The 71,820-nt window shown below is 44.0% G+C and overlaps 2 protein-coding genes, 1 long non-coding RNA gene, 1 other non-coding gene and 1 pseudogene across 6 annotated transcripts; 2 read left to right on the top strand and 3 right to left on the bottom strand.

Moving 5' to 3' along the window:
• Positions 1 to 15,460: 15,460 nt before the first annotated feature.
• On the bottom strand, positions 15,461 to 27,023 carry C3H5orf15 (chromosome 3 C5orf15 homolog). Its single transcript, XM_072957271.1, has 3 exons — positions 26,848 to 27,023; positions 18,340 to 18,866; positions 15,461 to 16,921 (listed from the first exon to the last, which is right to left on the bottom strand). Exons 1-3 carry the CDS (start codon positions 26,984 to 26,986, stop codon positions 16,790 to 16,792), a joined length of 798 nt encoding a protein of 265 aa, XP_072813372.1. The 5' UTR covers positions 26,987 to 27,023; the 3' UTR covers positions 15,461 to 16,789.
• Positions 27,024 to 27,075: 52 nt separating this feature from the next.
• LOC107034408 (uncharacterized) lies at positions 27,076 to 29,888 on the top strand. The gene is made up of 3 exons (XR_012069089.1): positions 27,076 to 27,265; positions 27,436 to 27,544; positions 29,535 to 29,888. It is a non-coding gene; the product is annotated as an uncharacterized lncRNA (long non-coding RNA).
• A 110-nt stretch (positions 29,889 to 29,998) lies between these two features.
• Positions 29,999 to 59,761, bottom strand: VDAC1 (voltage dependent anion channel 1). 3 transcript variants are annotated; one of them, XM_072957261.1, is made up of 9 exons: positions 59,743 to 59,761; positions 43,822 to 43,894; positions 43,246 to 43,295; positions 42,388 to 42,540; positions 42,240 to 42,292; positions 36,549 to 36,776; positions 33,755 to 33,905; positions 31,852 to 31,909; positions 29,999 to 30,951 (listed from the first exon to the last, which is right to left on the bottom strand). In XM_072957261.1, the coding sequence occupies exons 2-9, from the start codon at positions 43,886 to 43,888 to the stop codon at positions 30,860 to 30,862; spliced, it is 852 nt and encodes a 283-aa protein (XP_072813362.1). In that variant the 5' UTR covers positions 43,889 to 43,894; positions 59,743 to 59,761; the 3' UTR covers positions 29,999 to 30,859. The 3 variants fall into 3 exon arrangements, with proteins under 3 accessions (XP_072813362.1, XP_072813366.1, XP_072813359.1); XM_072957265.1 differs by lacking the exon at positions 59,743 to 59,761 and adding an exon at positions 54,907 to 55,052; XM_072957258.1 differs by lacking the exon at positions 59,743 to 59,761 and adding an exon at positions 46,477 to 46,618.
• TRNAA-GGC (transfer RNA alanine (anticodon GGC)) lies at positions 34,296 to 34,369 on the bottom strand. The gene has a single exon. It is a non-coding gene; the product is annotated as a tRNA-Ala (tRNA).
• On the top strand, positions 54,458 to 66,471 carry LOC102525821 (mitochondrial pyruvate carrier 2 pseudogene; annotated as a pseudogene).
• The last annotated feature ends 5,349 nt before the right edge of the window (positions 66,472 to 71,820 follow it).

Raw genomic sequence — 71,820 nt, 5'->3', positions numbered from 1 at the left:
TGTTGTATACTGCTTCCAAGATCCAAAGAGGCCCCGAATCATTGTGCCTCTTTAAAGGCAAGGGTTACAAGATGCAGCAACTTTTCTTTCACTTTGGAGGGCATATCCCCATGTTCTCCAAACCACTAGACTCCAAAAAATCTCAAAGTATTTTCTTGGAGTTAATTTCTCATCCTCTGGCTTGCATGTGTCTTTCTAAGGCTTCTAAGATACTAACTACTTCTTGCTTATCTGGTCCAATCAGCAGGCTGTTATCAACGTAATGCATCTGTGATGTCCTTTGGAATGTTAAGATGATCAAGATCTCTCCAGTCTATAATATGGCAAATAGCAGAAGAGATGACACAATCCTGAGACAACATTAGGAAGGTGCCCTGTCAACAGCGTGCCTCACGGGTAAAATCAAAAATATTGTCAGATCAAAAACTTGCATACAGTGTGCCAGGGGCTGTGTTGATTTGTTCCAATAAAGATACCCCAACTGGAACAGTGGCTGCAACTAGAATTACCAATTAATTTAGGTTTATGATAATCCATATTAATTTTCCAAAGTCCCCCCACCTTCCACACAAGCCAAATAGATGAGTTAAATGGGCATGTGATAGAAATCACTACCTCTATATCTTTCAAGACTTTTTGATGCTGATCTCTGAAATCCTCCCTCCACCCCTACCAAGGATGCAATATTGTTTTTGGCTTAATGTCCCTGTAGAAAGGGGAAATTCCATATTAGTTCTCAGTCCACAGGTCAGGGACCTAATGACGATTCTGTCAATTGCTGAATGTATCTATGCCAATTATACATTTAGAGACGAGGGACGGACCGCAGAGAAGGGTCATGGGCCCCACGTGAGATGAAGATTGTCCAAAACTCCATTTATCATTTCATCATCATTAACCTTTTCTTTGACTGGTAAACTACAGTGGCATTTTGAGTCTGCAAGATTTAGCAAAAATTAAGATTCAGTATCAAGTTCCTCCCCGAAGGGATGTATATTTCCTTAGTTTACAGTCACCCTGGTGAATGGCTATACATCCCCTTGGGGAAGGCTTGGGAGCATGTTTACAGTATACACTTGAGTGTATCTGTGGCACTGTTGCAGATTTCTTCCTCAAGAGGGCCAACAACCCCCTGAAGTCATGTGTTTTCAGGTATGTGAACTGGCCAGAGTCTGGGAAACTGAGTGAGAGAGCACGGCTCTCCAATGCAGAGACTGAAGTCTGGCTTCTGGCCACTGGATCTAGTCTTTCCTGTTACATAGACCAAGTAGTATTTTATTATGCTGCCCATCGACTTCCTCACCAGGAGCATTGTGATAAAGTAGCTACCAACAAAAATGTCCGTGAACAAAGTATTCCGATTACCACGATGAATGCGAGAGAAGGAGGAGGATATTTGACTGTCACCATTGTCATCTGGCACTGGCTTCCTCTGGTCACAGTTGATGTTTAAAGCTGGTTTTCTCTAGACTTGACCTTCCTCTCAGGAGTACTTCTGTGGCTTCCTTAGAGACCAATGTGGTAACGTATGGTTGCATTTTCTTCTGGATGGCTGTTGATTTCCTCCCTCCCTCAATCTAGGGGCATTTCAGGATCTATCTGTCTTTAGGGCTGCCTTCCCCTTCTGATCTATCTTTTTAGACCATCCCTCTGCCCCTTGTGCCCATATCTGGCCTATAAGAACATGTATGTATCAATACCCTTGCTTTTGGCAAAAGCACAGTTGGCTCCAAATGCACCTCACACCTCTCTCTCTCCTCCCATCCTCTCCTCTCCTTTCCTCTTCTCATCCATCCCACTCTATCTCACATTTAGACTCTGCAGGTGTCTATCAGAGGAAGCCACATTCAAATTATCCAATTAATTTTCCTATAAGTTATCTTACTGAACCCCCGCTTGTTAGACTTGCTGAGTTTGGGACTTCAGGTGAAACTCAGGTAGAGAACCCATTTCAACAATTTGTCACGTTTGCAGAGATGACTACACCTGCGTGAATTGTCTCCAGAAGGGTACACAAGAACAGCGACCATATGGGGACAGAAGTGGGACAGAGATTTAGTTTTCACCATTTCCTACTGTTTGAATTAATTTCTTATGCATATGTTTTAGCAATTTGAAAAATACAAACTAACCTATCACATTTTAAATTAATTTGGGGGGGGGTTAATTAGGTTTTTATTTACTTTATTTATTTTAATGGAGATACTGAGGATTGAACCCAGGACCTCATGCATGCAAGGTGTGCACTCTACCACTGAGCTATATACCCTCCCCACTTTTAATTAACTTTTTTAACTGACCTCCTTGCTGCTGACCTCACTGGACAGTTTTCTCAGACAGAGACATTCAGAGTCCCAACTCAGGGGCTCTGTGGTCTTGGGAAAAGTTGTCAGTGAGCCGGAAAAGCCCACTACTGGCTTGAGGAAGCCCCTATGTTTTCTAGCGTCAGTAACCCATCTGCCAGACGTTTGCCCTCCCATCCTCTCTGAATTCCAGGAAGTCAATCCATCTGCCATATCAAAGTGTGACAGAACACCTTTCTCAAGCCTGAAGGACACTGCCATTCCTCCCTGCTCCTAACACTGTGCAGGGCGGGCCGTGCTGTACTTTCCAAGACCCACGTCCCCCTCCAGATCAGATGGTGCAAGCATCTGGGGTGGGAGGGACCTGAACGTGTCTCTTGCTCCTCAGCCAGCCTCCTCTGAGCCCCCTACTCAAGTTTCTGCCTCAGCGAGTTCTCCCTGGAAGTCTTTAATTTAACCTCTCTACATCTCAGATTCTACCTTATATAACTGGAACATTATAAATAGTATATAAAATACGTGTATAATATCATATGTGTATTATATATAGCACTTACATCATAAAGTTCTTGTGAAAATTAAATTGGGTAATCCATGTGAAGAACCTAGCTAGTGTTAAAGTGCTCAAAACTGCTACATATTATTATTATTACTTTAAACCGGAGTACACAAATGGCCCCAAATGATCAACCAGGTCAGAAATTAGGGAACGTGTCCTTATCATCTGCAACACGGGCAGTGAAAGGCAAATCTCTCAAATGCGCTTGGGGTGAGCATGCACACACATACACAGCTTCCTTGAACTTGAGCCCCTTTACGGCAAAGGCCAGTTCGTGTGAGGTGCGGTGGTGGGGAGCAAGAGGCCTCCCACGTGGGCATGGCCTTGGACGCGCAGACATTGTGCAGTTTATACTCTTTCTGATTGATCTCTCTGGCTGCCGGCAGGTGGATGGTTGGGAGGGTGGAGTTAGCGGTCTGTGATAGCTTAGCATTTTCTCTTCACAAGGGGCCTAGAGGCTAGGGGAGGAATCTGGAGAAGCTACAAAGATAACCCAGGGCTGCTTTGAACATCTGAACCAAAAGCCCTTCTGAAGCCAAGAGGAGGGGCAGCAACATCGATCTTTAAGTTCTTCAGAGCTGGAGCCTCTGACATGGGCTGTGCTGAGGGACCTAGCCTCTAAACTCCACACAGAAGTTAGTCAGAGATCTCCCAGCCTAGCTTTGCTGGGGACCAGATACAAAAATCCCTCCTAAAACAATCAGCCTTCAGCGTCCTGAGCAGGCCCTGGTGTGGTCAGAAACGTCAGTGGAGTCACTTCCAGGAAGCTCTTTAGCCTGTTCCCCAAGGCATGAGACCACTGCCAGGGCTGGGTTGACAGATTGCCCAGGGCGAGAGTCAGCTGATACCTTACCTTCTCCCCAGGGTCCTCCACAGGTGAGAGAGGTCGGAGCTGACACAACCACATCCCACCAATAGCCTCGCCCCGTCCCCTCTGGGAATGATACATAGAAACAGTTGGCTCCAGGCTATGAGGAAGATGGGACTTTTTCACGGGCTTCTGCCTGAGAAACTCTATTCAGCTTAGAGATTTGCTTATTGAAACCGCTGCCCCACACCAACAAATGGTCTCTCAGGGGCAGTGCCATCCACTAATGCATGAAACACCTCTGCGGGTCTGTGTACCCCCAACCTCTAATTCCTACCAACTGGCTATCTTGTTTGGGAACCATCTGTGTATCCCTAAGGAAGCAAGGTATCAAATACCTGCCACTGAATCAGTACTGTCGACTGAGGCCAAAGCTTTCTTTCCAAGTTCACGTCTGCACTTTGCTTTCCATGAAGTCAGTGGGCCTGGGGATTGAGCATAGAATGATTTGACAGTGGGGCTGATGGACTCCAAGTGCCCAAGGCTTGGGGGAGTGAGTGGTGATAATTGTGCATCCTTTTACCCTCAATGCCTGTCAAAGCCTTGGACCCACTGTCAAAGCCAGATGCATTCTTCCATGATGCTCAAAAACTCTCAAGTTTCACTTTTCTGGAGAACAGAGGTAAAGGGTTCCCTTTATGGTGTAGTCACACTACCCCCTGCTGGACAGAAGGCAGCATGACAATGAGGTCCCCATGATAAGCATTTGTAGACATTTGCCAAGTCACTGTGGGCAAGGCACCAGGTATACAGTAAAGACACAATACATGTTAGTCATTGTTACTGTTGTAGCGTAGTTGTTGTCATTGTTGCCAGTGCTGTCAAACAGTGAGCAGCAAGGGAGGTTAGTGTGGGCTGAGAGGAGTAGGGAAGAAGGGGTCCGGAACAGGCCTCAGATAAGGGGAACTTAGAAAAGCAAAAGGGGTACCATGAGTCAGGGCAGAGCTGGGCCATATCAGGAGAGGCAGCAAGACATGCTCTGCTTCCTGACTCTGCCTTGGGCTGTCACTTTTACCAGATAGAGAGCTTCTGCAGGTGTGAGCCCTCTGCTCAGGGCCCTTCCTCAAAGTCAGAGGGTAAGGGGCCACAGCAGGACCTCCCACCTCCCCCTGCCGGCCCAGCCAAACCAGCCAGAAAGAGCACTGTGGGTGCTGCATCTCCTCAGCCCTGTTCCAATAGCAGATCCTCTGCAAACACGGCTGTTTCCCACACTGCAAACATTTGCTGAGCTGGTCCAGCTTAATTTCAGCTGTCACAGACCAAAACCTCCAGTGAGCTACCATGACCTTGCTATTTTCATTTTCATCAAGATAAGAAAATGCCAAGATAAGTAATTGTCACAGTTAATAATTTAACAATGCAATAGACCTTGTAATTAAAAATAAGCAGAAGGCGGCCACAATGTGATTGTAGTAACGTTTCAAGGACCAATTATAGAAAAGCTTCCTCTCACTGTGCGGAGAGTGTGAGAAGGGAGGAATCAAACTCATTAGGGCTCAGAGCAGTTCATGCACCATGAAAACCTGGTTCTCCAAGTCTGGTCTATCAGAAAACTTCGGATACGTTTGGCCAATACTGGCTCACAGCTTCATATATTTTCCCTATTAATTGATGTATCTGTTTGTAGTTTTCTTTTTTTTTTTTTTTTTTTTTTTTACCTGAGTCACAAGTAATTGTGAACTCCCCTTCTCTGTCTGTCCCTGCCACTCCTCCCCTTCGGGCACATTCCTGGAGAATCCAGAGCACTATTTCTAAGTCTTGGTCCCATTACTCCCTCAGTTAATGTTACAACCAAACAGCTTACTTGTTTTGTACAATAGAGCAGGTTATAGAACAGTGTCCTCTTTCTTGGCTAGCATTCACACCTGCTCTCCTGAGAGACAAGAGCCGGCGTTATAACTAATAACCCAGGAAAGCGGTAGCGCAACTTCTGGCGACCCCTGGTGGTGGCACTGACAAGGTTCCCTCTGCTCCTCAGGGCAGGCTCCAGCCTCCTGAGTCCGCAATCCCATTTCAACCACAAAACAGAGCATACCACGTAGTCCACCTACTTCCACCTAGAGAACTCTTCTAAGCTATCTTATCCAGGCCTAATTGTTTTTTTGTATTTTTAAGTCAATACATTTCTATCACAAATAATGACTGTGATAGCATAGATTTTCCTCCCGAAAAAAAAAAATCTGTTTCCTCAAAAATCTAAGCCTGCCAATGGAGGGGCACCACATATGTGAGGACCATTATCGTGCCCGTGACAGTGGTAAAAGGGAGAAAGGGCTGTGCAGTGTGGTGGGTGGGGCAGAGGAGAGAGGACGGGGAATCCAGGACAAGGAATAGCCAAGGGCATTGTCCAGGCACACAGCCCCAGATAGTGTCTGACCCCAAAATGGATGCTTTATCCAACAATGTGGCCAAGAAAACCTCAAAACTACACCAGCAGGCAAGAAAACCCTGCCTGCCTTCCGTTATTCTATGACTCCAGGCACCTAAGCCAGAAGACTCACAATGACCGAAGAAAGAAAGAAGTCACAGCTATATTTATAAAACTAACTAAAGGAAGCCCAGAAATCACCCTTGGAAGCCTAGGTAGTCTCTGCAGTCATAGGACCATTAGACCCTGCAGAGACCTCCCTTCAACAGAAAGTGAATTTTCAGAGAAAATACCAAGAATTTATCTGAGGGTGGTGGACTCACTTATCCAAAGAACACAGACCCACAAATGTTCATCCTAGCCAGCAGTCTTCCGGCTCCAGAGTCAGGCTCATGGCACCTAGGATAGAAATTCCCCTGTTCTACCTACCAGAAACCCACCTACAGAGTGAGGGTTCCAGGAGGGCAAGAATGGACGATCCAGTCCAGGAGTAACCCAGGGATGAAGTCCATGCCTACTCCTACATGTGGGCTGGTCTGCCTCAAACTCGGATATCTATTTCTTGGAGAAAGGAGGAAGAGGAGGGAAATCAGGAGTCCTCGGCCTCCAGAAAGGCTGGAGCCTGTCCAGTCCTTCAGCTGTGGAAACGCAGATAGGTATGGGCTTCTGAGAGGTCCTGTTCTAAGAGTGTGGGGGTGGGTAGAACACAGCCAGAGGTCCCCCTCAAAGCAGTGCCCCAGCTTCCAAAATGAAATCTCTGGATCCTTTTCCAGAAAATAAGTTCAGTTTATATGCTCTTTTCTTCAAACAGAAATACGGAAAAGACACGTTCAATGCAATTTTTTCCTTAATTTTCTTTGAAACCAAGATTTGACCCTAGGAGCCAGCTCAAGTCCTTGATGAATATTTGTCTCACCATGTATCCCCTGGTACCAGCACAGGGCCTGGCTCAGTACAGGCAGTCATCAAATGTCTGTTGAATGAATGAGCTGTCTGTGGGCTTCTGGAGCAGGGTGAGATGCCAAGCTTCATATCCCTTTACAGGCGTAGCATGTCTCAGAGTTTCTCTGTTTTAATGTTTGACTTGGCTATGCCTCCTTCCTAATGGGCTGAAAGATATCCCTTGTGTGTCTGCCTCTGCTGGAACATGGTTTACAACGTGGCTTTCTGCCTGCAGGCCCAAGGCTGGGAGTCTGGTCCATGTGCTAATGACTTACAGTAGCTAAGAAGCCAAATAGAACTTTGAAGATGTGCTCCCATCAACCCTCCACCAGGCCACAGGGCAAACTTAACTTCCTTGCTGCAAAAGGGCAGGCTAACAGAGGCAGAACTGAGTTTTTAATGAGAAATGAACACACTTTTTATTTGTTGGCAACAATAAGGTGAATGACTTCTAGGATCCAAGAGAATCTTGCTATCAGGGCTCATGTAGTAGGAGTCCCTTCACGTGGAGTATACTAAGGATGGGGGATGCAAGATATCACATTCATGCGCTCCCAGAGCCTAACAAGGGATTTCCCTACTGCTTAGAGAGACCTGACAAAGGCAGGGGTCGGAGAGAGTGGCTAGCTCTGCCTAACATCTGTCTCAACATCTCTGCCAACACAGTCCATTTCATCCAGAAAGAAAGGAGGACGCTGCCTCTAACTCTGACGGAGTTGCCAATACCAGTCTGGCTCTCCCACCATAAACAACTATAAAACTGGAATATTTATTTGTTTGTTTGTTTCTCAATCATGTTTCAAACAGCTGGAGTCCAAACAGAGCAGGACAGTACTACTTACTGGGCTGAAGAGGAAGAGCTCAGAGTTTAGAGCAGCTAACGCAGCTATAATCTGAGAGGCAGGGCAGTGGAAAGACCCAGTATAGGGGTTTCTTATAAATCTGTGACTGATGGCTAGGCTACACATGTGTGGGAAGAGACCACCTGAAGCTTGCCAGACAGTAGCTCCTATTGGGTTGAAAGAAAGAGTGCTGAAGGAAATTGGTGTTACGGCCCTGCCAGAGTGAAGAAATCTTATTAAACACAGGTTAACACCACATTAACAGTCCTGGCACTCAGATGAGACATCCAGAAATTACTGAACTGAAAAGTAAAATAACTAAAATTCACTAGAGGAGTTCAACAGCATATTTGGGCAGGCAGAAATAAAATCAGCAAACATGAAGATAGGACCACTGAAATTATTAAGCCTAAAGAGCAGAGAGGAAAAAACAAAGTGAACGATCTTAAGGGACCTGTGGTATACCACCAGGCACGCCAAAATATAGATTGTGGGAAACTTAGAAGGAGAAGAGAGAGAGAAAGGGGCAGAAAGAGTATCTGAAGAAAAATGATAACCAAATCTTCCCAAACTGGACGGAAAACATAAATCTACAAATCCAAAAATCCAAGAAGCTCAATTCCAAGCAGGACAAACTCAAAGAGATCCACACTGAGGCACATTATAATCAAACTCATGAAAAATAAAGACAAAGAGAAAATCTTAAAAGCATCAAGAGAGAAGCAACTGATCATAAAGGAGATCCCCAATAGGATTAACAATTTCTCATCAGAGACCAAGGAAGCCAGATGACAGTGGGATGTCTAAAGTGCTGAAAGGAAAAACTATCAACTAATCATCCTAAATTCAGCAAAACTGTCCTTCAAAAATGAGAGATAAATTAAGACACCCCAAGATTTTTTAAAAACTGAGGGAGTTCAATACTATCAGACCTGCCCTACAAGAATGTCAAAGGGGGTCCCCTCAGACAAATAAAAGGACACTAGACAGTACATAAAGTCACAAGAAGAAATAAAGATCTCTGGTCAGATAAATACACAGGCAAATATAAAAACAACTATTATTACATTTTTGGTTTATAACTCCACTTTCTGTTTCCCACAAGATTTAAAAGACAAACACATGGAAAATAATTACAAATCTATGCTACTGAGCACACAATGCATAAAGGTGTTGTGAGTGACAACAACTTAAAGGGGGGAGGATGGAGATGTGTAAGAGCAAAGTTTTAAAATAGATTGTTATAAAATTAGGCTGTTAAATGTGATCCCCATGGATTAACAGACACACATTACTACATATAAAAGAAACAACAAGGACCTACTGTAGAGCACAGGGACCTATATTCAATTTCTTGTAATAACATATAATGGCTCTCTTGCTTTCTCACCTTCCAAGACAGCTGCACTCTATGGAGTGTACATCTCTCTGAATAAATCTACTCTTACTCAGAAAACATATATGTAATGGAAAAGAATCTGAAAAGAAAAAATATATATGTATGTATATGTACAACTGAATCACTTTGCTATACACCTGAAACTAACAACAACATTCTTGAAATGACAAAATAATAGAAATGGAGACCAGATTGGTGGTTGCCAGGGATTAAGAAGGGGTTGAGAGTGGGAGGGAAGTGGGAATGGCTATAAAAGGGCAACTAGTGGGATCTTAGTGGTGATACAAATGCTCTGTATCTTGACTGTATCAATGTTAATATCTTGGCTGTGATAGTGGACTATTTTGTACTAGTTTTACAAAATGTCATCAAGGAAAATTGGGTAAGAGATACACAGGATCTTTATATTATTTCTTATAATTGCACATTAATCTATAATTACCTCAAAATGTAAAGTTTAATATTATACATTTAATATATTAAGTATTAAATATTACTAAAGTATCAACATACATGTAATATGTATAATATATATTAAATCCATATACATATACATATACATCTAGAAACAATACAAATGTCCATCAACAGAAGAATGAATAAACAAATGATGTCCTATTAGTTCAACGACCACTACTCAGCAATAAAAAGCAACAAACTGCTGATAATGCAAAAATATAGGTGAATCTAAAAACAATGCACGGAAGTAAAACCACTGTGTTAATCAAAAGAAGTAAGATACAATAGAATACACTTTTTATCCCACCTATATGAAGTTCCAGAACAGGTCGAACCAATCTATGGCGATAAAAATCAGAAAATGGTTACCTCTGAACAGTAGGTAAAGAAGCACCTAGAAAGAAGCACTAGGGAACTTTCTGGGGTGATGGATATGTCATATGTGCTGTTTGGGGTGGGGTCACACAGATATAAACAATTGTCAAAACTGATTGAACAACTTAAAATCTGTGAATTTAGATGTGCAAAGTTGATCTCAATAAAACAGCTATTATTTCCTAAAAAAAACTTCTGTTCATTAATAGACGCCATTAGGAGTGCCAAGGCAAGCCAGACACAGAACAGGGGAACAATTTGTCACATATATAACCAACTAAGGGCTCGTATCCAAAACAGAGAACTTTCATAAAACAATAAGAAAAAGACAGACACTCCGATAGAAAAATAAGCAAGACTTGAAAAAGCACTTCACAAATCCCATAAACATATGAGAAAATGATCAATACGATTAAACAGCAAGGAACTGCAAAGTCAGACCACAATGAGCGATCCAGAAGATTACCTAAAATTAAGAACACTAACAATGCCAAGCATTAGCAAGGATATAGGGCAACAGGAAGTCTCACACACTGCTAGAGGAAGGAGTGTAAATTGGTTCAATCAACTTGAGACAACTGTTTGGCATTAGCTACTTAAGTTGAATGTATGCATCCAGCAATTCAACTCCTAGGCACATACCCACTAGAAATGCAAAGTTTACTCCTGTAAGCAGCAAAAAACATGTATATGTATAAGAAAGTTCCTAACAGTATTATCCATAATACTCTGTAACTGGCAATAGCTCAAACGTTCATTAACAGTAGACTAGATAAATATACTGCACTATATTTTACAATACCATTCAGCAACAAAAGTGAATGAACTACCGCTACACACTGAACTAACAAGACAAATCTCAAAATCATATGTAGAATGAAAGAAGCCAGTCACGAAAGAATATATACAAAGCATACTGTATGACTCAGTTTATATGAAAGTCCAAAACTCAGTAAACTGTAAGCATATATATTTAGGTGGAAAATCTAAAAAGAAAAGCAAGGTAATGATTGCCATGAAAGTCAAAATCATAGCTCCCTATGGAGGGAGGGGGTGGTGGTGATTGGGAAAATGAGCATGGGCTGCTGGCGAAGTTCTATTTCTCTGCCTGGGTGATAGCTACATAAGCATTTGCTTTTTAATAATTTGTTAAGCTGTACATCTGTTTGATGCATTTTCCTATAGTGTGTTATGTTATGTTCATAAAAAAAAAGCAACTTTAAAAGGAAGAAAAAGAATGTTTAGGGCCTAAAGAGAGAGAAGCTTTGGATAGTTTTTCTTCTTACTTTTGTGTAGCTGTCTCATTTTTTATAATAAGAGTCAATTAGTGATTAAAATCAGGGAAGCTGGGGTCAGATCTTACCTTAATTCAAATCCCAGTTCTCTCTCATCAGCTCTATGACCTCAGGCAAGTCGCTTAACTGTGTGCTTGTTCCCTTACCTGTGAAATGGAGATAATAATAGTAACTACTTTATTTGACCAGTGTGCACACATGGAACAGTGAGTCCCTGGTCCATAGCCCTCACCGTTAGCTGCTATTGTAATGTCTAAATTACCTTTACCACCAAGAAACAAAAGTGAAATCCAGCTTTTGGCACTCACACACTTCACCGTAACTGCTCAATTCTTTATCTTCTCTGCCTGACAGTGGGCATCATGTCTGACCTGCTGTCGTCCCCAGCTCACAGCACAGGGCCCCGGTGAAAGAACCCCAGGTGCTTGGCTTTTAACACAACGCCGTGGTAATGGCAGAAGGTGAGCTCCTTAGAGTGAACGTCAGCGGCCTGGCCCTGCCTCCGTCCTCAGGCATGCTAAGGAGCCTCCCAGCAGCCCTCTTGGGGTTCCTGGGTCCCACTGCCGCTAGGCACAGGTTCTTGAGAACAGCCCAGGGCATGATGGAAAGGATCCTTTGGCCTTTTGTGGGGGAAAGGTGAGAATGAGGAACAGAGAATGGGGTTGGGAGGCTCCAAGGAAGCCCCGCCTGTCCCCTAGCAAGCCATACAACCCTGGATGACTGGGGATAAACCCAGCTCTGACAAGCTGCGTGCTTCCACGGAGCCCTGGGGGTGCTGGGCAGGCAGTCCCAGCACTGTCGGCAGTTCCTAGCACCTCCTTCGGGCTCTCACTCCTTGGTAGACCTAAGTCTCAAGCTAGCTGTTTATAGTCAGTGACATGTTGGAAATTCCTCCCTGTCACACACACGTCCTTTCACAAATATAAATCCATCTTTTTTCTGACAAACCTGTAAGCTAATCAGTTGCCCATTTGACAGGGTAGGAGGCTGATACACAGAACTCAGACCAAGGTCATGCAGACTTGACCTCCCCTCACACTCCTTCTTCCCCTCCATTTCTCCCCAGGTCTCTCTTCCTAGAAGAGCAGATAGGTACAACATGGGGCAGGATGTCCTCACCCCAGCAAAGCCCAGGACATTCAAGTTAGCCCTGGAGACCCCAGACCCTTCCTCACTCCCAGGGGACCAGGAAATGTGTTTGGTCTCTCCCTGGTGGATGCAGAATGGCATGGGAAGGCTCAGGCCCAGAGTGGGAATCCAACCCAGACCTGTCTGACCCTCCACAGCTCTAGCCCACTAAGCCACAGCCTCCTCTGGAAGGTCTCAGATGGGAGTACTGTCCAATCCACATGCCAAGGGGTGGCCTGGGAGAGAAGCACAAAGAGCCCAAAAAGAAGGACATGCCGGGAGTAAAGGATTCCCAGAACGTGGCATCTCTAGGCTTCCTAGCAGACAAATGAGGTAGTTTTGGGGTTTTGAGAGAAAGAACTATAGGGTTTCCGAGCAGAGATTAATTATACTGTTAGGTAGAGAAAGGCTTCTTAAGGAGGGGCTTTTAAATCTGGAGCCTCATCAATAGTGGCCATGGGGACTGGGACTCCTTAGGAGGGAGCTAGAAGAGAGGTAAGCTTGGAGCTTATGGGGTAAAAGCTGCTGCTTACTGGTCCAAAGTCAGGGTCCCTGGAATCACTTCGGCAACCTAGACAGCAGGTCACAACCGCACAGGGGTATTGAGATAGGAGTCAGAAATGGCCCCAGCTCCATTTCCAGAATATGTCCCAGCAGCTTCCCCTCCTCACATCAAGTGAAAACCACAGGTGAACAGAATCATCCCCTGACCTCAAACCTCAGGGCAGCCTCCTTCTCAGTCCCCTTGAAAGATGTCTGGCCCTCACAAGATACTTTTAATCTCTTGAACTAGGAAGTTCCCACACCATTTTGAGTTGAACCCAGAAGGCAGGCAAACTGTTGCACCACCAGATCAGGTTGAGAGAAGGCAAAAGGCAAAGTCAGCCAGAGAGAGAGAGAGAGAACCAGAACACTTTGGCAGCTCTGCCAGCAGTAACCTCCATCGCCTTCACCTATATGGGCAACAGCTGCTCTTCTGATCAGAACCTGGGATTTGGGAGAAGAGGGGATATCTCACACAATTAACGTGGGCTTCATGTAGGAATGCGGATGTTCAGATAAAACTGATACACATCTTGGTTCTCCCCCACTGCCTGCAACACTAGGTCCCAGATTTTAGTAGTATTAGACTGTGTCCTGACTACCTGAGCCAACGCAGAGCCTGTTTTCTCCTCATCTAATCTCACAAATACGTCATTGATTTCAAGGCAGTGCTGAACAAGGTGCTAGAGATGAGTAAGAGCCAGTCTCCATTCTGAAGCTCGGCTACAGAGAGGGCCACCTCCTACACATAGTCTACTAAAGAGCTTACACTCACCCTCATGAGTTCACAGCTAAAATCAAAACCCCACTCAAGACATGCCTGCCTGCACAAATTCTAAATATGTTTCTCTCTGCCTCACAGCTTTCAACACACTCCTTTTCAGATAAGATACAGAAACAGGAGCTAGAGTGTAACCTAGTATGCCATATTACCAACATTTGGTGCAGAGCTTCTGATCGCTCCAGAAAGTGACGAAGGGAGAAGGGAGGAGACAAGACAACATGTGAGTAGGATGCATTAGTGCTCTAAGACTCAAATGTGGGTCTTATTTGTGCCATCCAATACTCCTTTGCCTCATGTAATGCAACAAATTGGTTCCAGTACCAAAATGTTCACAATACTATTTCCAAACCAAAAATTTGAGATCATCTAAACATTCAAAAGGAAAACAGCTAAATAAATTATGTAGCTATTAAATATTTTTAAAGAATATTAATAATGTAGAAAATGCTCATGATCTGTTAGGTAAGAAGCAAGATACAAAACACTAAATGAAACCAAATGCATTTAAAATTTATTAACATACACATATATGTCTGAATTATACACACATGTATAGACCAGTGGCTTGGGGGCCTCTGTAAGAATCTGGCACCATTTTTAATCAATGTACAATCTGATGCTCCAAAAGTCAGGGACTACCTGATTGGAGCACTGGGACACAAGTAGCAAAAATTGCCATTAGGAAGCACCCAAGAACCCCAGATCCACTAAAGTGGGGATGATCCTCCAGGATGGGGAAGCCAGGATGCTAGAAGCACACGTTGATGTAGCTACTTTACTTTTCTTTGCAATCTTACTTTGCTACAGTTTTCAACAAATTTTAGTACCCAGCAGTAAACTGGACCTAAAGTAGGACTGAGAAATGTACAAGGAATTCATAGAAGCAGAGTTCTATTGCTAAAAAGGAACAAAAGCAAGCTAATCACAGCACTATTTACAATACCCAAGACATGGAAACAACCTAAATGTCCATCAACAGATGACTAGATAAAGAAGTTGTAGTATATTTATATAAAAGAATACTATTCAGCCATTAAAAAGGCATGATGTCATTTGCAGCAACATGGATGTCCCTGGAGAATGTCATTCTAAGTGAAATAAGCCAGAAAGAGAAAGAAAAATACCATATGATATCGCTCATATGTGGAATCTAAAATAAAAAAAAAAGACAAATGAACTTAAATATAAAACAGAAAGAGACTCACAGATATAGAATACAAACTTGTGGTTGCCGGTGGGGGTGTGGTGGGAAGGGACAGACAGGGAGTTTGAGACTTGTAGATACTGACAGGTATATACAGAATAGATAAAACAAGTTTATATTGCATAGGACAGGGAAATATATTCAAGATCTTGTAGTAGCTCACAATGAAAAAGAATGTGACAATGAATATATGTATAATCATGTATGACTAAAAAAATGTGCTGTACACCAGAAACTTGACACAACATTGTAAACTGACTATAACTCAATTAAAAAAAAAAAAAAAAAGCAAGCTAATCAGCTTAGCTTCTTCTCAAAGCACTACCCATCTGTCACCACCCACATGAAGGACCACATGCCATTAAAATGAAACACATTTATAAAACATGGATTTATACCTTTGCCATTTATTTTTTAAAATCTTATTCAAAATATTAAATAATACAATTTCAGATATGAAAAAAATTACTGCAATAAAACAGTTCAGGTGTATTTCCATTGTGCTTCCCTTCCTTATAACAGTAAATTGCCCACCCAAGAGAAATGATGAACTGCCCTACCTCTTCCATCTCTATACAAAGCACATGCCCACTGGTTCACTCAGGCTTCATGAATGGTATTTAACATATTAGGCATTACATTTTCTAAAATGTTGTGGTGATTCCTGTAAGTCAAACATGGTTCAGATCACATATTTACATACTGATCAACTGCTTATGACAGAAAGGGTAAAATGAAGTAACAGTAAATAATTTCCAGTTGCTATTAAAAAACAATTTAAAAACTACAAGGGGAGAGTCAGTGTACACATATAACCTTTATGTATACAAACAACCTCATTCAGATATAATTTTAATTTGAAAGACCTAGATATAGTATTACTTAAGTGATAATGGCCCCTAAGATTTATTCAAACTTCCTATAAAATAATAAACAAGTGAACATATATAATTTTAAACTCTGCCCCTTACTTGAAAGCTTGGAGGAAACCGTGCTACAATCAATTGCTAACTAAAAGCAATTGTACACATATTTAATATTTTACCATAATTTCTACCTCTAAATTTAATTCAGTAATTCAAACAAAAAATGCTATCTCTATAACATTTTATCTATGTCCACTGTAAATTGCAAAGTCTCTATTGCCAGAATTTCTAGACATATTTATTAAAATGTTACCTAAAATTGTGGTCAGAATGAGCAATAATAAATTATGTATAAATTATCCAAAAATATTCAAAGCAATTTTCCTGGAAGAAAAAAAACGTATACGCAAGGTATTATTACATACATCCTTATAGACTACCGTTTGGGAGCACAAAGAAATGTGTGCTTAAGAAATAGGATTTGGATGGTGGAAAGAGAAGCTGAGTCAGCAATATCAGATATGTTAGAATTTATTACAAGTTTGGGATCTCTTAAAAGTAGTATTACTAACACTTCCAGAAGAAGTATAATAAAGAAATCTAAAACAATAAAAACTAACGGGTAATGCTTAGCTCCACATTTTGGCCACCTGATTGAATTCACCTCTAAAAATGTAGATAAAAAATTATATACTCCTTGTTTGTGATACTTAATTTCCAAAGCACCGATGCAAAATAAAGAGAGGCTCACCTCTCATTTAAGTACTAACTGCCAATGGCAAACATCTGCACAATATCATATAAAAAGTCAAGCAAATAAAATTACATAATAAGCAAATTCAAATCACAGTGCTTTAAAATATATAATCATTGGTAATCTTCAGAGAAGGCATTGCTTCATTAACATTCTGGTCTAGACGATGATATTCCACTGTTTTGGAACAAAAACCATCACGCCATTTTCTGCTTTGAACCAGAAGGAAAATCTGGAATAAAACAAAATAAATTAGATTTGCAAAAGAGAAAATAGAGGATACACTAAACGTTTTCATAACAAGTGAAGTATCTCTTTCCTAGGTTACCAAATACAAAAGTAAAATATCAACAATAAAAGGGCTATTTTGTTTTCCATCTTGTAAACAAGGTAAAATGGTGCTTCTCAAAATTTCATGTACATAGGGGTACTTGTTAAGGACTGATTCCTGGCCCCAATCTTCAGAGATGAGTTAATAGAGTGCAGTGGAGCCCAGGAACCTACCTGTTTAACAAGTCCCTTAAGTCTTTAAAATAGAGATGGCCCAACACTAAACACTGGGATAGAATATCAGTGGCATTCAAATTTTTGTCCACCTACAAATATTTATAGAGCTAGTGATAAGCCACTAAACCACAAATAACCAAAAGAATCTGTTTGTTTGCTTGTTTTCTAACTCAAAACCACAAACAAGATATTAGAATCACTGATTCCCAAAACTGGAAGGCATTCTGAAAGTATCTGATCCACTTCTATCATTTCTCAGGTGAGAAAATCAAGGTCCCAAAGGGGAAGGTGACTTGCCAGGAATCACAAAGCAAGTTGTAATAAAGTCAAGAAATGAGATTTCCTGGCCACTAAGTATTAAAAAGGACATCGTGTTTTCCTTAAAAAAAAAAAAAAAAAAAAGGACAAACCAATTCCAGCACAGAATTGTTCATCACAATATTATTTCTGAACCAAAACTGGAAACGATCTAAATACTCAACAGGAAAATAGCTAAATAAATTATGTAGCTATTAAATCATGTTTTTAAAGAATATTAATGATATGAAAAATACTCATGATCTGTACAGGTACAAAACTATATGAAATTAAATTCATTTAGAAATTAACACTCACATATGTCTGAATTATACACACATTTACAGACCAGAAATACACCAAAATGTTAATAATGCTCAGCTTTGGTAGTAGCTTAAGTTTTCTTTTCTATATTTCCCTGTGTTTTCTGAATTCCCTAAAATAGACATACAACACTCGTACAACAGGGGGAAAAGTTATTAAAATATCATTAAGTTCCATGCTTAAAAAAATTAAAAGTACTAAATTAACAATCTTTCTCCACAAGTATTCCCACTGAACTAGCAATGCTAATTAAGATATAAAACCTTTTTTTTAAAAAATCACTGGGCTTTGGTTTTGCTCAATAAAAATAATTTGGCTTCTTTTTTTTAGAAGCACATGTAGTAAAGCATTCTGTCATTTTTTAAAATATACCACAGATTTATAAACTGATCAGACATCTGAATATTTTACCATTACTTGAAATCTGACTAAAAAAAAAACTCTGAATCATCAAAAGCATTAATAAGAAATATGACTGAAATAACAGAGGGCAACTAGAGGGGCTGAAAATCCCAAACTTACCTTCCTTTTGTTGTGATATGTAATATAAACAACTGCAATGCAAAAGGCAAAAATAATAAGATGGAAAAAGAAATGGCTATCTTCCTCTTCTATATTTGAGGGTGGGTTCTTAAAAGATCTCACTGACTGTTCAATTTCCATGTAGCCCCTGTTTTCTTCCAAGGCTTCATTTGACTCATCGTCCCTGGGGCTGGTGGTCCAGTCATAGTCTGGTTCTCCATAATCTCCATTGTCCAGAGTTTCTTTGGCGGTGGACGGAGAACTATTCAGTGTGAGGAGATCCTCCTCCTCTATGTTAGGATCTTCATTGTTATCAGCTTCCTCTTGGGACAGAGAAATAGTAGGCGAGGGATGAGGGGACACAGATGCCACTCCACTTTTTTCTGTACTAGTTGTGGGAGGGAGAGTGGTGCTGATTTGGGAAATAGAAGGTTTGGTTTGGTTCTCATGTGTTAAAGTATTCATACTTGGAGCAGAAACATCTTCCTTGAGTACAGTCTGGTTCAGCCAATCAGTTTGTGATACAGCTAAAATAAGTGAATAAAGTACATTAAACTGAAATCTCTAAATTTTTCTCCACCAAGCTAGAAGCACATACACCTAAATTTTTCACTAAGCTAGGATCAGCCACCTCTTTTTCTGTTCTGGGGATGAAGTGGAGTCCAGGCAAGGATTGCTGAGGTCCAACCTCTGTGAAATGAAAATAAGGGGGTACAAGCTCTGTGTGGACTTTGCCACTGTGACCTAAAGTCAGACCCCTCTCTATTCTCTCTTCTTTTTCTTACGATGGCAGGCTATGTAACGCAGTAGGTCTCTAATGCTGCTTAAGTTGTTACTGTCTGGAAAGGCCACTGGTATCTAGTAGATAATTCATTTTTTATTTCTTTTTTTTTTCATTTTTTATTCAATTGTAAATTCAACACCCAAAATTCAGATATGCATGTAATGCTGTCAACAATTATACTGTATTTTCCTAGTCCCTTCACCCTCCTATTCCCTTAGGAGACCATTCACATTTTCCTCTGTACTCAAACTTCCAACACCTGTTGTCCTCATTTTCAATGCTATCACCACTTTCTAAATTCTCTGAGAAAAATGAAGCCATCAAAAGAGAACTTCCATGAACAACCAGAAATCTAGACTCATAAATCCAATTGTCTACCTGATATCCTCCTTAATGTCTGTCATTCAAATCAACGTGTTCAAAATGAATTCTTATTTTGTCTTCCAGGAAGATGGAATAGATCTATTTTTCCCTATTCTTCCCACTAAAAACAACTAAAAACCCTACCTATGACTTATAAAATAACATAAGAAGGCTTTCTGAAAGGTGGAGAGGATAAGGCAGAGTGGTTAGAGACCTCAGGACCTAAAAAACAACCCAGTGGTGACTTTTCTGGATTTTCTATTTACTTCATGTATTCCAGACGTGGAGCTGAAGAAGCCAGCAGCAACCTGGAAACACCCAGGGGTATGGACAAAAAGAGCCAGCAAAAAAGCCTGCTCTCTCTTGCCAGAAGATGAGAGAGGCATCCTAGCTAGAAAGAAAACTTTTAGACAGCAAATGCTCTACTCCAAGCAAACAGAAAAAACTGTAGTTCCAATCACACCTACACGAGCAAAGGCTGGGTGGGGAGTGTAGATTTCCACCCTCACCAAGCTATAACGAGGTACTTCCTCTCCACAATAGGATGGTGTCAGAGAAGCCCTAGTGGAGAGTCAAGACTTCAATCATGGCCCAGCAGTAATGAGACCGCTCCCACCATTGTGTCAGTGAAGACCATGAGGGGAGCCAAAACTCCTACCCCGGCCCAGAACTAACAGAACCACCACCACCCTTCGAGAGTCAACACAAATCAAGTGGAAACACTAGATTTCTATCTTCTCCTGGCAGTAATGTGCAGCAACCCCCACCTCCTCCACCACAGCAATGTCATAAAAAGCCAACTAAAACTGAACAAACTGCTGCAACTTACCCCATATGAAATACATAATTTGCATAGCCCCGTAACTATTTAGAAAATTGAATCTTAATTTTAAAACTCCCAAAAAATAAATCTTCAGGTTTCCCTGAAGAATTCTACCAAATGTTTAATGAAGAATTAACACCAATTCTACACAATCTCTTACACAAAACTGAAGGCAGAGAACACTTTACAATTCATTTTATAAAGCTAATATTATTATCCTCATACCAAAGCCAAAGATAATACAGGAAAAGGAAACTACAGACTGATATCTTTCATGAACCCAGATGCAAAAAATTCTTAACAAAATATTAGCAAAGAGAAATCAGCAATAAGTAAATAGAATGAATTCTATGATCAGTGAGGTTTATTTATTCCAGGGATGCAAGCAAGACTTGCTCAATATTCAAAAATCAATGCAATCCACCATATTAACAAGCTAAATGAAGCTCAACCTAAGTCTCACACCTTTTACAAAAATTAACTAAAAATGGATCACAAATTTAAATGTAAAATGTAAAACAATAAAGATTTTAGAAAAAGGCACAAGACAAAATCTTCAGAATCTAGGGCTAGGCAACAATTCTTAGACCTGACATCAAAAACACAATACACAAAAGAAAAATTCATAAATTGGATTCCATCAAAATTTTATAACTCTGTTCAATTAAAGACCTTCCTGTGAGGATGAAAAGACAAACTACAAAGTGGGAGAAATATCTGTAAGCCCCATACCTAACAAAAGACTATATCTAGAATACATAAAGAACACTGAAAACTCAAAAGTGAAAAAGCAAACAATCTAATTAGAACATAGGCAAAACTCAGAGACATTTCACCACAAAGTATATACAGATGGTAAATAAGCACATGTAAAGATGTTAACCATTAGGGAAAAGCAACTTAAAACCTCAATGAGATATCACTGCACACCTATCAGAATGGCTAAAATAAAAATAATGAAAATACCAAATATTGGCAAGGACGCAGAGAAACAAGATCACTCATATGTTGCTGGTGGTGATGTAAAATAAGACAACCATTCCAGAAAACAGTTTGGCAGTTCCTTAAAAATTAAATGTGCAACTCCCATATGACCCAGCAATTACAGTCCTGGGCATTTATCCCAGAGAAATGAAAACTTATGTTCACAGAAAAATCTGTACATAAATGTTTAGAACGGTCTTATTCATAACAGCCAAAAACTGGAAATATACCAGATATCCTTCAAAGAATGAATGGTTAAACAAAGTGTAGTACATCCATACCATAGAATATCACTCAGCAATAAAAAGGAACAAGATACTGACACACGAAACAACTTGGATGAATCTCCCAAGAATTATGCTAGGTAAAAAAAGCTAATCCCAAAAAGTTGCACGCCATATGATTCCATTTATATCATATTCACAAACTGATGAAATTACAGAAATAAAAAAGACAAGTGGTTGCAGGGATTTCAGGAGGAAGTAGGGATAAAAGGGAAGTGTGGGTGACTGTAAAAGAGCAACAGGAAAGGTCCTTATGGTGAAGGAAATGCTCTGTATCTTGACTATTAAAGTCAGTATCTCAGTTGTGGCATTACTCTATAGTTTTGCAGGATGTTACCAATGGGAAAAACTGGGTAAAGAGCACACAATCTCTGTATTATTCCTTACAACTGCAAATGAATCTACAATTATTTCAGAATTAAAAGTTTAAAGAAATGCATTTTTACTCCCCACTCCAAAAAGAAAAAAGAAAGAAAGAAAACAAAACAAAAATGTTCTATTTACAATCTCCTTTTCGGTTAATGGCCACTTTATTTTTCTGTCACTCAAGCCAAAAGCCTTCACATCATCATTTTAACACCCCACATCCAATGTTACTCTACCTTCAAGATACATGCAGAATTTGAAGAGTTTTCACTGTCCACCACTGCTGCCTAGTCCAAACCACCTTCATCTCACCTGGATTACTACAGTAGCCTTCTCAATAATCTGCTTGCTTCTACCCTAACCCCTAGTGTCCAAGGTCAACAAAACAGCCAGAGTCATCCTGTAAAAACTTAAGATGCTCTACTCTGCTTAAAACCATCTAGTAGCTCTCTATTTCTCTCAAAAGTGAAATTCAAAGACTTTACAAAGCCTGTGAGAGCCTATATAATCTGGTCCCCATTATCTCAATGCTATTACCTCTCACTAATCTTACTAACTAATCCCCACTGCCAACTTAGACAGCAGGCATTCAGTTAATATTTACTAAATATCCAAAAAAAATTTACTAAATATTCTCTTGACCCAACTTTCATCACAAATCCTACACTGCTTCCCAAGTAGCATTTTTGCACCTACAACACCCTCTGAAAAGCCTTTCCCATAGTTCTCAGCCAGGTAAAACCCTACTTACTCTTCTAAGGCTACCTCCAACGTCACCCTATTTGTTGTTGTAACTCCAATACCTACCATTAAGTAGGAGCAGAATTAATATTGTTCAAGGAGTGAAAACTGGGGGGGGGGGGAGCAGTATACCTCAATGGTAGAGCATATGCTTAGCCATGTGCGAAGTCCTGGGTTCAATTCCCAGTACCTCCATTACAAAAAAAAAAATTTAATTTAACTTAAAAAGGAGTAAAAGCTTAGAAGTTACATACAAGAAAACAAACTAAGAATTCATCTGAAATGTTTAATGCAAATTAGATTAACCTCCTGGACCTCCACTCCTTCAAATCACAGAATTTGATCCATTCAGATATCAAGAGTATTCTGAACAAAGTGGTAACTTTGACTTTACGGATTTAATTGTTTGAGCTTATATATATATAAACTTTAGACTTCTAAATATATGTTCCATTCCTACTCTTTCCTATTTTATACTACCTCTCTAGTTAAAACTTAACATTTTAAAAATAAAAAATTTTAAATTTAATTCTCTTCTACTGGTTCTTTCAAAAAAAACTGCCTTAAAATAAATTATATCAATATTTCTCAAACAAGAATGCACAAGACCCTGAGAATTCATTCACATATTGGACTGCAAAACATGCCTTAAAAATTAAATACATTACACATTAAATAAATTTAGGCCACAGCTGGGAGCAATACAATGACAAATGTAGTAAGTAGGCACTTTTGAAGTAACATGGCAAGACTTGGTCATAAAGTGATCCTGTGATCATAAAGCATCCTATGATTCAAAATAATGCTTACATTAATTTTTTTAACTTTATCAAAACAAAAACATAAAATTTATGCAGTCTTATAGATTGCCAAGAATATACCCAAGCAATGAAATTTTAAGAACCCTAATAAGGACAAGTTTTTAAAAATCTGATATGGTAACTTTCTAACTTTCTACACTTGGTTGAAGTATGGAACTCAATACATTCTAGCTAGTCTTTAATTTTCTTATTACAAGAGTAAGTACTTTGAAATCATTCTACCATAAGGCATGCTTACTAAAAAGACATTTATTACCCAAAGTTTTGCAAATACTACACTGTACTGCAATGGAGCTACTTCCCTATTAAAAACATATATGTTAGTTTTCATTTATCTTCAGTAGAGAACAATCTGAATTTAAAACTGATGCATACAAAAAAAAAAAGCTGATGCATACAAAAACATAATTAAAAAAAAAGATTCCCTAAAATGTCCCAGGATAGTTGGAGCAATGCTTATGGCCCCCTAACAAATAAAAACAGACACAAGAGGACACCTTAACAGTCTACACTCCCTCTCGCTTACCCACTGATTACAAGATTTTCCATCATCTCTTAGGGGTAAAAGTTTTTTTCTGAAACCACACTTACCAACTATACATACGCCAAGCATTCCAGCAGGAAATAACCATGCTACTTTAGTACCTTAGGAACAGGAGTATCACTATCAACCAGAGAAATCCTCATTATATTTTACTAGCAATAAAAGGGCCTTGGGAAAATGGACCACAGTTCTCCACAGACTTAGAAACACCTCTGGGAGGGTAGTCCAGTTCCCCGCCCTCAGTGCTGCTGGGGAAACCCAAGTAAGTCACCACAGCACTGTAGTAGAGGCATGTATGGCTAGAGAGCCTCTGCTGCCAAGTAAGTCTACACTACTCTGTTCACACTGCTTTTCATCTGAACTCAAACAGATTTAGAGAGAAAAAGCAGGACTGTGTTTTGGCCTGAAGTAAAAAAGGGACTACTAAACAAGATATTGCTTAATCATTATAATTTCTTATTAGCTGATTTGTTCCCCCTAAGTATCAGGCTCTGGTTTACAGATTTCCTCATTTCTCAAGAAAGCCTTTAAATCTTGGTTCACAGTGTAACGTTTCTAAGGAAAGGAATACTTAATCATGCAGCATTATTTACAATAGCCAAGACATGGAAACAACCTAAGTGCCCATGGATTAATGAATGGATAAAAAATTGTGGAATATATACACAATGGAATATCATTCAGCCACAAAAAAGAATGGAATTGGAATCCTGCCATTTGCAAAAACATGGATGGACCTTATGCTAAGTGAGGGCATTATGTTAAGTGAAATAAGTCAGACAGAGAACCACAAATACCATATAATTTCACTTACATGTGGAATCTATAAAAAATCATAAAGATTCATACAGAATTGTGGTTCTGTGTGTATGTGTACGTGTATGTGTGGGGTGAGGGGGATGAAGGGAATCAAAAGGTACAAACTTCAGTTATAAAATTTATGTTATGAAGATGTAAAGTACATGATGGTGACTATAGTAATAATACTGTATCACACACCTGAAAGTTGCTAAGAGAGTAAAATTTTTTTAATTGAAGTACAGTTATAACATGCCAATTTCTGGTGTACAGCATAACGTCCCAGTCATGCATAAATATACATATGTTCATTTTCATATTCTTTGTCATTAAAGGTTATTACAAGATATTGATATAGTTCCATGTGCTATATAGAAGAAATTCAATTTTTATCTATTTATAAATATAATGGTTAATATCTGGAAATCTCAAACTCCTAAATTTATCCCTTCCCACCCCCTTCACCCCGGTAACCGTAAGTTTACTATGTCTGCGAGTCTGTTTGTGTTTTGCAGATGAGTTCATCAATGTCCTAAGAGAGTAAATCTTAAAAGTTCACATTATGAGAAAAAAATTTTTTTGTTAATTATGTATAGTGATGGATGGTAACTAGACTTATTGTGGTGATCTCAGTGCATAAAAAAACCGGATCATTATGCTGTACACTTGAAACTAATATGTCAATTATATCTCCATAAAATTTTTAAAATAAATACTTAAAATCCTATAGATCCATTAAAATGAAGCAAGGTTGTCCAGTTAACCCAGGGCACAAGAAAAGGGGACCATATTTACCAAGAATCTCCCTTGTCCCAGAACTCCTCATCTTCTCCCAAGCCCTCAGAAGCACAACGCCCCAGTATTCTCTCTTTACCAAGCACCAGAACCTCCCAGTCCTCAAAGATGCCCCAGTACTCAAAGATCGCTCTTTCCCCTCCACTATACTTCTCCAAAATATTCCATCAGCTCAGTCCTGTCACTGCCCCCTACCCTCCTTGGTTTTTACCACTGATCTCACCCATCCTGGAGAGCCCCCACCTTCCCATGGCCCAGACCTCTGGAGCCCGCTCCTGACTTTGGGACTCTCTCCAGACACCACACCTCCTAACCTCAGCCATCTCCTCAGCACCTGTCCGCTGAGCCCCCTCTTTTAGACCCTCCTAAATACCACCTCTGTAAAGAAAAAAAGTTGTTGCCTGACATGCCAGTTCTACAAGGATCAAGCCATTAGTCACTGCCGCTGCCCACTGACAGTGTGCCTGAGGGGAATTCAGGATGGAAAAAAACAGGATGAAGTATTCTGTGTTCTGGATATTCGAACCCTAGACAGTTAAGATGAATGTCTAAGGAATCGTTTCAATGACCCAAGATTCTTGCATCTTCCGCTACATAGAAAAGTACTTAAATCATGAACTTGAGATGTCTGTTCTTTGTGATTAGTCACTTTTTGATGTTCGACTATTTCCAGCAAAAAAAGTCATACATATCCAGACTCCTCCCTTACTTCTTACAACAATTTCTCAGAACTATGTGAGACGCTGTCTCCCCAGAGACAGTCCTCAGGAAGACACTGAATAAACTCAACTCACAGCTGTTACAGTTGTGCGGTTTGTTTTTTTAGTCGACACCTCCAAGGAATTTCGGAGACCGCATCACCTCCATTCTCCGTGGCAACGATTTTCCAAGACTCGCTAGACACCACCACCACTCGCCACCACCACCACTCCTCCCTCCCCGCCCATCTACACACTCCGCTCCCTGGGCCCCCACAGCTCTCAACCTCACTTTTCAGGCCCCTCAGAGACCCCGCCTCCATAGCTCCCTTCACAAACCCTACTCTCTCCTCGGGACCCGTAGAGCCCTTGCCCCTCCAGACATCACCACCTGCTCGGGACACTCGGAAGCGCCCGTACCCTGGCCGGGCCTATTTCGCGGCCGGCGGCCGGCGCCCGGGCCCTCCCCGTCTTCCCGCGCCCGCCCCGCCGCCGCGCCCGCTTTACCACTGGACGTGGTGGCGGAGGCAAGCAGGAGCGCCAGGAACAGCGGCTGCGCCAGCCCCCCGGCGACATGAATGGCCCGCCTGGGCGGCAGCTTCTCTTCCACAAACCCCCTCATCCTCCTCAGGGCGGCAGCAGCCATAACGGTCTCGGCTGGGAGCCTGCGCGGTTGCTAGGCTCTACGTCATGACGTCAGGCACTGCGTAAGGCATCACGGCCCTAGGCGTCTACGTCCCAGCGTGAGGGCGTCGCAGCCGGGAACCGGGAGCAGGGGGTAAGCGGAAATGAGGAAGACGGGTAGCTGGAGTTGCGGCAGAGGGGAATAACCCTCACCCTCAACCCTACCAGGCCAAACTCAGCTCGGAGCTAAGGATGTACTGTGTGAGGTGTGAAGACGACCAGAGCCCTCCCTCCTTCGCACGTAATTGGCCACTATACAGCTAATAACGGGGGGGGCGGGAAGTAATTAGATTTATTTTTTTAATGAAGGTATTGGGGATTGCACCCAGGACCTCATGCTAGGCGTGCGTTCTGCCACTGAACCATACCCTCCTCCCAGGTAATATAATAAGTGTTTTAAAACATTTTTAGAAGAAATATCCAACTGTGTAGTAGACTGATCCCGAAGGAGAAGTAACTGTCCTCCCCCTCGCAACAGCAAAGGAAACATAAATGTTAAGCGTGAGTGGTGGAATTTTAGGTAAATATTTTATTTTTTATCTTTCCCCATAATCATGTATTACTTCAACAAATATTTAGCACCTCTCCATTACTATATACAGCAGTGAACAAAACGAACCCCCGACCTTTGTGTGGAATTTATTTTCCTGTGAGGGAAACTATAGTGTAAAATATATACTATATTCAATGATAAGGGTATTACGGAGGAAAATCAAGGAGGCGGGCTAGGAAACAGGGGTGAAAACAGCTTACAAATTTCCTACAATAAGCTTCTATTACTTTTTAAATTTTATAACTTAAAACCCCCAGTGTATGAAAATGCAAATTTAGATATTTCCAGAAAATTCCCTTATGGCCCTAGCAACAATGATTTGGTCTGTGTTCTGTAAATATTTTCTTGATAAATGTCTATAGGTTTCAGATCATGAAAGTTCCATTTGATTGGTTGGCAGGAAAATCAGCATGGCATGAAGGCATTTATTTTACCCAGGGCTTCACCACTCTGGTCTCTATGAGTCCCTCAGAACATTGCTGTTACCACCCAGGGACAGTTGAGTCCGCTCTCTGAAGAGAAAAGGGCCTGTGTTCTCCTGAGTCTGGTTTCTCTTAACATTTATCTGGCCCTGGTGACCACTCTGAAATACACAAACTCTGTGTTAAGAAAACTAAGAGGTCATTCATCTGTTCATTTCCCTACACCCACCACAAGCCTAGATAGACTGAATGGTGCCATTATTGCAAAACTTCCAGGGTAGCCAGGGTACAAAGTCCTCCCAAGTTCCCCTTGAGCTTTCCCTCTGTGAGCACAGAAACCATCACTCAATTTAATGAATAAGCCTCTCAATTCTAGCTTCTGCTTGTTGGGAGATTCAAACTTAAACAGGCCTTTTTTTCTATAGTAAACACACATTAAGTCATCTCTTCTTTGTCCACTTTGTTCCTTTGTCCCCATACAGGATTGTTTCAGTTCTCTTACTGGTAAGATACTGTGAACTCAAGGCATTTTGCACAATATTCTGACCTGCTGCATGCTACAGGCAGACACGTAATATGTAAATGGCAGGAAAATATTCCCTCATACTCAGAGGGCCCTGTGTACATTTCAGAATACCAGTACTGCACCTGGCATCCGACTGGATGTATCCAGCAACCTTTATGTGCCAAAATCTCTGGACAAATTTAACAAAGTTCACTTTGAAATAGCTGCAGGACCTTATGAACCTCATGAAGACAGTATGACAAATACTGAGTCCAGATTTTGGGTGACTGTTTACACAAAATACTTCAAGTAAATCTGCTGATTAGAACTGTCACTTCCAAATATCCATACAAAGGAATTCTGCCTAAAAATATGTAATATTGAATAGAAAAAATACTGATATTTGATGAAGCTGGATAATGCGGAATTATTATTCTACTTTGTAAACATTTAAAATTTCCACAATCAAGTTAATTTTTTAAATATATATGGCAGAATCCTAAAACCATTCCCAATGACCCATGCCTTTATATGATCTCTTGTCCTTGTGCGAGAAGGACCTGTGAATATGATGGGGTATCATTCCTGTGATAAGGTTGTATTATGTGGAAAGCTGAAGTTAAGAATGGGAGATAGCTTCAGTGGACCTAACATCATCAGGTCAGCCCTTAAAAAGTTTGGTACAGTTATAAAATAAGTAAGTTAGGGGAAGGAATGTACAGCATTGTGACCATAATAAATGATACTGTTGTATACTTGAAAATTGCAAGGAGAGATCTTCAAAGTCCCTACCACAAGAAAAAAAATCATCTCTATATAGTGATGGCTGTTAACCAGATTTATTGTGATGATCATTTCACAGCATTCACAAGGATCAAGTTATTATGTTGAACACCTGAAAATAATTTGCTATATGTCAATTATATCTTAACTTTTAAAATATATGTATTTTTTAAGTTTGAAGAGGTTGGGGCTCTTCTGGAGATTTGAAGTGTGGGAGGGATTTGACAGTGAAGTTTTTCTATTCTAGCTTTGAAGATGGAGGAGACCACACGGCAAGCAATGCAGGTGGCCTCTATTTGCTAAAAGTGGCCCCTAGCTGATGACCAGCAAGAAGACAGAAACCACTGTCCTATAACCAAAAGTAACTGAATTCTGCTTAACCATGTGAGCCCCCAGTCTTGTGGAAGAGGACCCCAAGCTTCAGATAAGAACACAGTTCAACTGATACCCTAATTTCAGCATCATGAGAACCTTAAGAGAGAGCCCAAGCACCCAGTGCTTGGTCTTCTAACCTACAGACCTGTGAAATACGTAAATGTTTTAAACCACTAAATTTGTGGTAATTTGTTATGCAGTAATAAAAAACTAAAATTGTCCCTTTTTCACTCTCTCTCATACACACCCACACAGCCGTTTTCAAGGGGCCAAAGAGCAAGACCAAACAAATGCCCTCTTTATTTACACTTTTATTAATAAAGACAACAAAAAAGATAAGGTTTCAATATTTTATTCAAGTTTTATTTTAAGTGATGTTAATTACAGCATTTGAGGGGAAAGATCTAATTCCACACAAAATGGAAAGACTCTAAAATGTACCCATTAAACTGCTAAAAAATAAACTTGAGTGGCAAGAATACAACAGAAGTCTGATTTAGATTTCGAGTGCTGTCACCATGTGATTACAGTCACAGAGACTCTTCCCAGCTTGCAGCTGGAACTCTTAGAAGCTATTTCATACTCTGGTGCAATGGCAAAAAAACCACAACATGAGAGGGAATTAAGTCCTGAATTATTGGCTTCATCACATCCACCTTCTCCACCCCAAAATGGCACAAAAGAAACAGCTACCACATCCTGCAGACTACTTTTGGTGTAAAAGAGGTGATGGACTGGGTGGAAACAGGTCATGAAGATCTGTCTAAAAAAGTCCCTTTCAGATTAGTTTGTACACACCATCAAACAACGAGCCTCTCCTCAATTAGGGTAGGAAACCAAGGTTCAATTCTCAGGAAGTCACAATTTCATTAATTTACTCAATATGGGTTTACAAAGTGCCTACAAATTATCAGCTTCCACTTGCAGCCATTTCTAGGTAAAAAGAAACCTGACATCTCTAGAGGGGCCGGCAAGTTCCCCCCAAGTCTACAGCTGAAAGGACCTTTTTTAGAATTGGGTTTCTTCTGTACCTTTGAAAGGGCAACACCCTAAAGCTGAATCATCTTTATCCTGGGAGTCTAACATGATATTTAGCAATACTTGCATCCCAGACATACAACATTAAAAGGTACACTAAATTCTGAAGGTAGCTATGCTGCAAAATAGTTTAAAATTAAACGATTGTACAGTATTCGTTTATGCTTGAAACTCCAGTCCTAGACCAAGCTTGTGTCCACCAGCGTTGACATTCTTGCCATCCAGCAGAGCTGACAGCGTCAGTTTGATTCCTGCAGGGGAAAAATTGGAGCAAGGAAAGGAAGAGAGACGGAGGAAAGAAAAGAGAAGAAAGGTTAGCACAAGAGGAACACTGAAGCACACTGGTGACACCACACCAGATTCAGAACCTGTTCAGCCAAGTGTGATCAGCAAGGGCAAAACCACATGGCCCTTCAATCCCTGTTACTCAGCACCATCTGACTAATGACCAGGTAGCCTAGGACGAGCTTATAAAATAATGGTGATTCCACAGCCCACCCGAATCGACTTCAGGGACTCCACTTTCCTTTATCCTTTCACCATCCTCACTGCAATTAATCAATCTACAGTCAGCACCACGCAGTAAACTTCTTCAGCAATACCCCCGTGAAATAAAACCCCAACCATGAATCAGACTCCGAGGTCTAACGCTTCCACCCACAGCATGCATGCAAACACACACGCGTGCATACACATGACTAAATGCGATTTTCTCTAGATTGACTTGATCTGCCATCAAGTCTGTTTGACCAGAATAACCCCAAGGTGGTATTATCTCCTGTAGCTGTAATACACCATGGACTGGCCTAACAGTGCAGAGGAAACCTCCAGCAGGGATGATTTATGGGCTAGTTTTAAGAGCCTGCTAGAAGGGGGTATCAAGCATTATGTACACACTAGAAAAAAGGTTGTAAGAAAATAATCAAAAATGTACTATTTGTTAGCCTTGGCCATTTTTTTCTCCTACTTAATACTTCTATTCTCCAAATGTTTTATAACGACTGTACTCTTTTACATTCAACTATAAAACTTTATATACACTCATTTGCAATGTACTATAGAGTCATTTTATAAGCAATAACATAAAGCAGCAAACCAGCACCACTTTTTTTTAAGACAAAGAACTGACTTCACATACAACCAACACATACCTGGCTTTAGGGTCTGAGTGTATCCTAAACCTATCAGGCTGGAGTTGTTCACTTTAGCCTAGTCAAGGAAAAGATAAGACAGTGAAAATGTTAAGTATTTCACAGTTCAGTCTCCAAAATGAATAAGAACTTTTTAACCAACCAACTCTGGACTTCAGAATCAAATTCCCAGTGGAGAGGGTATAGCTCAATGGTAGAGTGCATGCCTGGCATGCACAAAGTCCTGGGTTCAATCCCCAGTACCTCCATTAAAATAAATAAAAACCTAATTACCTCCCCCACCAAAAAGAATAAAAAATAATTTTAAAAAAAGAATCAAATTCTCTTGTTTCATGACCATCTTGTTTACAGGATTTAGTAAATTCAATTTGAAATGTATCAAATCTGGGAACTGGGACTCAGAAGAGTAACTCAAAGAGTCAACGCAATTTTCAATCAAAAGGAAGTTATTATTTACATTTGATTCCTGAAGTTATGTATCATCAATTCAATTTATACTGAGGAGGTCTGTTTTTAAGTATAACAGGTGAGGACACCTTCGTTTATGGCCAGAGAGATAGAAGTCTTTCTTGTATGGAAGATTTCTTCAAGATCTTTTTGTTAGAATAAGGAAATACAGAGCAAATGTCAAATGGGATTTTTGTGACCTTTTTTTTTAAATGGCAGAACATTGTTCATATTTTCTCTTCATGAGCAAAAATCCTATTGATGTGAAGAAAATTTGGCACTGACAAGCCTGAATTTAAAGCTTGCTGCTATACTGGAGCAAAAGAATGACTTAGTCAATCATTTAAATTTCAGCACTTAGAGAATGGTGATTAATAATTAAGTTCAATAAAGCAGCTGAGTCAATAATAATTTTGCCCTCATTCTTCTGCCTGAGATGGAGGTAAATCTGGGCCTCTCCCTGACCCCTTTCTGGGAAAGTAAGGAGGGTCAGGAGCAGAGCAAGCTCAAACCATGAAAACACCCAGTTCTGGCAAAAGCTAGGGCTGCCAGGGTGCATGTTTTCCTGCTCTCATGCTGTTTTCAGACCCAGCACTTCCCAGGGGAGAAAATGGGAAGGAAGACCTCCCAGAAGTCAGTGCCCCATCTAGCTGTTCCATCTTGCCCATGCCATCCAAATAACAAGGCCTCTTTTCCTTTGTAAGTGACTAACATTAAGGAAGCCAAATTCAGTCCCTATTTCAGGAGACTTAAAATGGGCTCTGTAAATTACACAAGCCAGCCCATAAACCATGGTGCAACGTGCGATTTCCTCATTCCACCCCAAAAGGGGCGCAGCCAGCACTGCCTGCAACAACACAGATGAGCTCAACAGGATTTAATGCAAAAACTGTGCAGCAACACAGGGGTCCAGGAGCAATGCCAGAGTTGCAAGACTAGATGCCAACTGCCCAAGGCCAGGCCCCGATTTCTTAATATGCAGTACAGGAGCTGGGCAAGAGAATGAAAACTGAGGGAGAAATGAACATATAAAACCTTAGGGTTCAAGGCCACCCCCTTTACAGTCTGCAGCATGGAGCAGGAACTGGTTAGAGGGGAAGGCTCCACAGCAAGGCAGTCTGGGTCAAACACAGGCCCCAGCACGTGCCAACTGCCTGCCTGCTGTTGGGCAAGTTACTCAACCACTCTAAGCTTCCAGTTCCTCATCTGTGACAACATGGATGGAATAATTTAAGAACCCTCTCTCAAATGGGTTGTGTAAGAATTAAATACAGCAATCCAAATATAATGGGCTACACGGTGCCTGGCACGCAGAGTGAGCACTATTACCATTTTACCCATTATGAACTTTTCACAGAGAAAACCTCTGGCCAAAGCATGGAACTCCATCTATCCAAAAGGATTCCAACCTAAGGGTCAGGGGGCCTCAGAGATACACAATTCCGCAGGTACCCACCGAGAAGCAGGCGTCAGGGTCGATCTGGTACTTGGCTGCTATTCCGAAGCGAGTGTTACTGTTTCCTGCTGTCCAGGCGAGGTTAACAGCAGTCTCCAACTTCTTGTTCACCTTCTGATAAATGGAGCCACCAAACTCTGTCCCATCATTTCTGCAAACAAGCACAGCAGAGATGTCAAAGCACCCAGGAAGGTGTGTTGAGCTGGGCAGAGCCGCCCAAGTCTAAGGACATGGGTGCTGTAAATGGACTAAACTGATCACAAAACAGACACCAAATTATGATAGAAACAGCTCAGACACCAGAGTCCAGAAGGTTCAGAGGAAGGGAAGTCTACCTGAGCCATCACTGGGAGCATCCACAGGCAGCTCAGCCAACCGCTCAGGCTGCGTGGAACTGGAGGTTTGCTTCCAAAATGTTCTTTAAAATAAAAGCACTAACTAGGGCACCATGATTATGGATTCTGAGTGATTTCTTTCCTCTGCTGCTAAGGTTATTACCTTTTGGGGGGGGGAATAATTAGGTTTATTTATTTATCCTTGGAGGAGGTACTGGGGATTGAACCCAGGACCTCATGCATGCCAAGCATGTGCTCTACCACTTGAGCTATACCCTCCCCCTAAGGTTATTAGTTTTATAAATGCTCTATCATAAAAATGGTAAAAGGGAACTCAGCCAGAAATGGCAAGAAACTCTATAACATTTCACACCAGCAGCTGAGCCACTGCTGCTCAGCCAGAACTGACCCAGCCCCTCGGAGGAGGAGCAGCAGTTACAAAAGAGCTTAACCTACAACTCAGGCCCGTCCATCTGGGCATACTGTTAGCCCATGTTGCAATATCTACCATCCTGGTGAGATTTGAAAAGGTGCAACTTGCTACGCTACAGAATGTTTATGTCTTTCAAAAATGGAATGAAGTACAGCTAGCCAAACTCCTTCCTCTCTTCAAAACACAGCATACTGACCCCAGCCTCTGGGAATACCCTCTTCCCCTCCCTGACATTTTTAACATAAAAATACAAGGTCAAAGCTCTGCCTTATCATTTAGGATCTCTCCAGTGGAAACGGCACTAGCAACTTTTAGGGCAGAGCTCATGTGCTTTGGAATCCAGCAAAGAGCTTAGAACTCACTCATCCAAGAACAAACTGCTGCTGTTTCATTGCAGACTCTGCTCTTCACTAGTACATTCTCCCTAAAGTAGATGCTCATTAAATACATTCTAAATTCTTAGTTTCTTTCCCCTGAAATTCAGCCAGACAGGCATGGTGCTTCCTTCCAAAGAAGGGAGTCCAGGCACCACCTGATTCACAGGGAATCCTGACTTCTTCAGAAAGTTTGAACACGCTACAAAACAGCAGCTTGTCCAAAATAGTAGATTTTTTGAGTGACTGTGGTATAACTCAAATGGGAAACTTTCTTGGGCTTAAATGTGTTTAAAAGTTAGATTTTTCAATACATTCTAAAACCAGCCACACTGCCTTCCTGTACTGAACTCTCAAAACCATAAACTCTATGCTCTATCAAACTTGTTCAAATTCATCTATATGAAGCACAAAGAACATCTGTTACACATCTGGGCCTCTGCAAGAGCAGGGCAACCCAAATTAGCTGTGTCAGCTGTTTCCACGCCAGTTCCAAAAATAAACCATGTTCACTTATTAAAAATCTTGAAGCTCAGGTAATGAAAACAGCTCATGGCCATTATTCTTCCTAGAACTGGTACCAGTTCCTAATTCCAAGCCAAGGAAGCACCTTCCCTGTCAGCCAAAACTCTCAACTAAAAAACACTTCTATGCTTGTGATATTTTTCCTCTGACTTGTTGCATGTTACCTTTCTTGGATTTACATTATTTTTTAACCTTTTTTGGTATACATTTCTATGAATTTTAACATATGCGCAGACTCATATGACCAGGACACAAAACAGTCCTACACCAAATTTCTCTGTGCCAACTCACTGGCTGTCCAGCTCTAGTTTCCCTGTGACTTTTCAGTTTTAAAAAACCCAAATTTTGTTAACTGTGTTAATTTTTATTAATTATAAAAATTCCTCAGAAGTTTTTGTTAATGGAAATTCTATTAGTTTAGACACAAATACCAGTTTCTTGTCTCTAAATTTAAAAAGTCACTTCTTTAGTGACCTCTAGTGGAAAGAAAGAAATATGAAGCAAAGTTGTGCTCAGCTTCTGCCACCCTTTAGCTCCTCACGTCTACAGGGAGTTCATGGATGAAATTTTTGTTTCCCTTAAATCTAACTCAGCACTCTACTTCAACTCTCAAGTTGGAGTACAAGGGTCTCTCTCTAACCCACCCTGTAATTTTCTCTTCCCTTCATGATACTGTCCAGTTAATAAACTTTTAAATGCTCTGCTGTGCAGAGAAGACACTCAGTATTTAATTTGTATCCCATGCCTATATTTCATTAAGCACAGCACGCTGGTCCTCAGGCCATACACTGAGAAAGACAGAGCTACACCTTCCCCCTCCCTGTGTTAACTAAAACTGAAAGGCCCTCCAATGTCCACAAAGCTACAGGGAAGGGACAATCCTGGGGACTGACATCATGCCCTTACCACACCCGATCAGTCTCTCTGTGTGTACCAGTGACAGCATTTACTGTTCACAGAATAGAAAGAACCTACATCACTTCAGGAAATAGGGTAGGTGAGAAGCAAGAAAAATACTAGCAGGCCATTTGGCTCATCTGATTCCAACAAACTCACTTCACAGTGATTAAAAACTGAGCTCAAGAAAAAAATCACGAAAAACAATCCCCTCCACTGCACACACTCACACATTAGTGTGAAGCTGGAACTCATCAGTCTTGTAGCCAACCGCAAAGTTGCTCTGGGTCACTCGAGACTTAGCGGTCTCGAAGTTCATCTGGTAGCCAGCCAGCCAGCCCTCATAGCCCAGCACCAAAGCACCCCGGATGGAGGGCCCGGCGATGTCGAAATCCACGTCGCAGCCCAGGTTGATGTGCTCCCGCTTGTACCCTGTCTTGATTTTGGCATTTTTTTTCCTGCAGGAAAAGAAATTGTATTAAAATCAGAAGTGACCTCACTTTGCAACAACCATGCCAAGAAATGCAAATTTTTTAAAAATGATCCCAGTTTGAAGAGGTGGACAGGGAGGCAGTCAGGGCCCCAGATCTTTCTTAAATAGCTGCTGTACCACAATGGGCAGAACACAACCTCTCTTCAACCGGAATCCAGAATAATTCGAAATGCCACCATGATGAAGCAAGAACACAGGCAGGAAAAGCTAGAAAAATAAGTGCTAAGTAATTTTTACTGTCCTCCCCCTGTGCTCAATGTAGTGGCCTACACAGGCATTCATTAGGTAGAGTGCCACCATGTAATTATGAAACAGATGCATCTTTGCTGTCTTCCACGTCTGCAGAAAAGATACATCTGTCACAAAGGCAGCCATCTAAACAGCAGCTTTTAAGGACACAGTCGTCTTCTTACTTTATGGCTCACTTAGTACATAAAGAAACAAATACTAGATCCGTTCTAAGTAATTACAACAGTTAGACAGCTTCTAATTCAGTATTCATGAGATCCCAGTGAGTACATATTACAAAGAACTGGGTAGTGATGTGGAATCTGGGGCCTTGCAGTCACAGGGGACCAGGAAGCCCTGTTGGACCAGACAAGACCCCAGGTCTAGTCCACTGATCCCAGATTTGCGTACATGGCCTGATCAGTGCCTCCACTGCCTATTACTCAAGACCCAGCATTTCTCAGGAAAGGCAGGTAAGTCGTGTTACCAGCAAATATATATCACCATGCCTCTTAGCACAAGTCAGCATCAGAGACAAGATCACATATAACAAAAAAAAATCTAGACTAATGTCACCTGATTGTTTCTGCCATTCAGCTACAAAGTGGACATCTCCCACAGCAGGCTACATTCTCAGCCGAGACCACAGGAGAAACCAGATCTGCTTCAAGGCTCAAGGACCACACAGCCCTGTCCACCCCAGCTTCACTCACACTGAGATTAAACCTTCATCCCCAGCACCCAGACTGTGGGCCCTAAATACCACCCCCTCCTAAAAGGAACCAGCACGCCTCAGAAAACAGGAGATTACAAATTGGGGCAGGAAATGGGCAAGGTGAGCTGGAAGCATCTATCAAACTCTCAAAGACTTTGAAGTTGGAGAAGAGGCTCCCAAGGGCTTCAAACATGGGACAATGTGAGCATCATTAAGAATAATATTAGCAATGGATTGAAACATATCAAGTATGTTTAAAGGTATGCGATAATAATGACACTCAAAACACACACACATTAGTCATCTTTAGAGACTAGAGAACCAATTTGTTATTTTGAAAACAGTAAATAAAAAAGGAATCAAACATTTATCCCACCTTTCCTGTACTAACTATATCTCAAGATAACCAAAGAGTTGATGAGAAGTGTCTCTCTTTTTTTATTCATAAATATTCTTTTAATTGAACTATAGTCAGTTTACAATGTTGGGTCAACTTCTGGTGTACAGCATATTTCAGGCATCCATATACATACAGAAATTCGTTTTCATATTCTTTTTCATTATAGGTTACCACACAATATTGAATATAGTTCCCTGTGCTACACAGTATAAACTTGTTGTTTACCTACTTTATATATACCGGTTAGTATCTGCAGGAGAAGTTTCTCTTTATTGAAATATTCCAGATAGAAAATGAAGGAAGGATAAAGGTAGAATTATCACTGATTTGTAACCCCTCATGAGCAGATCATGAATGGCACTAACATACCAAGAGAAAACCAGGCTTTCCTTCTATGTGCATCTCAATAAAACCGTATTTTAGCAACACCACCACCCCTTCAGTGGAATCTAAATGTGATGAAGCCTTTAGACATACCAATTTACAGGAAATACGGGGGGCAGGGGAACAAGTTAAACACCCACCACAGAACGCAAACAGCAACATTTCTCTATAAGTAATCCTACAGGACAAATGATCTAGTTTTAACAAATAAATTGCAAGGGGAAAATGATAAGAAGAATCTAAAAACAATTTTTACAATTTTGCATGGACAATTTTTGACTTGTAAATAACTTTCATGAAATCACATACATTTGGAGACCAGACTTGACAATATTATGGAATTATGATTAATTTTTTACAATGTAATGATATTGTGCTTATGTTTTTTTAAAGGAATCTTATTTAAAGATACATATTAAAATATTTACAGATAAAATTATGTGATATCTGTTATTTACTTAAAAATACTCTGAGCGTGGGAGGGACTGACTATGGATGCATAAATAAAACATGATTGGCCATGGGTTGATAATTATTAAAGCTGGGTGATTGGAACATGATGAGAGTATAATGTAATTTTCTGTATTCTTTTGCATGTTTGAAATTTTCCATAATAAAAAATTTAAAGATTAAACACTCCAAGTTTTCAATGAGACACAAGAATTTCAGAGGTCATAGGTGAAAATAAAGTCAACACCCTTCCCCAGTGACCATGAAACTTGCACCTTTTATTCAAGTTGCTTCTGTGCATTTTTGTAAGCTTTGAAAAAAAGGAGTGACAACCAAATAAATTACCTCCCAATAAGAAAAACTTAAAATAAACCTGTTTTGCTCTGTCTGCTCTTTAGGAGAAGAAGCCTCAATTATAACCAAGTACCTAACTGGCACCAAGCAGGGTGAGGTGACTGATGAAAAGACAGCTGCTCAGAGGCTGACATTTAGAAAGCAGGGGAGACCAATATATGTACAAATCAAGCATCTAATAACCACTGGGTAAAACGTGGTTGTCCACACAAAGTGTGACACCTGTGACAGGGCCTCTGACCAGTGGTATGCAACAGCCACACTGTACAGTTACACAGCACCTCCATACACTGCCTCACTGGATTCTGGTCAGGAGAGCCCCAGAGAATGGGCACTGCTTGGGCAGTGACACAATTTCCAGGCTTGTGCCATAAGGCAGCATTCCACACCTTTGGAGTTTTTCCTCTTTCAGATATTATTGGGATCTTTTTAAAGCTATTTAAACAGTGAAGCTAATTTGACAAGCACCTGAGAAAGGCATGACTCTGATCTGTGGTTAACAAGCTGGCTTTATCTGTGGTAGGTAGTCAGTGTGGGTGCTGGTCCCCAGGCAAGGTCTGTCTGCAGCTTCATCCAAAAGCGATGTATGCTTAGCTCCTTACAAAAGCCAGGATATTTTCCCAAGCTGTACCCTTCTGTCACTTTGGAAAGGCAGTTTTCAATTTCAATCTCCATCAAGTTATCAAAACTTTCCTCAAACACCCAGTAGCCATGAGTACTTCTTGTGCCCATAGTCTTGCTTTCTAAACACCATTCTTCAATAAAAGGAACCAAGGCTCCTTGGAGAAATGGCTGATAGCAGGACTGGGGAAGAACAAGTACACTTTCTGAAGTGCTCAAAAAAAATGGCTTGTCAAAACCACACAGGATGTCAACTTGAAGGCACTCCCAATAGCCTTATCTGGGACAATATGAATAACAAAATAAATTACAGTAATGGATTATAATCCATAGAATAAAATAAGTGTTCAAGAATCCATATCGATAAAAATAACTGATCAAATAAACAGAAAGTGGAGAAGGAAGAACTCAGATCTTCCTTAACAGTAAAATCCAAATTAATAAATGTAGAAGGAATGATGGGAAAAATCACCATTCACCAACAACACAACTGTTTGCAAAAATCACCAATGGATGCTAATATTTGTGAGTCAAAGTATAAGAAAGAATATTTGTATGGTCTTAAAGCATGTTCCCAAAAATGCTTGTTACTTACAAATGGGAAAAAAAAGTCGCTTTATAGAGAAACCTAGCAAACATCACTTTAAGTAATCAAAGTAATGTCACCAATAATGAGGTACATTGACATATACCTCATGATGTCAGGCACCGGGATGGACACAACACATCATGTCTATGGTTGTCAAAAATGCATAACCACTGGGAAACATCAGACAAATCCAAATTGAAGGAGTCTACAAAATAATTGCCCAAGCATCTTTAAAAGTGTCAAAGTCATGAAAGATACAGAAAGACTATACCCTAGATTAGAAGAGGCAAAGCAGACTTGACAACTAAATACAATGTAGTGTCCTGAACTTAATCATGGTCCAGAAATAAAGTATCAGGAGAAGAACAGATGAGTTAACTATATGATATCAACATAAATTTCCTGGTTCTCATTATTATATAATAGCTATAAAAGATGTTAACATTAGGAGAAGCTGGGTAAAGGATATAAAAGAATTCTACACACTATTTGTGCAACATTTTTGTATATGTTAAGTATAAAATTATCTCAAAATAAAAAGCTAATTAAAGTTAAAAAAAAAACTTTTTTCATATGTATATTACTCCAAGACCTGGAAACTTCTCTGCAAACCTCCCAAAGGCAATGGGAAACCCCTTTACAAATTCCAAAGTGTGCCACCTCAGGGCAGCAGGCAAAGTCCTAGGCAGCAAACTCAAGCATGTGGGCAGTCCTTCCAGTCCTCATCCTATCAGAGGGTTTCTGGATAACCTCTCCCATCACAGCAGGGTGCCTGGTGGGGAGTGGAGAAGCAGGAAGTGGGAGAAACTACAGCAGTGATTAGAACAAGGGAAAATTCAGCTCCTGGCCAGTGGTCTTCAGATCAACCATAACCAAGTTATAAAAAGACTATAACCTCCAGAGGCAGGAGCCCCGTGTGCCCAGTCCCTTGTGGTCACCCTGCACAGGGTACGAACTCAGTAGATCCTCCCTCTAATAAACATCTGTGGAAGAGGAAAATGGAAGGAGAGAGAGGAAAATATGCAATGGCAAAAATGAATTTTAAAATGCTGCTGAACCATACACTTAAAGATGGTTGAGATGGTAAATTTTGTGTATTTTACCACAACTTTTAAAAACTGAAAAACTAAGAAATGAAACTCAATGCATGTCCTTCATCAGCGTGCAAAACAACCTTTCCCAGGTTTATGAGACCCATTGTTCTGAGTGGAAAAAGCCAAGAGTGCACTCTAGAGGAGAATGACTCCTTCCAGCCCCTCTGAAAAGCACCTGGAGCTGCGGCAGACCAACACGCACCCTGACGCACCCTGACGCACCCTGACGTGGCCAATAACCAGCCAGTCTAATCTGTGGCTGGAGGCTGGAGCAGGAAAGTGCAGCCTCAGGACCCACCCTGCAGTTAAGCCCACATGCCCTCAGTGTCTCTAAGTAGGAAGCTAGGGAAAGGACCCTCCAAGCCTGAAATACGGGGCTGGCAACAGTGACCCTTAGCCTCCGCTTCCAAATGCCGCCCGTTGCCCTACAGCCGTGGTCACATGCCTCACTCACGTGGAATGGAGCTTTACTGGACCAGAAATCCTGCAGGCTCCACAGCTGAGGCCAGGAGAACGGTAACAGACAGCACGGAGTCTTATTCTATAATAACACTTCTAAATGTCCCCATGGAGAACACAGATGAAATTCTTACCCAGTGTTTGGTGAGAAGGATGAATCGAAGGTCAGCTTCAGTCCACGTGCAAGCTGAACAGTAAAGAAATTCGCCAATAGGTTGAGTCACAAGGCAGGTCAGCAAATGTCAATTAATAAAACTGCATCTCTTCACAGGCAACCATTACCTGATCTTCCACAGTAATTTCCGTGCCTAGTGTGTTGTCAGTGTTCCATTTCTCCGTAAACGTCAGACCATATTCGGTCCATCTGTACTTGGTTTCCAGACTGCCCGTCACTTTGGTGGTCTCCGTGTTGGCTGAACCTGAGCTTGTAAATTCCTTTAAAGAAGAAAGAGAGTCACAGCCTGCATGCCAGCACTTCATTCTGCATCACTCCACCCCTGAGCAGACTCTACTTTCCTTTATGCAAGAGGTGAGACCCTGACTGTGTGGAGGTAAAGCTCATTCTATAATTCAACTAGATATTTCAAGTACAGATGGAGTCTGCTAATTAAGGGAATCCTACGGGGAATTCTTATTAGGAGACAACTTCCTTCCTCCCTGTAACTCTTTAGACTGGACAGGAAGGCAATCATCCTTCTGTCCTACCTCCAGCCTCGGACAGAGAAAAAGCTTTAAGATAAAGCTAACATTATAGTAATTCAAGCCAAAACTTCCTCCTTTCAACAATTACCACAGGCACAATCTAACAGGAACTACTAAAGTTTTTTTTGTTTGTTTGTTTGTTTTGTTTTTTTTAAATAATCACATGGTATGGCACACTGGTCAATTTTGAAATAAGAAATACAAAGAAAAACAAAGCTAAGATCTGTCCCATATTCTCACGAGTATTATGAGCTGCTGAATTGGGGACCCACTGGCATGGTTCCCCTGGACCACCCATCCCACAGAGGATGCAATGAATGTGAGAGCCACAAACTGCCACAATCAGAAAAGCCCCTCTGTTTGACTCTGCTACCCAGATGGCAGTTATTCATTGATCTGTAATAAGTATTCACGTTCCATGTGGGCCAGACAACTTACCAGTCCATTCTCAGATTTTGTTTTCAAATCAAGCTTTATTAAGCCAAATCCTAAAGAGAGAAGATGGTAACAGTTAACAGGTTAAATAGCTAACTTGCGAGCAGCATCTCCGCCTCCCTTAGTCTGTTTAAAAATGCCATGAGTGCGGAGGGCACCTGTCTCCACTGCTGCCTGCCTGTGTGTGCAGAGCCTGGTTGCCATGGAACAGTGGCAGACGGAACAGGCACAGGCCCCACCTGCGCTCCAAGTGGAGTCAGAGAAAAAAAGGCATGACAGTGTGGGCACATGCCTAAGGAGGAGCTAAATTTAGAAATCGCACTCCACTGCAGCATCCAGAGACCTGCCCCCACCTGAGACAGGAAACAAGAATGTCCACTTGTTTGCAGCAATTCGCAAACCTATCCATTCTGGGTGCACAACCAAAACTGCTCTACCAGGCAGAGAAGGCTTATCTTTTTTCCCTGACATGAAAGTTCTGAGAGCTGACTGACCCAGGTCTCTCAAACTGTGATGGGTGAAATCCCAAACATGCCAACTCCGTCTCTGAGGTGAAAGGCTGCTCCATGCAACACTCACCATAGCCCTTGGTGAAGACGTCCCTGGCAGATTTGCCAAGATCAGCGTATGTGGGAGGCACAGCCATCTTCTGCTACAATAAAAGAACCACCAAAGTAAACACACTGGTAATTATAGATATTAGTTTTCCACCTACAAATATCGTCAGCACTGAGTTCCAGGTACCTTATTTCCCCGGGTGTGGATAGAAAAGCCTGTGCTATCTCCCGCTTCTTTTCGTAGCTAGAGTTTTAAACACCCAATAAGTTTTTATTGACAGCAGATCAGCCTGACTTCGGAGCTCTTCTACTAGGCATCCCCAAGACTGAGCACAGGCCCAGAATATGGCAGGAGTCAGTCAATGTTTGCTGAATGAATTAATTGTCAAAGACACATTACCATAAGCCAGCTACTTTACTGAATTGCAGGACTCTTGCCAATAAAACATATCTTCTTACAAAACATCAACTGCTAGGACATTAAATACACTGAACAGAAATCAGAGCTTTTCATGGCAACCTATTTTCCATACAGCTGTGACTTCATTCATGCAACAAATATTTATGGAGTAAAGGGGAAGGTACAGCTCAGTGGTGCTTAGCATGCACAAAGTCCTGGGTTCAATCCCCAGTGCCTCCTCTAAGAATAAATAAATAAATAAACCTAATTACCTCCCCCCACCAAAAATACATATATATATATACTTATGGAGTATCTACTATGTGTCAGAATGGACCCAACCCTTCACAAAACTTTTGCATTTTATGGGAACCCACTTTTAGAGTATCATCACATTCCTCACAGAGAAAACAGTAAAACCTAACTAACTAGGCAACTCTTCATATGGAAGGAAATGCAATGACCCCCCCCAATTTAATTCAAACAAACATTTATTGAGCTCCAAAGTAACTGTATTTTTAAAACTATAGGAGTACTACTTGGGATTGGTGCATATCATTAAGTCAGTCAACAAGTATTTATTAAATACCACAGTGTTCAAGGGAGGCAAGTACTTCAAATAGTCCTTGCCCTGATAACCACACTGCATCTCTGAGAGGCTCTGCACTGACACCTCATGTACACAGAATTAAACTCCTAATCTGGACAGCACACACTCTGTGCTCCATCCAGGAGGAGAGGGGAACATGATAAAGCACCATCTTGTGCATCTTCTCAAGCTCCCAAATTGTTAGCCTCAATGGGCCAGAAATTCAACTAACTTACCAAGGATGGTTCCAGCCATTTTAAATACAGTATACCTAAATTACCAAACTTAATTTGCATCTACCCCAACCAAAGTCACATATATATGTACTTACACAAATGAACACCCATATGGCATGTTCCTGGTATGTGGGAACCCACTAAAAGTGTTCCAAGTGATCCCAGGGGAACAATATCACAATTGGAAGCTGCATTCCTGACCAAAGCCTCACCTTCAAAGACACTGCAGGGAGCCCACAGAACCAAAGAGTATAATGTAATAAATAGATAAATAAATAAACTTCCACAATTTTAAATTATCAAACTGTGGTCCAGGTCCTACTTCACTTTTTTCAGGGGTTTTGCTAATTCTGTCCCAACTCCCTTTTGTATCAGGGCAGAGAGGAGCAGCCCAGTAAGCTGTCCACACTATCCTATTTTTGTTGCTGTTATGTCTCACACATGATCAGGCTGGAACCATGGGCAACTCAGTCCACATGAGGATCAGGGCACAAGGAACGTGGGGGAAGACCCACTAGGCTGCTCCCACTGGCTCTTTCAAGTCTGGGGACTCCCCTCTCCCAACTTGCTCCCCTTCCACCAAAAATGAACCCCATAGGCACACTCACCCCAGGGACAGACCAGGACACCATCTACCAGGTCCTCCAGAAATACCCCCACCTTAGGCAGATGCCCCCGCCACAGATGGGGCTAGCCCCTTCCAGGAGAAGCAATGAAACCACCCTGGATCGAAGGCTGGTATAATACAGCCCCAAAGAAACGTGCAGAGGGCCGAGAAGATTCTCCACCCCCATCAGAGTTAACAGGTTTCAGTGGACCACCAACCCCTCTTCAGGGCTGCCCCCTACCCAGCTGGGCCACAAACTCAGCCCCAGCCAGGTCGGAGCAGTCCAGTGGCAACATCTCTGGGTCAGCTAAGACCTCCGGCACCTCAGGAGCCAGAGCCCTCCCAAATATCCTCCCCAGGCTCCAGGACCCGCCTCAGCAGACACACACTGCTTTCATATCTGGACTGGTCCAACCCCTCAGGAAAAAAGGCAGAACACGCATCATTTAATGTTCCCCAAATGCCCCCTCTTATCCCTAATCCCCAAAATCAAAATGCAAAGCCACCTGTCAAAAAAACACTCCACCCACAGCAAACATCACCCTAAAGTGGCCAGTAAGAAGATTACCAGCCAAGGACAAGAGAGGTGGGATGGCAGGGGGAGCTCACACAAGGCCAGGCTCTCCTCGCAGCCCCAGCACAGCACCTGGCAGGGAAGATGCACAGGAACCACTGGCTGAGTGGAGGCAAATCCAGTCCTGGATCTGAGGTAACACCCACCAAGGCGGGCAAGAGGCTGACTCCCCCTTCGCCAAAGGCCCCCAGTGACTGTGTGGTTATAGTTTCCCCTTTGCTTCTCATGTAGCCTTCCTCATTCCCCACCTTCTGTCTCCTGCCTCACTTACCTGACAGGACTGAGGCAGCTCTGCCTCTCTGAGAAGCTTGACTTTCTTACAACTGCAAACAGCATCCAACACAGTTCTCAGCACTCATTTCAGAAACAATTTTATAGTAGAAATAATGATGTCCATTCATGTTTTCTCAGGCCAGCACTAGAGGGAAGAGAATTCAGCATCCTGTATTCTCACTTAACATCCTGCCTGCACTTACTTGGAGGCTGAACTCTGGCCTTAGCCTTCCCCTCTCCCAGATCAGCTCCAAATTGCTCCCCATCTGTCTCTGCAGCATCCACCCTAAGTGCCTTCAGAAAAGGGAACACTCATGCACCGCTGGTGAGAATGTAACTGTTGCAGCCACTACAAAAATAGTACAGAGATTCCTCAATAAATTAAGAACAGAACTACCATATGATCCAGCAATTCCACTTCTGGATATTCAAAGAATATGAAAAGCACTAATTCACAAAAACACTCGCACCCCCATGCTCACTGCAGTATTATTTACAATAGCCAAGAAATGGAAGCAACCTAACTGCAATCAATGAATGACCTTGAGGGTATTATGCTAAATGAAATAAGTCAGACAGAGAATACAAACACCCTATGATTTCACTCGTATGTGGAATATCGGGTGGGGTGGGGGAATGAACTGGTAAAGGGATCAGCTGTATGGTGATGGGTGGAAACTAAATTTTTGGTGGTGAGCATGCTGTAGGGGACACAGAAGTAGAAATATAAGGTTGGATACATGAAACTTATAGAATATTATAAACCAATGTTACCTCAAAAAGAAGGAAAAAAAAAGCAGCAGCAGCCCACCTTCTAGAGGCTGAGCATGAAGTGGGGTGTTCTGACATGGGCGAGCAGCCCGCCCTGGAAATCAGAAGGATGCCTGGAGAAGGCGGAGCCCCAGGCCTCCACCGAGGTAATGGCTTCAAGGCAGATCTTGGGTGCACAGCTCCCATGGATAAGTGGCAAGTAAAGAACAGGCAGGGTCAGGCTGAGCAGACCTGCTACAGTCACTGATGACTTTGAGAAGGACCAGCAAGTCACCGCTGCTTCCCCTCTACTGCCTGCCAGCCTACCTACCCAGCCGTTCCCTGGCTGACCTTGAACAGATTATGCAAGCTCCACTCCAGCTGAGGAATGAAAATCCAGCCCATTCTGGAAGCTCAGAGGGGAAAGATAGTATATCGCCCAGCACAGTCTGCGTAAAACTTACATAATCTCCATCTTGGGGAGACATATCCTCCTTGACTCATCAGCTGCACGGCAGCAACAGCTGCTCTGTTCCTGGTGCCCCACTACTACAAATGCACACCCACCCCCCAATCACACCCTGGAATTCAAAGCATCCCAGAGCCTGTCATGTATAAATTTAGCCAAAATATGGGCAAGACTATGTGTACAAAGATGCCAAGGCCTGGTGTGAAGGAAAAGCCGGGCTGGTCTAACTAAGATAACTCACAAGTCTAGGAATGTGAAGGAGAGGCTGGGCTGGTCTAACAAGATAACTCACAAATCTAAGTATTGGAATACTGATCTGAATTCTGCTGGACTAACTTGTAAATCTAAGTTAATTAGAGTTGGTTTGCTGTTCCTGATTTTTTGCCAGCCAGCTGGGTTTTCAAAGATACATATCTGGCTTTGGAATGTTGATTTGCTGCCTCCCCGCCTCCATTTTTGTGATGATAATACTGCTAAAGCTGTTCCATGCCTATTGGCCGAATACCCCAAGCTTGTACCTTACCCTATAAAACCTCATGCGCACGTCTTGGAGGTGCTCAGAGCTTCGGAGCAGAAGCCCCTCTGAGCCCGCCAGCGTAATACATCTGGGTAGTACTCCAACCCTCCGAGTGGTGCTTGTTTCTTGACTGGCCTGTCATTGCCGTAACACTGGCACATAGTAGGTATTCAATATACATGTTTGTTTAATGAGTAAATTCGCAGTGAGCATCAAAGTATTTTTAGAGTAGGGAAAAAAAGAAACAGTATCTGACAATAGGGACTAAGTAAATAACAATGTAACCAGTAGGCAGGAGCTCCCTCTACACCAAAGCCAAGAGGCAGCAGCACCAGGGATGTGGGTAAGACCCACAACTAACATGCCTCACCCCCACATTGGCCTTAGGAGAGCTGAACTCACGTTGAGACCTAGCGTCTTCAGAAGCCAGCATGGCCACTTCTGACCTCCAAGCCAAATATGGACTTTATTCTAGGGGCCTTAGGGAGTTACATTAGAGAGACTGACACATCCGTGTTTGGGAAGCTCACTCAACCAACAGATTCACAAAAATGTAAATGAGAATACCTACTGCTGGTGTGGAACAGTTGCTCCCATTCACTCCAAGCAGCAGTACTATGTACAGTACAGCCCCTGAGAAGCCCACTGCTGGGCAGTGCCTAAGTGGACATGTATTAACTCTAGTGGCAATTCTATTGTTAGGAACCCACCCACAATGATACCCAAGACACCTAAAGATGCATACACAAGGATGCTCACTGTAGGGTTATCCATAACACAAAACCCAGGAGCAACCTAAATGTCCATCAATAGGGAAACGAATACATAAAAACTAAGTTACTTGCAAACTAAAGAGTACTGTGTGGCAATCAAAAAGACTGATGGATTTCTATATGGTGGCATGGAAAGCTACCTGTGATATAGTTCAATGAAAAAAAAAGTCACAGAAAATGTGTAATTCCATGTAACTGGAGGAAAATCTTTTCACATATGCATCTTTATTTGTCCACGCATTTGTGTAATGGATGGAAAAGCAAGTGCAAGGAAAGGATACAAGCTACTCGGAAAACTGTGGCTGTCTTGGAGCTGCTTCTGGAAAGGAAAGGAGGTTTAGAGAAGGAGTAAAGTCAAAACAGGATTTTCCTTTTTTGATTCTAGTTAATCATTTAAGTTGCCTATGCATTTGATAATTTTCTAAGAACAGAAAATTTTAAAACATAACTGAAATTGAGCCCCACTGCATTCACAATGTCACAAGTCATGTTCCAAAAGGCTCCTGCAGCAGAGGTGCCAGAAGGAAAAGTTATCTAGAAGGTGTCTATACTGGTTCCAAGGACAGATTCAAACCACACTGAGGTGGTAGGGTTAAAGGTAAGGCCTGTGGGGAGTACATTCTACCCCTTAGGTGACATCAGTGGCTTTGGCCACCCTGCCCAGAAGGCATAACTTCAGTATGCATGAGAATAGCTTGAATCACTTGTTCAAAAGCCTCCTTCCCTCCCTCTCAGCCTTTCCATTGCCTAACTCACAGGCAGGGCAGCCCTCAGATGCCACTGAGACGAGTGGGCTGGCTCCCTGCACCAAGCGCCCACCAGAATCCCCGCCTTGAAGTTTGCTCTTTTCTCTGCAGAAGCTCCCTCAAAATGATCCAGGCAGGGGAGCCTTGGTGCCCCCAGAGAGATAATAACCACTACAATGGTTGATACAGACAGCAGGGTGGCCATGGGGCCCCAGGGCTCGGTCAGGAACAGCTGAGGAAAAGTCTTCTGAACACACGTAGCACCCAATGGGTTGAGAGACAACATTTTCAAGGGCAAAGGGATAACAGGGCTAGGACCTCAACAACAAGAGCCACCCTGCCATGGCATTTCTCTGCCCATCCGAACGCCCTGGCAGCAGGGCACAGTGACTAAGGAAGGGGCTGCAAGCCTGGCAGAGGTTCTAGCCAATGCCAGCCTTTGCTAGCTGTGTGACTTTGGACAAGCCACTTAGACTCCCAGAATCTCATTTTGCTCATCTGTAACATGGGGCTAATGACTGCCTTTTCTACTGCCATTGTTGCAAGGATTAAGTGAGGTACACAGATAGAGCATGTAGAAATATCTGGCACACAGTGAGCACTCAATAAATGGTAGTATAAATACAACCCATCATTATGGATATTCTTTGCTTGCCCCTCCAGATCTACCTTCCTCCTCCATCCTGCTCTATGCCCCTAGAGCAGATCATTATAGACTGTTGTCAGTGGGCTATGGGTTGGGCTCAGCCAACAGGAGGCACGAGCAGAAGAGGGGAGAGTGAAGTTGCGGCATTCGTCCCCCAGGCTCCCGCCCTCCTGGGCCTCGGATGGGCAGTGATGACTTTCCTCTACCCAAGGCTAGAGCTACTGCCAATGAACCCCGGGGCCCAACCCTTGTCAGTTCCCCACACTCTGCCCACACCTTTGCAAATGATCCCTTCACTATGCTTTCTTTGACTACCCCATGTGAGTGTGCATCTGATTCCTTCAAGGACCCCGACCCACAAAATCATCACCATCACCATCACCATCCTGGGTTCCCCTTAGGAAGGGAGAATTGTAGGAAAGCCTTTGGCTCTATTTCTAACATCATTCTAGGCAGTCTGTCAGGGCAGAAATGGGCCAGCCTATTAGAGAAGCATCAGGCCAGCCAGGGATTACAGCAAAAGCAACTCTTCCTAACTCTGGGGACCACAAAAAGCAACTTCCCCAGTAGGAGGCGAGAGCTTTCTGAAAGCCAGTATGTGAGGTCAACACCATCAAGAACCTCCCTACACACCCCCACCCCACACTTCCTCACCAGGAAGAGGCAGCCCAGGGGAACAGCCCCTGGTTGGGTCTCCAGAATGCTGGCAAAGCCAATACCCCTGCTCTGGTAGGTCTGCACTCCCAGTGCAGCTGTCCTCCCTCCCCCCTTCCATGAGCGTCTCACACAGGGCAGCCTGGCTTTCCAGGCGATGCTTCTATTTTAAAACACCCTTGGAACTGGGCCACCACTGGCACAGCCTTCTACAAGCCTCAAGAGAATGTGGCTGACTTGGGGACACCCTGCCCACACATCCACCCATCCAGAGGAGAAGACCTAGGCTGTCAGGCAGCATGCCACGGCCTGAGTCCCAGGCACACCTAAGGCTTTTCTGCCTGGCCTTAGGCACCTCAAGTTCCCTGGAGCCTCACTGCCTGGCTTGACCTAGTTGGGGTAAAACTGACAGTGCCTGAGCAGGAAGACTCTGAAGTCAAGCAGACCTGAGTTCCAACCCTACTCCACCACTCTCTCGTTATTTGATCTTGGGCAAGTCACAACCTATTTGCACCTCATTTTCCTTCCGCTCCAATACAGAGAGAGAGTACCTGACTCAGCATCATTGTGAGGACTGAACTAGACTGTTAGCATAAAGACAGTACAGTGGCTGGGACCCAGTAAACATTCAACAAGCACAGATAGTATTTATTACAGGTTTTCACTTCATACATTTCTTATTAAAATTATACCTGTTGTGTAGGTTGCCAAAAGGTCACCCGGAACCACCGGGTCCAGAGTCTTCCCAACTATAATGAGGTATTGTTTAGCTGAATATTGTCCAGCCAGGTCCTAAAGAATGCCTCCCACCTCATCCAGGGAAAATTGACCCTTCTTCTGATAAACATCCTGTGCCACTGTCCTTGCAACAAACAGAGTGACTTCACTAACCACTGTCCACTGACAGCTAGCCTACACCCAACCATGCACACTGTCACTCTGATCAGTGTAAAAGAATAACACTTCTCCTCTGAAAAGCAAATTCTACTTTTCAAAGGACGCTCACATCTATAAGCTCCTTGCAGTGGCTTTGCAGCGGTAACTGCAGTGTGAAAGCATGAGCACTGGAGGTAGCCAGACCAGGCCCTGAATCCCACTTCCACTCCCCACCTCCTGAGCTGTGTAACCTTGGGGTGGTTATTTCATCTCTCTGTGCTCAAGCCTCCTGACCCATGAAATGGAAACAATAGTACCTCTCTCCCAAAGCTTGTAGGATGATGGATTCAACATCACACAAGGTATGTCAAGTCCCCAAGAGGGTGCTAAGCAGGCCCGCAATAAAGAATGACTGTGATGATGATGGTCACACTCCTATAGTGGAGAAACTGAGGGACAAGAAAGTAACTTGACCTGTACTAGACCCTGTGGCTCATGTCAGAGCTGAGCTGTATAAGCTGAGTCTGCCCTGCAGGGCTCTTTCCAGCACAGCTCTGGGTGAAGGGCTATGACTCCCAGTCACCCTGAACCCTCTGAGAGCAAGCAGTGAAACAGACCTTTGTGCCCAGGTCCAGCTGAGGAGCCCCCTGATCACTTCTCTTCAGTGGCAACCAGATGGGAGCCCAAGGCTACCCAGAGCAGCTTGAGGGGCTACCTGCAGGCTTGGGCTGGCTCTCAGCCACACGTGCCTCTCTCTCACTACCACCAAAAACGTCACACCTTGAGAAATCTCAGCTGGGGCAAAGTGGACTTTGGGAGCATCTTACCAGTAAAGAGGGGGTGAATGTCCCCCACAACCACCAGCTTGGAGGTGGTTATCCATATCTGCCTGGGGTCCAGTGGGACCAGAGGCCCACAGGCAACTTACTATACGGTTCCCCTAAGGCCCTCTGTCTACAAACAGCCCCTGCCTATAGAACAGCAGAAATAAACTAATCAACTGAAAGCAGCACCCACCCACCATCCCCAGTGTCAAGCACTTTATTCAAAACAACTGCACTAGAAGCCACTGACCCACTCACCATCAGAGAGGGAAAAGGCACTAAAGGCCCAAGGTCTTCAGGAGAATCCCATTCACCCATGTCACCCTCCCCTATGAGCCCTGAAACAACAGTTCAACAAGTTTCCCAAAGGACTTGGAAAGTCACAGAATGAGGATAACATGTTTAAAGCAGTTATTTCAAATTAGGGCCTGGTTGACCAGCAAGAGGGCTGTACGCACCGTTGCAGCTCTTTAATTACTTGTGACTATCTGCAAGGCAAGCCTATTCTCTGGAAATGAGACATGTGTCCCTCAAAAAGGATGTCCAGGATTAAGGGACTATGGATTATATATGGCTGCTTGCCATTACATGTGGCCATTCAACAATCCCACAATTACTTAATGAGCATTTACTATAAGCCACATGCTGGAATGGCAAAAACTATCCTTATGTCAATGAGAGTGAGTCAACTCTTGGATAAAAAGCAAGAATACATGCATCCCAACAGACCCTTCTTAAGCACCTACTGTGTGCCAGGTGGCAACACCCCAGGCACTGAAAAACAAAGCTGGGCTTAAGCATGACCCTGCAGGAACTCATTCCAAAGCTGGGGTGGAAAGAAGGCAGGCCCTGGGTCATCTGCCCTGGCCTTGCCAACAGTATATTAGGCAAAGGAGGAGCTCATTTCCGTATCTCCTCTGCAGAAGGGAGGCTGGTCCGGGAGGAAAGGCCTAGGCTTAGCCCAGGTCTGCACCCACTTCAGCTTCCTGCTCCAGCCTGACCTTCTCTGTCTGTAAACTTAAATCTTTTTCATGAATTATCCTGAAAGTTACTCAATGTCTGGCACATAAATGCTTAATAATATCTAAAATAACAGGGGCCACCTTTATTGAACCCTTTCCAGAATACCATGTGGAGTAGTCTTCAAGGGATGGTCTAGATCCTTCCAAAAAGCCTCAAGGGTAAGTGTCAGCATTTCTACTGAAGCCTTCTCCCTGTCAGGCATTGTTCTGAACATCTGAAGTTAATCACCTCATTTGATTCTTCCCAAAAACCCAAGATATAATTGCTCCCATTCTACAGATGAAAAAACTGAGGCTTGGTATCATTCCAGCTGTGTGACCTTGGACAAGTAACTAGGGCTGCGGGCCTCATATCCAAAGGTCTAGGAACCAGTTTCGAGACTGCACCACTGCATTTGGTGAATGAATGAGTGACCGAACCAGGAAGGAATCCCTCCTACGGCCAAGGGGGCCACATCACTCCCGACGGGACCTCATTTTCCAAGGCCTAACCTCCTGCCCAGGGCCCAGCCCCGGCCTCAGCCCCAGCTCCAGCTCTTGCGGCCTAAGTCGACTGTCAGCCTCCCGTTCCGCCTGGAAGGCGCTGGCACTCGCGGACGGTGCTGGGGGCGCCAGCTTCTGCGGGCGTGGACTGGCCTGGGCGTGCAGGGCTGGGAGCGCTGGGCCACGGTCGTCACACGAGCTCATGCCTGCGGCGACAGCATGGCCCGCGCAGGTCCGTGAGGTTGGCCCCACGAGAATTAAGTGGCGGGCGGGTCCCTGCCCGACCCACGCTGGCGGGATCGAGGGCCAGAGGGCGCCTCTGGGGAAGGTCACCTAGACCTGCAGCCGGCCCGGCCTCCACGCGGCGGCCCGTGCCCTTCCGCCCGCAGGTCCCCGCGCTCTTGTCCCCAGCTGCAGGCGCCTCCGGATGTCCGGCCTCCTGCTCCCCGGCCCAGATCCGCTCGCCACCCGCCCGCCCCGCGAGGCCTGCTCTGCTTGCCGCTGACCTGCCAGGCCCGCGCGGGCCGCTCCGGTTCCCAGCCCCGACCCGGCCCTGGGCCCCTAGCCCTCGTCCGCTCCCCGCCCCATCTCCTTCCTTCTACTCTCCAGGGGCCCGGCCGACGGCCGGAGGCGCAAGCAGAACCCGGGCCCCTCTCCGCCGCGCTTACCTCAGAAGCGGTGGCAGTGGGCTCCGCGGCAGCTACGGCGGGGGCTGCAGCGTGAGGAACGGAGTGAGTGGCTGGGCCGAGGGCGGGGCGGCGCGGACGGCGGCGGCGCAGACCCGCCCCGAACCAGCGCGCCCGGCCCGGCGAGCTCCGCCCCTTGGGCCCTCCCGGGACACCGCCCCGACCCGGCCCGGCCCCGCCCCGCCTGGCCCGGCCCGGCCCGGGTCCCCTTCCCTTTCCTGAGCCGCGCGTAGACCTTTATGGACCCCTCAGTCCCCGCGGCGGACGCGTGTGCCCACGGGCGTGTGCGCACACGCGTGAAGGCTGCGTGCGCCTTGGCACGGAGCGGCGGGATGGCGTGGAGCTGACGTGCGCACAATTGTGTGCGTGCGCAGGGACACGCGTGTCGCCACCCGCGCGGGCAGTCCTTGCTGGAAATCCCGCCTGGTTGAAGCATTTGAGGAGGGAGGGGTCTTCCGGTTGGCTGAGCGGTGGCCGAGGTCCCCAACTCTATTAGAAGACACGCGGGGTCCTGGGCCTCCTGCTCGGTCTCGGGCCTGAAAGACAGTACCCTTCCCCCCGGGAGTTGGTGTGGCGGGTGTCCCTGGACCAAGGCCTGGCCTGGGTGGACGGGGTGATCGCCCCCAGGAAAGCCCGCGCAGGGTGTTAAATAGGGCTCTGAGCCCCTGTGGCGTGTCACAGCCTGGGCTGGGGAAATGGGCGCCTGAAGCGGCTGGGATACAGAGGAGCGTCCACGACCGTTCTTCCTTGGCTCCTGACTCGGCTCTTGACTCCCGGCTCCCGACACAGTGTTTCCGGTGCCTTCGACCTTCCCTCTTGCCGCGCCGGGCTCTCAGATCCCTGCGGTGGCAGAGACTGAAGTGCCGAGAAAACCCCTGTGCGCACTCAAGAAGAGCAGTTATCCCCTGTAGCGAAGCTGCTAGCCGCCATTTTCAAGCATTTGAAAAGTGAAAAAAGTAAACTTGTGTTTTGCAAGAACGTCCTCTGCTGGGTCGCACGGCGCGCGGACCAGCCGAGGGCTCCTCCAGAAACCCACATTCAGTAGGGACCTGCCTCCTCGCTGGGCTCGGTTAAAGCCTGCGGCGTTGCCTCGCTAGGCCTATGCGGCCCACCCCTAGGAGACTTGCAGAATTAACGAATTCGTGGCTGGATGAGGTTCTGCACATCCCTCGCCTTCAGCCAACAAACGTTCTCCAAGGCTGGAGGCGTCTAGGGCTCCTTGGAGGAGGCGCCAGCCTGTAGAATCAGGACACTCGCTCACAACCAGCTGTGGCACAAATTAAAGGAGCAGGCAGGCAACTGGAGTATGTGAAAAGGCAATCAGGACAGGTTACTGGAAGGAAGTGGCAGCTTCAATGGGAAAGTGGCAACTGGTGTTTTCAGCGGGCGCGAAGTGTTGAGAAAGAACGGAACTTACTTACGGGGGAGAGGGGGTGTGGACAAGGTGTCCTGACACCTATAGGGGCTCAGATCTGATTGAAAGTGTGAGGGAGACCCCGTGGGCCCCTTGAGGTCCTGGAGAGTAGAGGACCAATGCTAGAACTCTCCCCAGGCTCATGACCTGCCCCGTGACTGATTGGGGACTCAGGGCTCCCCAACCTGGCCGTCCCCACCCCCACATAAAGATCCCCGCCCACTCCTGGAGAGGTTCCGGCAGGGAAAGCCACTGAATCACCTACCAGTGCAATGAGGCAGAGTTTGGGAGGACAGGACCTCAGGAAGGCAGGACAGGACCTCAGGGAAACAGGCAGGACCAAATGGCTCTTGAAAAAGACACAGCTTCAGAAGCCTCACATGAGCTAGAAGTAGATGTCTGCCCTGGGTCACTGAAGCCCAGGTATGACACTTGGACCAAATGTCCAAGGTGCTCTGCCTCCTCCAGCACCTCTCTGTCAACCCCCCTCTCAGGGCCTTCAGCCTGGGGAGAGTTCCCCATCCCCCACCTGCTCCAGGTCCCTTCTGGGGCTCCCCTAGGTGCCACTTTCAGATGAATTACCTGAGTGCCCTTTCAGTCACTTACTGGCTGTGTGACCCTGGGCAACAGGCCTAACCTCTCAGCTTCAACTTCAGAGGGTTGTTGTGAGTTTAACACATACAAGTAAGCACTCAGAAAACTGAAGGAATCAGGTAGGACACGGACACCCTCAGGCCCTAGTGCGGACCCCTCCCCACCACAGCGCTGAGAGAAATGCTGAGCAGAGGCAGCCTGTCCTACCAGGCTAACCACACTACCACCAGCGCCACAGCCAGCCCAGCCTCCACTCCATCTGCCACAGCTGATTGAGTTGGGGGTGGGCACCTGACCCAAGACCAGCCAATCCACTCTTGAAAATTCAAGCTAAGAAATCCAAGTCAAATCTAACAGTTTTCCTTTAGGAGAATGACCTTTTTCTTTCTCCTCTCAGTCCACAAGCTTTCATGGAGCTGACTTCATCCCTGACTTCAGGGCATCCTTGGGGTGACCCTCTGGCAGAGCTGACCAATCAGAGCACTGCACTCCCTGGCTACAGTGGTGGACCAATGAGATCCTGTCAGACTGCCTGGGGCTACTGAAATAGAGACTTTCCCTAAAAATGAAGCCAGCTCACAAAACAGAGACAGAAACCAGGTCCTGAGGACATCTTGTTCTGGGATAGGGCCCTGTCTCTGACTAATCCCTGTGCTTTTTTGCTATCTTGAAAGAAAAACTACCTTTTTGCTTAGTCCAGTTTGGATTAGGTTTTCTTCCAGGTCCTAAGTTCCTTTCCACCCTTCAAGCAGAACAATGTACAACATCCAGGGAAGAAAAGATTTTTCTTTTGTTTTTAATACTGGAATGGGTGACCAGTGTCAAAATATGTTGTCTTCCATTTCTTTTATCAGCGTCTTATAGTTTTCTGAGCACAGGCCTTTCACCTCCTTAGTTAGAATTAGTCCTATGTATTGTATTCTTCTTGATGTCTCTCTGATAGTTCCTCGACAGTATATAGAAATGCAACAGATTTCTGTATATTAATCTTATATCAGGCAACTTTACCACATTCACTGATGAGTTGTAGTAGTTTTTTGGTGGCATCTTGAGAATTTCCTATGTGTAGTATCATGTCATCTGCAAATAGCGACAGTTTTACTTCTTCCTTTCCAATTTGGATTCCTTTTATTTCTTTTTCTTGTCTGACTGCTGTGGCCAGGACTTTCTCAACATGATTTCTTAATCTGTCTTTGTCAGGTAACCACAGCTTGAAGATGGGGTCCATGAAAGTAGAAATGGAAAATGGAAGGTGCAAAAAATTAATTTTTAAACATAGTCTGCTTGTAACCAGCATCAATGAATTGGATTACAAAGCTGAACTGTCATAAAATCTAATCTTTCTAACCATTTCTAAGACTAGAGACTGAGTAGGAGGAGTCAAGATTGAGGATTTGTGGTCAAGAATCTCAGGCCATACTCCCCACATTGTGCCCTGTCACTTATTATCCAGGGAAGGGCTTGGCCAGGTCTCCAGGTTCTGAGTGACATGGAGAACAGAAATCAATTGGGAAAAGGGATGGGAACCATCCCAAGATAAGTACAATAAAAGTTATTCTTCTGCATATCCAAAAACATGAGGTGTCTGTCCCACATCTAAAATAGCTACCAGAAGTTCCAGTATTATAACCTTGTTTTTTTAAATTATACAAAGACAGAAATATTAGAAAGAACTGCGTTAAGTATTAGTGAAAGTTGTGTTTCAATTTATAGGACTATGAGGGATTTTTCCCCCTTTGGCTCTTTCTGTATTTCCCAAATATTCTTTAATGAGGACATAATACCTTTACTATAAAAACAGAGTATTTTTTATTTTTAAGAAAACCAAATGAGGTTAATTAGGAGAGATTATGTAAAATAACACAATTCTGAAAAGCAATTAGGCAGTATGTAATACAAATCATGAGCCTGCTCCCTTTGACCTATTCCTGGGAACCTACGCTAAAGTAATAATCCCAAGTATGGGGAATGCTGGCTTCAGAAAGATGTATAGCAGCCCAGAATGCATTACAGGCTGGCTTCCAGCTTGAGCAAACTGAAGCACATCCCCCTATTGGGGCATTCATGGCCTTGAGGAAAGAAGATGACAAAGACTTCCCGGGGGAAACATTGCTATTATGGTGCTCACTGAAGGAAATCATATTTCAGTATTACTACAACCACAACATTAAAAACTATAGAGACAAACTATGGTAGACAGAATAATGACCTCCCAAAGAGGTCCTTGTCCTAATCACCCAAACCTCACATGTCAAAAGGAACTTAGCAGATGTGATTTTGTTAAGGATCTTGAGATGGAGAGATTAACCTGGATTGTCCAGGTAGGCCCAATGTAATCACAAGGGTCTTTACAAGAGGAAGACCAGAGCCTCAGAGTGAGAGAAGGTGATGTAACAACAGAAACAAAGATCAGAGAGAGAGAGGTTGGAAGATGCTACGCTGCTGGCTTTGAAGATGGAAGAAGGGACCATGAGCCACGTGATGCAGGCAGCCTAGAGAAGCTGGAGAAGGCAAGGGAACAGATTCTCCCTTCAGAACCTCTACAAGGAATCAGCCTTTCTGTCACCTTAACTTTACATCAGTGAGACTGGTTTTGGACTTCTGACCTCCAGAAATGTAAAATAATAAATCTAAATTGCTTTAAGCCACTAAGTCAGTGGTAGTTAGTTGTGACGGAAATAGGAAACTAATACACGAACCTCTGGAAGATAGTATTATAAAGGATTTGTTGGAATGTTGTCTTAGCGAGCTCAGGCTGCTATCTATAACAGAAGACTGGGGGGCTTAAATAAGAGATATTTATTTCTCACAGTTCTGGAGGCTGGAAGTCTGAGATCAGGGAGCCAACACAGTCAGATTCTTGGAGAGACCCCTCTTCCTGGTTACATCCTCACATGGCCTTCCTTCAGTGTGTGCACGCAGAGAGCCCAGTCTCGTCTCCTTTTTATACGGGCATTAATCCCATCATGAAGGCCCCCACCCTCAGGACTTAATCTAACCCTAATTACCTCCCAAAGGCCCCACCTCCTAAGACCTTCCCACTGGTGGTTTGCATTTCAACATTGGAATTTGGGGGTGAACACAAACATGCAGTCCATAATAAATGGTAAGTTTCCAAGTGGCTTTTTGCTTTTATAATTCTGTACTTTCCAACTTTTAAATAATGTGGTAAACGTGTTAAAATCAAACAATCATGAAAAGAGGCAGGGATTTCTGCTGTATAAAACCAACTGTGGTTTGGAGCACAGACCTTTCTATGATTGTGCGGCCAACCCAGGCCTCAATCCAGGCCCGGCTCTGGTACTTGTAGGTTCTCCTGGGAGGGACACCAATGTGTGTACCTGTGCACATGGGTGTGGGTTGTGGGCATGGGAGTGAGGGTGGTAAGTACAATTATCCTGGGCTGGAATCCTACCAGTGACCTCTGACCAAAGAGAAGCAGAGTTTCTCTTTTGTTCAGCATGGGCTGGCTGCAAAGAAAGATGAAGAAAATCAGGAAGACATTTAGCTAGGATCTCCTTTTATGGCAAGGGACCAGGAACCCCTTTTCCAGGCCCCATCAGTGAGTAGACACACGTGGCTTTCCCTAAAGGCAGACATGGAACCGCCTCCTCCCCATGACTTGCATTCACTGCCCCAAGGGCCTGGGGTTTGATGAAGAATTTCCCAATTTCTACTTCATGGGCTCTGCTAACAGGCACAACTTGGTTTTTTGTGGTTTTTTTTTTTCTCTTAGATATTTTAATTGTGGGAGAGGTAAGATGGAGTTAAAATGGCCTTGTATCTGGTGCCAACCTGGTAGGGCTGCCCAAGGGTGCTGGCTTCCAGGCACTGTCTGTCCAAGCCTGCCATGTAGGGTGGAGTGGGTGACACACTGCACAAGCACAGGCCAAGGGGATCCTCCCCATGCACAACTCAACAAAGCCTTGGGTCCCAACAAGACTGTGTCAGCCACAAGGAAGGGACTGAGTTTCTGCTTCTGGGCACCTTTCCACAATCTGTTTGAAGGTGTCAGCTGGCAGCTGAGGTGCGTGTTTCCCTCTGCCAGGAGTGCTCTTCTGCTGGTCTTCCCACAGCCAGTGCCTTCTCATTCCCTGGGCCTCAGTTTCAATGGGACCTTCTCAAAGCTGCATTTCCCTGCCCACAGTCTAAGGCAGGTTCCTTCCTCCCCTCACCCTCACTTGGAGCCTCGCCTTTATTTCCTGCATAGCACGTAGCACGCTTTAAATGACTAAATAGTTGGTTTGCTCTCTGTTATCTCTCTCCCCGACTAGAATGAGTGCTGATGACACAGCAGGTGTTCAGTAAATGGTGAGTAAACAAATGACTGAATAGATGATGAGGGACTCTCAGCCTAAAGAAACGTGCCTGACGTGGAGTCGCTTACCACCCCTCTCTGCAGGTTATACACCTCAGGAACAGCTGTTTTCTGTCCTACAGAAACAGCTAGGACATCTAGGAAACATGCTCCATGCGTTGTCAATCCTCCAGGAGAAATGGACTCGCAGCCATGGTGTGGGCTGGGACTGTTTAATTAAGCCACACCCAAAGGAAGGTCTGGCCTTTGCTCTGGGCTCCTGGAAAGCACTCTCTAAGCTCTAGCAATGTCACACCAGATAGGAGTATCCTGATTTAGGACAAGGGCTGGCCACACAGGATAGATTAACAGTGTGATTTAGGGTGGGGACTGGCCACACAGGGTGAACTAACAGTGTGATTTAGGGTGGGGACCTTGAGTCACACAGTATCAGCTGGACCTCCAGAGGGGCTGGGGGCTGATGTCAGCTATGTGGACAGCTGACTGCAGAGCCCTAATGAATCTCTGGACATCGGGCTTGGGCGAACTTCCCTGGTTGGCAATATTCCACATGTACTATCACCCATCACTGCTGGAGGAGTTAACACTGTCTGCGACTCCACTGGGTGAGGAAAGCTGGAAGCTCTGTTTGGAACCCAACTGGACTCTACCCCAGGCTTCTCATGTCTGCACTCAACTTAATCTGTACCCTTTCCCTGTAACAAACCATAACTGGGAGTCTAATGGCCCCCAGTGAGTCCTGCAAGGCCTTCTAGTGAATCACCAAATGTAAGGATGGTCTTGGAGATCCCAAGCTTGCTGCTGGTGTCAGCAGTGGGTGGGGTCCCGTGGATCATGCTCCCTCTAAAGCTACACTGCCCTGAAGGCCCCGCCACACAGGTGTATATCAGCCCGAGAAGGAGTGGCTTCTCCTGGCTGACCGAGGTCTGCTGTCAGACCAGGCATCTGCCCTTGCTGGGACCATGCTGCCTACTGGTTCTTATTCTCCGAAGACCTCCTCCAGGAGCTGGGGAGTAGTTGCTGCCTCTCCTCAGTCCTGGCTGGTGGGAGGAATCTTCTTTCCAATGTGGGCAGTGATACGTAAACAGACAAGTTGGCAGCTGGGTTGGCTATGGAGCCCAACCGTCCCTGCCTTTGTCCCCACCCCAGCCTCTCCTGTGCCCCTCCTCTGTGACCTGCTCCAGTCTTTGCAGGAGGAGAGATTGTGGAGGGTGGGCTGACCATCCCACAAGATTTTCTCTGGCAATGCCGCAGCTTTCCTAAAACATGTTAGATCTCTTGTTCCTCTAGTGCCCACCACCACCACCCCAGCCGCCCAGCGGAGATAGCAGAGCCCCAGACAAAGTACTTCCCGCCACAGTAAGCACAGCTTGGGGCAGCAGCAGCTTCAGATGCTTCTCAAAGTTTAGAAGTTTCAGGTTCAGCTCTAAACTTAGTAGCCCTGTTGCCCTGGTAGTACAAAACAAACCCTTCCATGACGTGTATGTAAGAAGATTAGGCCCTCCATCCCTCCCTCCCTCCTCCCCAGCTCCTCCTCACCCCAGGAAAATGTTTGCTTCCCCTTAACTACGCCAGATGCCCATCCCACATCAAGGGCCCCACCTCTTCTCTCCCTAAGCCCCAAACACAAACCTCATCGTTCTACACACAGTAAATCTGAAGGAGAGAACCAAGTTTCACTCCCTCCCTGCCTGGTGTGGTTTAAACATCATCCTGTCCAAACGCAGAGGACTGGACATGTAATCTCACCATGATCCTGAGCACCAGGCTCAGCAAGAGGTAGGGAAACACACTGTACTTTCCAGGGATGATGGCACAGGCTGCTTATTTACAAGGCCTTCCAGGAGAAATAGAGTTACTAAGGTCTTAAGAGACACTAGGTGACCTAAAGCAAAAACCAGCCCAAGAAAATCCAAACTCAGAACACAGAAATGGAAAGGCGATGTTTCTTAAAATGTGGTACACACAAAAATCACCTGGAGGGCTCATGGACCATGCAAGTGGCAGAGCCTTGCCCCTTAAGCCTCTCCGTTAGTATTTCTGGGGTGGGGCTAGCACTTTTGTTTTTCACAAGCACCCTGAGTGATCCTGGAACAGCAGGCTCAGAGAATGGCTATGACCTTACAGAACATCCCAGGAAGAAATTCAGGGTGTGGCTGCTCTGAACACCAGTTCCCTCGGAGGGTTAAAGAAAATCAATTCAGAATATTTTTTTAAATACCCCTCTTCTTCAAGACCAGTATCTGTGTGCTGTAAAGAGGGATGACTCTCAAGGAAGATGCTTCACTTTTTGCCCTCTGTCCTGTCCCTCCCACTCATCATTCAGCCAATACTCATTGCAGGTTACTGTTTTCCAGACACCGCCCTAACAACTCAAGATCTAATATAATGGTGGATAGAAACAGACACTGTCCCTTCCCTTGTGGAAAAGGTTGCTCAAATCATCATACAAATAAACACATAATAATGAATTTTGATAAGTGCTATGGAAACGAGTGTTGAGCTCCTGCCACGGGCCAGGTGCTCTACTATGCGCTGGGGACTCAGCAGTGAAATAAACAGATACAGTCCTTCCCCTCTTTGAGCTTACTGTCTCGTAGGCAAGACTGACAGCAAATAAATATGGACTACAATGTCAAGTGCTGGTAAGTGTTCTGGAGAAAATTAAGTCAGGGTTCATTTAGAGAGCAACGGGGGGTCTGCCCAGGACAGTCAGGGAAAGCCTCTCCAGGGAGGTGACTTGTGAACAGAAATCAACGATATGAATGAAGTGAACAAGTGGATGTTTAATGGAGGGCGTGACCTGGCCAGAAGGAGGTGGGCGCGGTGGGCTGCCCGCAAAGATGGTGGCTAAATCCTCCCAACCCCTCCTCTCGTCAAGAGGTGGAGTCTACTTCCGTTGACTTGCTCTGACCAACAGAAGTGGGTGGAGGAGACACTGTCCCGGTTCTGAGCCTAGACCTAAGAGGCCAGTCAACTTCTGTTCTCTGTCCTTTATAGTCCTGGTCCCCAATAAGTTCAACTACCCTGGTGGAGAGAGAGGCTCAGATGCCTCCCCACCCCAACCCCTACCCCCAGTAGCCATTTAGAACACCCCAGCCCTGTCAGCCTCCCAGCTAGATGCAACCACAAGTGTGACCCCAGGCAATACCACATGGAACAGAGGAACCACCCCGCTGAGCCACAGTGCTGGCCCAGGCTTGGGTTGAGTATGGCTTAGGCAGTAGTGGGAGCGGCAGTGAAGGTAGGAGGGGTGGAGGAAGCAGACAAACCTGTAGGGCTCAGTGACGGAGGTGATGCTTCTGGCTGGGTAACGAGGGGCTGGTGTGTCCCTGCTGAGCTGGGAGCACTCAGGAGAAGCAAGTGTGGGGAAAGACGGTGCGTCTGGGTTTGAATATTGGAGGTGCCAACCTCCTGCCCTTTCCCCCAGCCTGAACCTGGGGGAGGGGGTGCCTCTGGGACCATCAGCAGTCTGGCCAAGGGGAGAGGTTGAGGAGCAAGAAGCTGGGCTTAATGCCAACTCACAGGGTCCCTGTCCTGAAGCAAACCCTTGAGGACCAAGCCCCAAATCAGAGAGAGTCTGAGGAGGAGGGATCATCATTTCTGGAGGAAAAAGTGAGAGGACAGTAAATTAAGTTGGCCTGATTTTTTTAACAAGTAGATCTTAAACATTTGACCCAAATGATATGAAAATGTCCCATTCCCATTGACTTCTCTGGTTGCCTGGCAACACACCCTGGCTAGCCTTACTTGGGGGTCCCCTGGCCCAGCCTGAGGGAGAGGCCTTTAACTAGCCCCACAGCAGCCCACCTGAGGCCCTGGGCTAGTTGAACCAAGGACGCACTCCCACCCACTCACCAACAGGTGGCAGCACACTCTGTGCCTACTACCCAGAGGCTCCAAATAAATTCTCAAAGGAGCTGTTCCTGTGTGCGAGACAGGCAGCTGTCTCTTCATTTATTTGCCCAGCTCATCTTCATGCAAAGATTTCAGGCCACTAGGGTGCTGGGCTGCCTTTCTGATCCAGCTCCGAGGGCAATCCTCAGGGGCATTTGGCAACATCTGGAGATACGTTTAATTGTCACAACAGGGGAGCTTGCACTCCTGGCAAACACTGGATAGAGGCCAGGGATGCTGCCAAGCATCCTACACAGGACGGCCCCCACAACAAGGATTACCTAGGCCAAAAGAGCAACAGTGCCGAGGTTCAGAAAACCTATTTAATCAAATTCTCAAGATTAGTTGGCCCTCGGGGTCTTAGACATCCCCGGATCAGGGGCCACTGGACCAGGCAATCCCCCAGGCAGCCATGAGAGGCTCCCGTTGCCTCCTTCACTTGCCGCGTCTCCCTCCTCCTGCCCTCAGACCTCATTCATGCCTCAGTTAACAGTTTCTGAGCAACAAGCATCTTAAGGCATTGTGCTGGCCCTGAAGGGACCACGGGAGACAAAAACAGAGTCCCTGCCTTTTTCAGGGAGCTCAGAGGCTGCTGGGAGAGACAACGTATTTTCAAAGATGACAAGTGCTATGTGGGTACAAACATTAAGATATCAAATGAAAGAGCATCCCAACTTTAACCAAAAGATTGGAAAAGCCTCTGAAAGGTGACAGTTGAGGTCTGAAGCAGGAACAGCCTTCTTTTAATGAAAAGACAATATAAGTAACACTAACATGTATCTCTTGGCTGGGGGGCAGCCTGAGCCACAGGAAGGGCGCCCTGGGGGAGAGGAGGACGTGAGGCATTGTGGCCGGGGAAAGTGAGGAGCTGCCCTTCACTGTCAGCCGAGGGCGAGCACGCGGCCACGCGGCCACGGTCCCACCCAGCTGCCCACAGTCACTCGGAAGAAACGTCAGCCACCGGCCTGCGGGCCACCTACCAGCGAGTCCTCGATAGAGTGGAGCTCCTGCTGCCTGAGAAATTGAGGCCGTGTACAACCACCCAGCAGGGCCCAGAACAGTATTTTCCTGGGCTCCAATTATGAAATGGGGCTTGGTGTGTGCTGGATTGGCTGACATGGCCAGACCCGCAGAAAAGCTCAGCACAGCTCAATCGGCTGTTTTGATGGCAAAAGGGTTTATTTGGTCAAGATATCCACTTGTAATTATTCCAAAAAACTGGAGTCTGTTTGCTGTTAGTTTCTTTGTCGGTGCAGCAGAAACCTCTCAGCTCTTTTGTATTTGGAGATATAACTAAGAATTAAAAGCTAAAGCAAACAAATAAGAGTTCCTGATCACCCTAACAGTCTAGATGTGTAACCACTGGGACTTGGTTTAATTTATCATTCAGTTATTTACAAGGTGGTGCTAACTGTGCTGATGTTTGGAAGGCATAAAACAAATCTAACTGTGATTGGGAGATAGTACGTGATTCAACAGAAAAATAAAGCAAACTTTTAATTAAAAAAAAAATAACATGCATCTCTTCACATTACTCACAATTCTCTCCCCGATCCCACCTACCATAACTGCAACTACATTTTTTTTAATATAATAGACTCATCTCCGGACTCTGTCCATGCATTGCTATAGCATTTCAACCGCCACTCAAGTATCTATATTGTGTCATGAGCTTTTCTCCTTTGTTACTGTCTAGTTTGGTGACGATCATTTGTAACTGTGGTCAGTGTTGCAGGGCTGATTTTCTAAATGGTTCCCCGACTGTTGTTCATTTATACTGTGGGAAAGGTCACTCATGTAATCTAATAGAGCTTCAGGAGTCATGCTCAGCTCACCAATTTCACCAGCCTGGAGCTGCCCTCCTGCTGTTCCCTCTGTGAGTGCTACTGAGGTAAGTGGGATGACCACTATTTTGTGGTGGGACAAGACCTTGAGATGGGCAAACCTGATTGCACATTGGGGAGGCTTGATAAAGTGCAGATTCCTGAGCCCTATCCCATTTGCCCAACCACAATCTCAGGTTTAAAATATATCCAATTATTCTTTCACAATCCTCCTTTCAAAAGGTGGATCCTAATTCCCCTCTCTTTGAATGTGGACCAAAGGATTTAGTGACTTGCTTCTAATGAAAAAATGCAGAAGAAGTGATGCCATGTGACTTCCAAGGCAGGTCAGAAAAAACATTGGAGCACCTGCCTTGCTCTCCCTAGGGTCAATGAGGGAGGAGCCGGCGGCCATGGCATCAGGACACTCAAGTAGCCCTGCAAGAGGCCCACGATGGGAGGAACTGAGTCCTTCTGCCAACAACTGTTCTTTTTGTCCAGGACAGTCTGTGTTCACACTAACGTCCCACATCCCAGGAAATCTCTTATTACTGGGCAAATGGAGATGAGTGGTCACCCCAACCCCAAAGAGGCAGCACCATCTTTCCAGCCATGTGAGTGAGTCACTGTGCAGGCCAGGCCCCCAGGCCCAGCCAAGCCTTCAGATGACCTCAGCCCTGGCTAACACTTCATGAACTTCACAAGAGACTCTGAGCCTAGTTACACGGCTGCGTCACTCTGTAACTCCTGACCTACAGAAGTATACAAGATATAAAGTTTGATTGTTGTTTCAAGCCACTACATTTATTTAGCAGCAATAGATGAGTAATATACTCAGGAATCTCTATTTCATGACACTTCTGGGTGATGTGGTCTATGAATCAGCATTTGTGAACCATGGATCTGCTCTGATTCCCTAAGCAGCACTTTCCAACAGACCTTCCTGCAGTGATGAAGCAGTGGTACATCTGTGCTGTCCAATATGGAAGTCAGTAGTCAGCTGTGGCTACTGAGCGTAGAAATGTGGCTGGTGTGACTGAGGAACTGAATTTTTAATTGATTTAATTTTAATGAATTAAATTTTCAATTTAAATAGCACACGTGTATGAGTCCATTTATTTAACATTCTCAAAATGACAAAATTATGCAGACAGAAAACAGATTAGTAGTTACCAGGGGTTAGAGATGGAGGGTAAGAGTGGTGGGTGTGATTATAAAGATGAGAGATTTCTGTGGTCATGGAGTAGTTCTGCATCTTGATTGTGGTAGTGGTTACACAAATCTACACATCTGAGAAAGTGACCTGGAACTTTATACACATTGTACCAACATCAATTTCCTGGTTTTGACACTATACCATAGTAACGTAAGAAGTAACCATTGGGAGGAACCAGGTAAAGGGTTCATGAGACCTCTCTGCACTACTGTTCAACTTCCTGTTAATCTATAATTATTTCAAAATTAAAAGTTTACATTTTTTTTTTAGTAAGAGATAAGCACAAAGCATCAAAGAGCACACATGGCTATTCCTACCATGCCGGCCAGTGAGGCCCCAAATAATGCACAGATCCCCCTGATCTCTTCTGGTCGTGTAGCCTCTGTCCAGAACTCCTGGTGACAGGAAACTCACTGCCTCACGAGGTTTTGTTTGGCAGCTCTAATAATAAGAAAGCTCAGGTCAGCAGGTTTCAGGGTAGAAAAGCTTTCCCCTCAGCTCTCCATTTGTGCTAGAATCGTGAATTAGGCCCAGACCTGGAACAAGTTCTCACCCCTAGGGAAACAGCCAAGGGACCCAACAGGAAAAGGGCTCCAGTCACCCACCACTTTCATTACCAACACTTGTCACTCAGGAGACAGACTGCAAGGACCTCGCCCTTTGCCCCAGTGCAGCCCTGGGTGACCACCGTGTCAGACTCAGAGACAGCCATTACTGAGCATCCCAGCTGACCAAGGGAAAACTAAACCCAGGGACAGGAGTTTAGACAGTGAGGAACCTTGCAGACCTTCTGGTCTTGTTCCCTGCCTTTTATAGATGGGAAAATGAAGACTTGGAGTAAATGTATAGGGATCAAATTCACTTAGTTCAAACAAGCATGTATTATCTGTGGGAAGCTGACGAATGCTTCATGCTGGCTTTGAAGCTGGAGAAAGAGACCATGAGCCAAGGGATGCAGGTCTAGATGCTGGAAAAGGCAAGGAAATAAGATTCTCTCTGAGAGCCTTGGAGGGAACATGGCCCTGACAGTACCTTGGTTTGGGCTCAGTGAGACCATTTCAGATTTCTGGCTTCCAGAACTGTAAGACAACACATTCCTGCTGCTTACAGCCACAGCATTTGTGGCAGTTTGTTACAGGGTTAGGAAACTATGATACTGCCTAACAAAACTACATCAGCTCTCACCTTTGACCCAGGAACCCACTTCTAGGACTTACTCTGCAGCTACACCTCCGATGTGAAATATGTATGCACAAGGTTATTCATTGCAGAATTGTTTGTAATTGCAACATCCTGGAAACCACTAAATGTTTACGCATATGGCTGAATAAACTATGGTATGACTACACCGTGGAGTAGTATGTAGCTATAATTTAAAATGAGGAAACTAATACCAATTGATTCCCCAGAGACATTAAGTGAAAAAACAAAAACATAAAAGAGTATTTATGGTATGCTACCTTTTCATGGAAAGAAGAAGGGAATATAAGAAAATATATGTATACCTGCTCATTGTGCAAAAAAAAAAACATTGAGGAAGGAGACACTATTAATGAGACGCTTACCTACACAGGAGGATGGGAATGGATGATAATGAGGAGGGAAGGGGAATGGGCAGAAGTCATGATGGGGGGTGCCTCCCCTCTGACTTTATCTTTTTGTATAGTTCTGAGTCTTAAAACCATGGTAATATTTCATATACCAAAAATATCAATGAAAAGCAACCAGGATACGGGGGAGCCCCAAACTGAATAAATACAGTAACGAATGCACTTACCTATATTAGAAACAAGTAACAGAGTCAGTCACACCAGAAAGGGGGGAAGAAAAGAGCTCATCTAAGTAACTTTGGAGAACATGATTTTGACTACGCGTGGTTAGACCACAGACAAAAAGAGAACTGTGCCCATTTTTTTTAGTTAGTAAACTTGCCTTTCAGAAGAGTATGGGTCAGCAGCTCTAAAACTACTTTGTGTGTGTAGTGGATGAAGCTGTGTCCCCAAAAAAGATAGGTCCAAGTCCTAATTCCCAGCACCTATGAACGTGACCTCACTTGGAAATGGAGTCTGAGCAGGTGTAATCAAGTCAAAGACCTTGAGATGAGAGTGGGCCCTGAATCCAATGACTGGTGTCCTTATAAGACAAAGGAGAGGGAGACTGGGCACCCAGAAACACACAGGGAAGAGGCCATGGGACTGGAGTTATGCAGGCACACGCCAGGGAACGCCAAGGACTGTCTGCAGTCACCAGAAGCTGGGAGAGAGGCACAACCACATATTCCCTCAGCACCTCCAGAAGGAATCAGCTCAGCTGACACCGTGATTTTGGAACTGTGAGAAAATAAAATTCTGTTGTTTTAAGCCACCCAGTTTGTGGTAATTTGTTGTAGTGACTTTAGGAAATTAATAGACTGTGTATAGTGGGAACAAGAAAATAAGTAAGTACATGTGGATAATGAGGACCAAGGCTTTCACTTTTGAAGAAAGGAGTTACAAATAAGGAAAGGAAAGAAAGTTAAAATAAACCCTGGGGTATTGAATTGGGATCAGAGGTATCAATATAAATTCACGATTGTTTAAGAGAGAGAGAGAAAAGAAAGAGATGGAGGTGTGGGTCTATGTGTCTACACACAGTGGACAGCTTTGTCCACTGACAGGGCTTAGAAGCAATGATGCTTCAGTGACGATGAGTCCACCTGGTCCCCAGATCTTGGTGTGTAAGCACCATGCTCCAGGAGAGGGAACCAGGGCTCCTTGGAAAAATGGCTGCCGCCAGGGCTGAGGCAGGGACAGTATAAGACAAGACTGGTATATTTTGTGATTCCAGAAATTACAAATTTGCTAAGAAAAAAGTATATGGGTGTACACAGGAGACAATCTGAAAGAGCTCTTGATTGCCAGACCTGGGAAAATCTGAGCAACAAATAAGGATATTAATTAATTGTAATCCACAGAATAAAATAAATCTCCATGAATCCATACTGATATAAATAAATATTAAATAAACAAATGGAGTAGAAGGGACAACTTTTCCTTACCTTAGAATCCTAATTAATAAATGAAGAGGAACTACTAGAAATAGAAAGTCACCCTTTGCCAAACACCACAGTAATTGTTGCAGGCAAGAACTGTCAACAGATGCTAAAATTAGTGAGCGAAAACATGACAAGAGATAGAATATTTGCATAGTCTGAACGTGTTTCCTCTCAAGATATTTTTTAATTACAAAGTGAAAAAATAGTAGCTTTACAGCGAGGAAACCTGGCAGACACCACCTTAACCACATGATCAAAGTTATCATCCCTAGTAATGAGACATATAAGCACACGTGCCTCCTGACCTCACACTCAGGGAAGAACACGGCACCACTTCCACGGTGTTCTTGCCAGCGCGCACAACCTCAGCCTAATCGGGAAAGACCGGGGGACAGTCACAAAACAAACGGCCAATACTCTTCAAGTGTGAAGTCATGAATGACTGGGGAACAACCCCAGACTGGGAGAAAATAGAGACAACACAACTAAAAACAGGATAGAATCTCTGGATTGAAAAAAAGGACACTAGTCAACTGAAGTTCTATTAAGATCTGTAGATTAGTGAATTGTATTGTATCAGTAGTAATTCCTCTTTTTAGA

Source organism: Vicugna pacos, chromosome 3 (assembly GCF_048564905.1).
Source record: "Vicugna pacos chromosome 3, VicPac4, whole genome shotgun sequence".
NCBI lineage: Eukaryota > Metazoa > Chordata > Mammalia > Artiodactyla > Camelidae > Vicugna > Vicugna pacos.
Note: the sequence above shows the minus strand (reverse complement) of the source record. Positions and strands in the feature narration are given on the sequence as shown.

Excerpts from the sequence above, each read along its gene's own strand:
- VDAC1 (XM_072957261.1), bottom strand. The coding sequence starts at position 43,888 with ATGGCTGTGCCTCCCACATACGCTGATCTTGGCAAATCTGCCAGGGAC. Across the intron at positions 43,296-43,821 it reads CGTCTTCACCAAGGGCTATG|GATTTGGCTTAATAAAGCTT; the intron begins GTGAGTGTTGCA and ends TTCTCTCTTTAG. Across the intron at positions 31,910-33,754 it reads ACCCTGACGCCTGCTTCTCG|GCTAAAGTGAACAACTCCAG; the intron begins GTGGGTACCTGC and ends TTCCTTGACTAG.
- C3H5orf15 (XM_072957271.1), bottom strand. The coding sequence starts at position 26,986 with ATGGCTGCTGCCGCCCTGAGGAGGATGAGGGGGTTTGTGGAAGAGAAG. Across the intron at positions 18,867-26,847 it reads CTCCGCCACCACGTCCAGTG|CTGTATCACAAACTGATTGG; the intron begins GTAAAGCGGGCG and ends CACTTATTTTAG. Across the intron at positions 16,922-18,339 it reads CATATCACAACAAAAGGAAG|ATTTTCCTTCTGGTTCAAAG; the intron begins GTAAGTTTGGGA and ends GTTTTATTCCAG.